A 72089-nucleotide genomic window follows, 5' to 3' on the forward strand; every position below is an offset into this window, starting at 1 on the left:
GGCCATCTTTTCCAGGTCTGCAAGCTCCAGCTGGCCTTGGGGCGATAGTGCTTCCCCTCAAGCTCCTGCTCCATCCCAGCAATTCCACAAGATACAACCAGAACAAAGGGAACAGTCTGACCTTCACACCACCACTGCTCCCCTCTGCAACCAGTCCCAGTGACCATGAGAAAGTGGGCGATGCAGGGCAGGAGCTGCAGCACAGCAGGTCTGAGGTGTTCAGCAGCTAGCTGCACAGCCTCACCTGTGTCTTCACTGAGCATCAAACACCCTTAAGAGCTGAAAGTACTCTGAGCTGTTCACTAATACCTGTGTGTTAGCAGGAAGCAGCTGAGGAATCGCTCCAGAGCCCCCAGAGATAATGAAGAGGGCAGGGAGCAGCAGGCCACAGATCTTCCAATGAAGACTCAGAAAGCAACAGGCTACCTCAATTCACAGGGCCTTCTCGTCATCTCCTGGCATTCCTATTCCTTGCTTATGCCCAACACCACCATCAGCTAACACCCACCAACTCCCTGCACACCTTCAAAAAGGGTGGGAATTGTCAGGGCTTCATCTCCACCTTCTTATTTCAGTGGCCACCAGAGCTTCCATACCTGTGTGTGAAAGGGCAAACAGGACAGTCTGGTTGTCAGGTGACAGATCTGCCCCGCTCAGTCAGACCGATGGCAACGTGCAAGAGGAAGTTTGTTTACATCTGAATGTCTTCGACAAATTACTGCATGCTGTTTGACAGAATTAGTCTGCTGAATAATCAGCTAAATCTCAGTCAGAATAGAACAAAGCAGCTGAAAATAACATTAACAGGCTGATGCAGAAGTGACTTGTTATTTGTCTCGAAAAGACACCATTTGGCTACGTTAGGTTGAGGATTATTTTATTTTCCAGTGGGCCAGAAGTGTCTGAGTTTTTGACACTTCACTAGAGCAATGAGTCCTCATGGCGAGACAGCACCATCCCCATAGCAACCCACACCACAAATACAGAGATCCATAGGGGCTGGAAGCCTGGCTGTAGGACATAGCACCTCAATTCTCAGATCCTTTTCCCATCTTCAGCCAGACTAGCCAAGAGACTGGATCAGTTGTTGGACTTCAAGGGCCTGTCACACTTTCATCCCAGAACAGGATTTCTCTGGGCAGTAGTGCCTTTTACCTGAACATGAGGCAGGGAGTCTCGAGTCTCCAATTCCTCACTATTCACTCTCAGTCACCCTCTGGACACCCCTTCTCCATGCCCTGATGGACTTCCAATTCCTGCCCCACTTCACTGGCAGTTTTCTGACCAACCATCACAAAGTGGTCTGTCTTGTTCCCTAGAAGGGAAAGTGAGGATGAGCAGTGTTGCTGAGGATTACCCCTTCCAACGAATGGCTCAAGTAGCAACAATTTGCCGTTAGAGATACGGGGAAGCTAGCGCTAATTTAGACAGTTTCGGGATAGAAGGTCCCCCCCATGGCACCAACTCCAGCCACTTCAAAAGGGCTTAGTCCTTGACACAAAGTCTGTGCCCCCTCACAGGCTGTTACCCCGGCCACATCAGAGTCCTCCCCCTCACCGCCTGTCAGGACTGCCTGTGGAGATATCCCTTCACAGACTCCAACATCTACAGAGAAAGGCACCAGGAAACTACAGAATCAGGAGGAACAACAAGCTCCAGAGACACAAGAAAACTACAGAATCAACGATGCTGGAAAGTCTCTGGCCAAAGACAATACAGCTATAAACAACCAGGGGCTGCAGTTGTGTGTGTTTTCTTCAGGAAGAAGTGTGGGCAATGTAATTGTAGAGGGATGAGCATGGAGCAAAGAGGAGGTACTGATCCTCCAGCAGAGAAGAAGGTGCAAGGACAGAAGCAAGTCGGGACAGACTGCATGTGTACAAAATGTGGGGTCAGAGAGAGTGACAACAGAAAAACTGAAAACTAGAGAAAACAGTGTGAACAGAGACTGTGGTTTGATAAAAACTGTAGAAAGAGGAGGGTGAGAAAACTTGGAAGAAATAGAAAAGTCTAATTCTAAATGGGGAAAGGAGGAGAGGGAAAAAGGACCTAAATGTTTAAATAAGACTGCTCTGTGCAATGAAAGGAAGGCTCTATGCACAGAATTAGTAAGGAAAATATTTGGAAAAGCAGCCAAACCAAAGCCATTCTCAGAGCGTAACAGCAGCAGCTGCAACACCATCTCATCAACCCAGCAAAAATTAACTCAACAGGTACACAGAATGCCTAATGCAGCATGCAGAAGTCAAGATTAGGTCTGTCAGCTAACTTACCGTCTAGGCAACTCTGTTTCTATATAAACAAATACGAATAATATTTCTAGTTTTTAACTTTAAAAATATCCAATTGTGATGATTTCTTTTGTTCAAAGTATTTAATAAAACAGAATTCTTTAGCACACTCTTAGTAATATCAGCTTTCTTTCTAAAACAGGATGCATACAGTGTAGCAGCCAATGGGCCATTTTGGAAGGGCATGATTTACTGTTACTGGTAGGGAAACAGTTGCACCAAATTCCCAAATGCCAGATAAAATCGGTCGAAAAATATATTCTTCAAAACAATAAGAATTAAAAAAACCCAAGAAAGTTTACATAATTTCTACACTAAGCTACTATTCGTAGCAACCAGCTTCTAGAGGGCCTTGTGCAATTACCAAACTGTAAATACACATCTAGGTAGGAAAAAAAAAACAACTAAAAAACCTCCAGCTATAAGCTTGACTTTCAAAAAGTATCTGCAGAGTCAAAAAGGTCCCTGACCAGCTTGGCAATAAAGGTTTTTTGTACACTGACAGTTCATATAGCTGTAGGAGATTTTGTAAAAGGATGCCAAGCCCAAGGTTAGGTAAGTTTTTGTAAGGCCATTCTAATAGAAATACTATACAGTAACTCATGGCTGAGTCCTTTCAGCAGATACGGATCCAGACTACGTGAATATCTTCATCCCAAAGAGTCCACAACAGCAGCACCGTGGTCTTGTCCCTCCTGATGTCACTCCTTTTCTTACATGCTGGCAGCTTGTTGTGGGGGGACCCCCGGTGTGGGCTGGCGAGGCAAAGTGTACATGGCCCCGAGAAACTGGTCTGCAATGCGACCGGCTTCTCTCAGTCCACTCAGCAGAGCACCATGAACAGTTGCAGGGTAGTTGCGAATTGTATGTTCTCCCGCAAAAAACAGGCGAGGAATAGGCTGAGGGAACAGAGAGCACTGTTAAGGGTGGTTCACGTTCTGTCAGATTCTGCAGCAAACAGATGTTCTAGGAAGAATGTTACAAAGTCCTCTAATCAAACCACAGCCTCCATTAACACCAAGGTGGTGCATACAATTAAAATATTGTGATCTGTCCTAAAAATTATCAAGAAAATCTTTATATACACATTTCATTTGACAGGAGAGTTTCATGTTTGTAATATGAGGAAATATTACACAATAAATGTAAAATATTACAATACTCTGTTCAGACATTACCAAATTGACTTTCTGAATAACAAAAAGCTCTTTTTGCAGTAAACAAATTACACCAAACCTGGGAATGCAGAATTCATGGATGGAAAATGGAATTATTTTACAGGTTTCAATCATTCATCAGAAGATGCAAGTTACCTAAACTTGTGTTTGAACATGTGTACAATTAGAAAAATCATCCTCGTTGGCATTTTTTCTAAAAAGACTCAAGACATCTCTCACCTGAGGAGCACCTGGAATGGCTGGCCCTGGGGTAATCGGCTGAGCCATCAAATCATAGTCATTTCCAGAAGATCCAGCTGCTACATAGGAGTATGAACCCCGGGCCCATGGGTCAGCACGCCAGCGGGACACCACAGTCTCTTTAGGCTGAGACAAGACAGAAGGCTCACTTGTTGACAGAATGCAAGTTCTACAGTTCATGCAAAATGTAAAAGATGCAAATTGCAATAATAAAAGACACAAAGTCTTTGAGATAACGTTGATTCCTTAATTCCTTCCAGTACATTACCAGAGCCCTACTGCACATCACTCCTGCATTGGAACTCAGACTTTGTGGTCACTGTACCTGCACACCATGTACTGTTGCTGTTTCTTCTCTGATTATCAACATAACAACAACACACACTTTGTAATCCTTTCTTTCAGCAACAGCTCACCTGAATATCCCTTCTGATTTGACTATGATGTAGACTTATATAAGGTCTGCAACTCATCTGGGAAAAGGACCACACGAAGGGCACCTGCACAAACGCCTATATATTTTTCCAATCCATCTGGTTTGCCAAGGTAACAGTCATGATGAAAGATATTCCACTGGGAGATGTGACAGTAAGAGCACCACCAGGACTCAAACTACTATCACTCTAAGGGGTAACAGCAGGCAATAGAAAATGGGACATCTTCACAACCTTGCAGACATGGCAGTGAAAAGCAATGGGTGTGAATCTTAAAGTAGCCCCAACTCTGTCCAAATGAGTTCTAACAGGAATCATACCCTGTAAAAATGCAAATATCAAGACAGAAGCCTCATCTCCTCTCCTTGGGCATGAAGATATTTTTATGGAATTGCTTCTAATTGAACAGACCTTCCCACAAAGGAAGAGAAAGAGGCTTTATCCAGCAAGGGCATTATCCAGAAACCAGTCCAGCAGGCACTGTACCCCATCATGGCATGGGAAGTCTCCTGGACCCCAACACCCACAGATCTGAGCTGATGTCTCCAAGGCGGGCTTCAGCTGGGCTATATCTGATGCTTTCTGCTGAGGCAGGAGGACTGGGGCTATGTTCCAAGGTGTAATACACCACTAGGGGCTGGAGATCACATTTCCCTACACAGTCTGATGACTTAACTGAGAAAATTTCTCACCATAATTTTCAACACTTTTTTATCCAAAAAGTAAGAAACTGAGCGATGAGCCAGCCCTCATACATTGACTACTTCTTGAGAAAAAAGTAAACTCACATTTCATCCTGGTGGGATGGAGACCACTGTGATGGCACTCTATGCTTTCACAGCTATGTCTGAGAAAGAAAACTTTGAGGCATTTCATAGACTTCTAAATTGTCTCTAGTAACCACATGAAGCATTGCTGCCTAACAGGGAATAAAGCCCCACCGAAATTTAACTTCACTGAGCCAGTTTGGAAGGTATGGCTAACCTAGACACAACTGTAGAGCTTGATACAAGAGTATGGGTTCCCCAGCACTGAGAGCACACCAGCACAAACTGCAATGTGGTGTCGTGTGCCCACACACCCACGTATGGGCAGGAGTCAACACCTAATTTCACCCTGACAAGGAAATACTGTAATTAGGATTCCCTTTGAACAGGGAGAAGCATGGTTAGAGTACAAAACATGTACTACAATGGAAGTGGTACAAAACTGGAATCCTGCTCTGCAGAGGGCACAACGCTTGCAGGGGTTAGCTGTACAGCAAGGCTGAAAAAGTTTCCATGTGTTGAAGAACAGCAGGAGAAAAAGTGGTTGTATTTATCATCAGGAAGTGAAAAACCAAACTGGAAAGAGCAAATATGACAGTAACAAGAAGCAGCACAGGAACAAGGAGGATGGCTCACAGAAGTGTTACTTTTGTTTAACTTTTCTACTTCCCTGTTCTGGACAGATACAGGAACTGCACTTGCACAGCAAACCCCACTTCATCTATAGCTGTTCACCCAGCACAAGAGATGAGAGTGCAGTTTATCCAGACTGGTAATGGCTGTCCAGAAGACAGCCCCAAGCAAATCTCTTCACTATCAGGTGCTCATAGCACATAAGCAGGTTAACTGTGAATACATTAAAATAGACTCACTCAGAGATCTTGCCTTCACAACTGAGAACTGCTTTCTCCTTTGAAAGACTGACCAGATATATGGTCATATCTGGTGATATTCCATAACAAGGGATTATTAGTTAATGCACTGAAATATTTTAAAAGTTCCAATAAGTTCTCTAAATTTGATGTTTATCTACAGTAGAATCCATACTTCTCAAGATTCTGCAGTTTGCTAGTGTGTGTTTTTTTCACCTCAAAACCCTACTAGAGCATAGCTGCAGTAAAACACTTAGCTCCTGGTTCACTCTAGGCTGATTTCCACACACTACGTGATTTCTACAGCACCTGTAGACAGAAGAGTCTCAAAGCTCCTCTCAGAGAGAGATCTCATTAGGAAGTGAAAAAGTCTTCTCAGAGGTCAGTGAAGGAGCTGTGGATTTATGAGAAAGGCAAGCCTGAGGTTTCCTTCTCTTGCATTCTCCAGTACGAGACGTAAAATCCAACTAATTGAGCATTTCCAAAATCTGACATTTATTCATTAACTAAAAATCCATCCTTGCAGTCAGCGCTGAGGATTTGTTCATCACACAGAAAGCTGTAGGATATTGGGGGTGATAAAGCCATGTTCAGAAAGAGCTTTACAACTATTCTGCAGTAAAGGCAATTAAGTGAACCTGCTCCTCGCATGAAATATCAAACAAATAAACAGTTCAATTTACACCTGGCCAAGTGCTCAGAGAAGACTGGTATATTAAAAGTCACCATGTATTTTTTTTATTACTTTACTACATACACCGACCAGCTCAATACCAGAGCCAATACTGAGAACTGCAGTACGTTCTGAAAAGCAGAGAAGTTACCCCAAGATGCTGCCTGCACTAACCTGGGGCACAGCGCTGCTACCAAATATGCCTTTGAGGATGGCAAGGCACCGTCCAACGATGACATCATCACTGATATTTTCCATGATCCCGGCTGCTTCTCCTGCTACCAAAGCCAACAAAATTGGAGCTGGGAGGGTGGGGAAAGAGAGAAAAAACAACTGAATTACTGAAATCAAACTTTTTAATCAGACAAGTTGGACTTGAATAGGCAGCTAAATCACGAGATTAAAAACTAAACAAACCCAACAGAAGTGGTCCTAAATTTTCCAAGATTTTGTCAAATTACTGAAAGGAAAACCAGTTAATATTGTACTATTTAAAATTATCAGTAGACCTGAGGTATTAAAAATTAAATACACACATCAGGAAGTACAGCATGCAGAAGAGAAAAAAGTTTTCTTTAGCGAAAACATCTCTTGTTTGACGTAGGAGGTTCCACTGAGATCTAATAATCATCTGTACTACATTTAAGGGAACTCCGTACCTTCCAAACAATCTAATTTAGGTATGATTATCATCAGCAGAGCAGTTAAGTTGCCTGTATTTCACTCATATGAAGTATCTAGATTTCTTCATTACCAATGCACGTTCACGCTGAATAATCTCAGTGGAGGAGATGGAAACTATGAACATTAGAACAATACCCAGAGAAGCAGCAATTCTAAGAATTCAAATGGACAAATACTAAATAACTCAGCTGCCCATGTGATGCTGTGGTGAAGTGTTAATGTGATTGTAGGATATACAAACAGACAGATGAGGTCATTTTACCTCTGACCAGCTATAGTAAGACATACATTTTTGGTAGTCAAAAATTCAAGGAAAATCTTAGGTAAGTATTGAAGAACTACCAAAATAACCCAATGGCAAGAAACATGCATTTACAAGAAGTAATTCAGACCCAAGCAGTTACTTAGTAAGAAAATCTGTGTTGATCTTTCTCCTCCTGGAGATATTTATGAACTCTTAAATTTAGCAAAGAAAATACTACAGCTAGAAACAGATGTCAAGCATATTGAAATGGGAAATAAAGCCCTTGTTAAAAATTTGGCTTTAACTTTTGTACAGGTTTCCAAAATGATTACTGAATTCCTTATGTCCTGATATATACGGAGATCTCCTGGTACACTGTGATTCCATCAAGTTACTGCTCTTGAAATAAAACTGGCCAAAGTTCAGCCGCAATATACAGGCTGGGAGACTCAGTAATATATTCCAGTTAAAAACAGAAGTTTAAAATTCTGAAGAAGTTAGACTAGTAAGGCTATTATTACTACAGAGACAATTACACTGTTCAAGATACGATTAAGACACCAACATACATGACCTCTGGAACTAGAAGTAGCTTATTAGAGAAAAAAGATACAGGATTGCTCCTCTAGTTAAACTCCATTTTCTGAAAGATTAGCCTAGTCTTTCAAACAATAAAAGAAAGAACAAAAACCTGGTTTCCTATCATCCATCAGTGCTGGGAAATACTGTCATTTCAGCAGCAAAGTTTTTCCTAATTTGCCATCCTTGACAAATGAGATCAACGAACTTTTCAGCAATTATTCACTATACATATTTTTTTCTTGAATGGAAAAACTGCATATTCAAAATGCAGCTTCCATAAATTTGGTCATGAAAACCTGTATTCAGACAATCCCGAAATATTTTTCTGGTAATCCTGCCTTTCCAAGCAAGAGACCCTGTTTTGTAAGCATTTATCCAGACTTTAAAGTGTTGCTATTGAGTTACCTGAATTAATTCAGTACTGTAACAGTAAGCCAGAAGACTGGAGCAGAACAGTGACTATTTTGCTACACAAATACCAAAGTGCTGCTCAGAAAAGCTTCTTGCATGATGAGCATGTGTCACTGCCCCACAGAAAGTTCTCTCCTTGAGGCAGTGATGTTTATGGAGCCTTAATACCAAACAGCAAGCAGAGAACATGGTTTAGCCCGAGATGAGTGAGTAACCACAAAACTATGACAGAGAAAAGGCCTCATCTTTTTCATCACATGTCTCTAGGAAAAACAAAAGAGCCAGGCAAGAAAACAGAGACTGAAGTGTCATCGGACTTCCTGAAAACCCCAAGTGTTTCTTCCAGGAATTCCTCTGCCCTGTACTGATGGAGTATCTCCATCTTAAAGCGTGTCTACGTGGCTAAAACAATAATCCAACAGCACAGGCCAGCTGCTCTGGGACACACATGGCATTCCAGAGGCTAAGGTTTTCTCAGCCATCATAACCTGAACTAGACTTAAAGCACTGGGGGGATTCCTGTCAGAGCTACAAGCAGTCACCCCACAGCAGTACAAACACATGCTCCCTTTTCATCTGAGTTTCACTTCATTCACCCACTTACCTTTAAACACTTGTCAGAGACCAGCTGGTCTCTGCAGCACAAGACCTTTAAAGAGCTTCCACAGAGGTAATACAGCATGTGCTGTGATACTTCCAGGTTTTTTTGTTTCTGGACTAGTAATTGCTCTTCAATCTGCTCAGTTTAAATAGTGTCTGACCAGAATGCTATGGCTACAGAAACACAGAATATCAGCTTCACAAGTTCAGTCCAGTCTACTTTAATATTTCACAGTGCAATCACATTAACTGCCATCTAACTATCTACAAGACACAATAACCTTTTTTTTATTTCAGCCATCTGACTTGTGCTTTAGCATAGGATTTTACAGCATTTCTATTTTATTTCTACATGCTCTACCTATTTTCATGAGAAAGAAGGTTTTGCATCTAGCAGCAAAACTTTTGTATGTGAGATGGTCTTTACATCTAAATCAAAACCCCAACACTACTTGTTAAGTAACAGCCACTTTAAAGCCACAAAAGCAGATATATGAACAGCCTTGTTATCCAAAGCTCGTTACTTGTATTTGTTTAATAAGACTTGATGGGACATTTTAACAATTAAATACCCTAGGAAGGCACCTTCTTTGCACAGCAATTTTCTCCAGTTAAAACAAAAACCTAGTCGCCCCATGACAGAGTTGAAGAAAACCCACCAGTACTTTAAACAGTCATCTGCAAGAGAAGTAACTCAATGAATAGTGCTCACCATATATACACCTTTGCTTTTAGTATGATAAATGGTAATGAACAAAACCTGTATGTTTACTAAAAATATCTTCTGACAACCTCTTGTGGCAAACACCAGCTGCAGAGAAAACTACTAATGGCAAAGAAAACCCTGTAGAAACAGGCAGAGCAACACCTTTTGCCTACTTAAGCATTTTCTGAAGAGGAGTTCTGAAGTTATCTGTCAGTTCTAAAGTTATCAGTCTACAGTCATAACCACTTTGATGCTCAGAAGAGGAAACAAAGTCATTCATTCAACAAATCAGAGACGCCACATCTTGCCCTTCCTCCAGGGCACACTGCACCTTAACTATCTGGGCAGGCCTGCAGCTCATCAGGCTGGAACAGCACTGCTCAGGAGGGGGATGGAGTATCAAAGTGTCCAGTCTGCTCCGCTGGAACCTGAGTGTTCACTGCTCTGTAAAGGCTGCACTGCACCCCCCTGCTAAATCAAAGCAGGATAACCTGCAACCCAGCCCCATAAGAGAATACACAAGTCAAGAGCACCCCTTACATCTGAAAAAAAATGTAATTTATCTTGGTTAGTTCCTAGATGCTTAAGTTTGAAATCCTGGGCAGCAAAGTCACCTGTACCAGAAAGGATTTATGATCACAGATGAAAGGGGCTCATCAACAGTTATCAAATAATTCCAGATTAAACAGCCCAGCGAAAGAGGTCTGCCTTCAAACTGTCAGTTCAACTTCAGAAGCATTCAGGAAGCTGAGGTTTTCAAAACTATGACTAAATTGGATGCCAGTCCCATTTGCATTATTTCAAAGAGACTTATGAACTAAGAAATGCTTTTAATTCAGAAATGCTGCAGAGATAAAACACCTTTCCTTGGAGAACTCAATACATTACAATAAAGCAGATTAAGACAACACTGCTCTTTTGCAAACAGAATACACATTATTTTCTGTATTTCTGAAATACTATGAACATGTTAGATCAGTTTTTTGGTTTTTGTTTTTTTTTTTTTTTTTTTCTTAATACAGCACAATAAAACCAAAAAGGTTTGTTTTTTCAGAATACCAGTGGCAACTAAAGAGAAGCAACCACAGTAACACTAAATTACAGGACAGCTTCACCACGGTGCAAGACAATAAAGTAGCCTATAAAAGTGCAAGTGTTACAGCAGACTGGCAGCAATGCAATTTAACAGACATAGCCTGGAATTCAGCATTAATAAACCCATACTCATCCATGTTCTGCCCTAATTTACTATAAAACGGTTTGCAAGTCAGTGGTACTCTCTGCTTCCATTTGTCTTCCTACAAATGCTATCTTCTTACCATATCCATCTAACAGTACCTTAACTAACAGCATCTTAAAAAGTGCTCTTTTCTAGATCTGAAACTATACAAGTAAGACACCGGCAAAAGTAGACATGCACCACAGCTACCTTTGTATAGGTTCCAAAACAGGAAAAGTTCTCCTCTGCTTGCAGTTGTGCTACCAACGTGACCAAACAAATTGACACTTGGATCCCAGAAGACACGATCAAAACACAACACAACCTAAACCAAAAAGAATCAAAGATTAGGAACAGTGCACAGAAAAAATAGACAACTACACTCATTAAATGTTTACCACCAGAAAGGAAAATCTGGTGAATACCTACTGCATATACGTAACACAGAAGGGTGTACAGCCATACTGCCTTCCACGGGATAGCATGCTCTCTCAGTCTACAGATTTGCTGGTTAATGAGCTACAGCAGACACATTGTAGTCACACTTACTTCTAAAATTTAACTCATTAAAAATTGTGGTGGAAATAGAGAAGAGGTCCTTACAGTTCTTTTCAGATAATTTTCAGCATGCAAAACAGCAGTGGAAAAAGTTCTTCCTCTCACCCACCATACCTATTCCCTACACATTTCAGGTTCTACCTACTGCAACCCCTGGTCTGCTGCAGGTCCCTCCATGCCCAAGTCACCTTGTTAAGGTTGCCAAATCCCATACGCTGCACTGCAGAAGTTTTCCACTCAGGAAGAGGTGGTACAAACTGCACTGCTGGAGGCTGCTGCTTCAACACTCCCAAGGGAAGAGTACACAGCACAGCATCACATTTGTAAATGAAAGTCTGACTAGTAGAGCGGGTATTTACAGCTATCACTTCACAGCCTAGAAAGGTGAAAGAAAAATCAATCATTTAATAGGCCAGGAGGCAAGAGCATTGGAATAGAAACTCTAAAGAATCTTCCATAAAAACTTACCCACGTTAAAAAACATTTTGTTTATGGAGACGGCTTTACACTAACAATTACTTAACTTGGATGCAAGTGAATGCTACAGGCCACATAGCTCAATTCCAGAAAGTTTAATTTACACAGCATCTGAAAAAGGCCATACTGGGATAAGTTCATTTAGGCCACCAAATTAAATTTAAATATATGCATAACTAAATAGCAAGTAGAGATTGAGCCTCTCATTGAGTTGCTCTCCCAGCTGACAGTTTCTCAAGCCCAACTTTTTGAAGAACAACAGAAAGATACTCCTTCCATGTGAGTCTATATTACATTCATTTATACTTCTAATACTAGATCCTGTAGAAACAAGTCTTCAGCAATGCAAGACCTCTTACTCCAAACACTTCAATCAGTGAAGAAATGGGAAAATGAATGTAAGCTTGTGAATCAGTAAATACAACTAAAAAGGACAGTGTCAAATCAGTCACAGCAATAAGCAAAAACTGTTAAAAGATTAATAAATTTCTAACAGCTTCCTCCGTAACTAATTACAATAAGAAATGTGGCTGTTCATCTAACCCAAAATGTGTAATGGGAGGGTTTTTATGAGATCAATCTTCACATCTGCTTCCAGAAGCACTGAAATCTAATCTCTATGATCATACTCCCTCAGTGTAGTTTTCCAGAGCAGGTGGTTTCATTTACCTGATGCTGTATAGCGAACCTGTCGAACTGCTGTGTTTAATTTAATATCCAACCCTTCTGCCAAGGCTACAGGCACACAGGAATATCCATTCCTCACAGTCAAGTGACTGCCTGTGAATTCAAAGTCATCATCCTAAAATGAAGATGCATAAAAAGCATGAATTATAGTGAAATTACATAATTCAATAGAAAATAAACAGCAACTCTACACAATGGAAATGTTCAAAACCTTTTTTTCAAATAGTGACTCAAATAAATTTGAAATCCTTTCTGTTTATTAGTCAAGTAATAAGTATAGAAACTTTCAGTAGATAGTATCATTAGAGACTGTTTTGTCACTAACAAAAAGCTGTGTGGAATTTCATCAGCAAATAATAATCATGTAAGAGGTCACCATCTTCTAAGAGCAGGTAACACTTAAGTGTTTAGAAACTGTAAGCTTCCACAATAATGAAATAAATATAGCTTCAGTGTTTAGTGTTTTGCTGAATGAATACATTAAATAGCTACCTGGTCCCAGTGCTTCAGTGAAAGTGTCGACAGGGGTGTAGCATTAGCAAACTCTAGGTTTGCAAAATGCCAGTCGAGTATTTGCCTGTCTCTTGATGACAGATAAACATCACTAGAAAAAAACCAAACATAATACAAATGCATTTAGTTTGCCACAGTAGGATGTTGCAAATGCATTTCTCCATAGTGGAGAAATAAAAAAATTTAAAAAAGAACATGAGCAAACTCTGTTCCAAACATTCGATCCTCCTTCATGAAAGCTGAATATCAAAAACCAGCAAATTCACATTGTCAAAGTAGAATTGATGTAAAATATTCTAAGTGAAGCTAGAAACTTCAGAAATAGAAAAAAGTTACATAAATAATGGCTTAAGTAACATGCATAAGATGACAACTAAGAGCCTAGTATAATCACACAGAGCACAAAATAACAAAATTCTGCCAAAATAAGCAGCATTGGTATGCTATCATTATTCATGGGGATTTCAAATCTCAAAGGCTTCCTGAGATCAGGCACTGGTTACAGTAAGGATTTCTACCAAAATGTACCTTAGCTAAGAACCACATTTTGTCCTCTAAAACCTAGGAAGGTAAGTTCTAAAGCTCAGGGAGCTCAAAGTTCATGTTTGTACCTTCCTAATGCCTTGAGTTGCCATAATTAAAAGAAAGCATACCATAGCATTTTCGAAACTCAGTGAAAAGTAGCAGTAAAAAAACCACCCCAAAACACTGCTTCCCTAAGTATTCATTTTTATAGTCTGTATCTTTACCTTGGTGGATTGGCTTCAAGTTCTTGTAATTTCTCTTCCAGTTTGCCTTGTGTCTCTGCCAATTCATCATACTCCTAATAAGATTAAAGCTAACATTAAAATCAGTTTACATGTAAAAGGACTTAAGGGCATTATGCAGCATCAGACTAAACCTAATCTCAAGAGAAATCACTGGAACATTCATGGTTTTAGTGGAATCTAAATCAAGTTCTTCAGTTTTTCAACATTCAATCCAGCATATTTTGCCCTTCTGCAGTTCAAGTATACAGCAGCATATGCCACACTGCAGAAAAGATTAGTATGCTAATATTTCAGGAATTTAATCAGATCTGAAGAACATAAAGGTCCATTACAGTCCTGGTATTTTAAAGGTTCCTATGGTACTGACAGCTTTTTCATACTGCACGAAATGGTATTTCTATTCTTCTTTCTCTTTTAAAAGACTATAGTTAATAGTGAACACAGATTTCCAAAGCAGAAGCACTCATGCAAAAGGCAAAGACATGATCTAATTCAAGCTTCTTTCAGAGGGTTTTGGGAATGTTTTCTCTTATTTTAAAAAACATTAGTAGAATAAGGTATAAAGGCAACAATCATTTTCCTTTAAGGCAGAATAATTTGGAGTGTCCAATAATGGCAACAAGAGCAGAAAGCTGTTCATGGGTGACAAAATAGAAGAGCTACTACTTATGTATTCACAAACACACTGAGCTTCCAAATAAAGGTATGTATCTTCTGTTGAACAAGTAGCTGAAAAATGATCCTTGGCTCTATCTGACCTGGGTTAGCAAAGTGTCTTTTGCTGTCACAGAAAGAACAGTTTTTAAGGTTTCCTTTTTAAGGCATATTTCTACATCAAGATATATACAGAGGGGGGGAACTAACTCAGCTTGTCAAGATAGAACTCTGTAGATTATAATTGGATAAAAAGAAGTCTTTTATTTAGGAAACTGCCTTTTCCATCTTAGAGAAAGAGCATCCCTCTTCAAGTGCAGATTTTATTTCCAGACTATAGTGAGACCTGGCAGTACTAAAGACCAAGTCTCACCTAAAATTTAGCCTTCACACCCATAAACGCCATCTGACATGAGCCAGCACAGACTGCTACTGAGCCTTCAACATGTTAATCCTCTCCATCATGACCCATGAAAGATAGGTATGTAAAGGTGCTCTATGCAGCCCTGTTACCAAATACTACAACCAGAGTGACCATCAATTATGTTCTTGTGAGTGTGTTAAATCAGAGTGAGAGATGTGGAAGCTTTCATATTGCCTAATTTTATTTGGCTGCTGAAGTCCTTAGAAACCACTTAAGTGCTGTATGTATGTCATTCTTTACCTTGCAAAGTGCAGTCAGATCTCTGTGTTTGCTTTTCACAAGGAATTCTGCTGTAATATCCCGAGGTGGCTTCACTTCTGATGCTTCCTTATACTGTTGATGAAGTTCTTTAATCTTCTCTTTTAAATTTACCATCTTTTTCAGGTGGAGTAGGAAAAGGGAAAAAGGAAGGGGGGGGAGAAATATGAGGGAAGGTAGATTTCATGCAAGTTACTGTGTAAAATGGATACTCATCTCAAACTATGCCATTATACCAGAGATTTCCTGGGTTTGGCACATGTTACTTATATGCAATTCTACCTTCAAGAAACCACAATAAATACCACCAACCCCAAAACAACATGGCTTAAACCCAATATGATTGATTTCTCACAAAATATGTTGCAAATAACTTTGAATACCAGAGCTGCGCTTGGACATTTTTAATTTGAGGAACTACCATGGACAAGTAAGGATGTTATCTACCACAACCAAAACCACTGTAAGAAGGCCTAAACTACTGTTTCTACACTACAAATCAGATCTGTGGTAAAGAAAGTAAACATTTTAAAATACCCCCTAAAAAGCCTCAGTCATTATCAACATCCCTAAAGTAAGCTATGACACAACACTGTTTATCATGTCTGTCCTCTCCCTCTTTTCTCAAATTTATGTTTTACAGTCTTCTGCTTAATCGCTTCTGTGTTCCTCCTCAAAAATGGAGACTCCTTTGTCATAATAGTGCTTCTAGACAGGTCTTAAACTAATACATATGTTTAAGAACAGCATTAATGGGCAACTTTCTGATCTTTTTCCATGGAAGTTTTTATACATTTTGCCACTTTGAGGAACACAATGCTATCTTCTTGTTCTAAAAGTCATCATCTGACCTTGTTAAGAAGATCTTTCAATTCCTCCTGTGTTTTCACAATTTTTTTCCAGTGTTCAATCTGCTCATCCTTCACATGCTTCTCCTGCAATCTGGAAAAGGTGAGAACTGAGTCAGCTCAGCTTAAAATCCTTGCATGACTGAGAAAACTCATTATCACAACCTAATTAATGTAATGCAATAAAAGCACATGTCGTGGGATATTTTAGTAAACACTCATATGGCAATTAGAAAATTAATACAAGTTTCTGTAAATAAGGGGTACTTGACTTGCTAAAACACAAGTCTGAAGCTAGCTACTATTATTAAAAGGCATATTACAAATGCCATTAGCTTTCAAGTAGCTTAAGTGGGCTGTATGTACAGCAATTCATACTAAGTCAATTATCCACTATCAGTTACTGTAGCAGTGATTTTCATTAAGCTTTTAAGAAAAGATATTTGCTTCTTTAACCATCTTTGACCTGTTTTGCTTCAGTAAACAAGAAACATATAGACAAATGAGAACTCAACAGAAACCAAACAGCGTATGAAGTGGGTAATGCTTACCCTAGGAGCATCACAATTGTTTCAGATATCTTTTGGAAAATCCTCCACAAAATAGGAAAGTCTACCACGAAGAAGTCACTTACTGTATGACAACCTCCAGAGCCTGACCCAGGGAGACAGGTTTATTATTGAGAACATTAAAATCCAGCTGATGACTGAGATAGGATGTGGCTTCCAGCAGACGATTAAATTCTTGCTCCACCATTTCATCTTTCTCTTTTGGAACCTACAAGCCAAAAAAACAAACTTTCTTCTTAATAACCCCTACATAAATAAAAAGAAAAAATACAGGTCACCAAACTTCAAAGCCTCAGAGACAAGACACTCGAGCAGCATAGAGAAAATTTTAAAAGAAACCATAGCAAAGATCACTTTCTCTACTGCAGTCTAAATTCACAACACCTTATAACAAACTTGGAATGCTACTGTTCTCCAAATCAGAGGAATGAGAAAGGCAGGGTGCAAATAAATTCTTACAGCACTGGTTAAAAAAAAAAAAAAAAGAGGTAAAGAGGTATCACATACCCTAAACTAGAGTGACCAAGAGTAAAACAAAAAAAAGTCACTGAGAACAGCCCTTGTAAAAAGAAATTTAATACCTTTAACTCTCTCAAATGGTCAGACACCAAGGTCTGTACAAAACAGTCACTCTGCCAGGACGTCTGGCCAAAGAGCTACAAGAGCAGCTGGCAAACCACAGCGACAACCAACATCTCTTGCATGAGGAAAGTAAGCCCATTTATGGGCACATGGAGACTTCCTCATTGAAGGTGTGTTCATCAAAGCTCCAGAAGCTTGCCACGGGACAAAAGAGCACTCTGATGGCAGGATGGCTCCATGCAATCACAAGGCTTTAGAAGGCTTGGCATGGCTCAGTGAAGTAAACAGGCAACAGCTGACTGTTTGGAGCAGTCAGCGTGACCACGAACCACGAATCCAGCTTTTCTAAGATGATGGAGGACACTTCCAGAATGGTGATATATGACTGTACTGAAGATAGATACTCATTTAAATAGTGTGTGCTGCTGCGGAAATACCTGTTAGGTGATGACAGCTGCATGGGCTCAGAAGAGCAAGCAACACATGGTATTAACATCTGTTAAACCCAGTCTATGTTAATCAAAGGATAGAGAGAAAATACTGATGAGTATAACAGAAAGATCAGCAGGGGGAAGAGAAAAAAGCATATACTTCAGAAAGAGTGGGAAAGCTCCTGGATGACTGCTAACCAGAACAAAAATAGCTTGAGAGATGCTATTAACAGTGCTAAACCTACCCCTGTAACCTAACCCCAGCTATTATTCACCCCTAACTCAAAGCATACCCTGTGTTGACTAGGAAGTTGTAGTAGTATCTCATTGCTCTAGTTTGGATTCCTCTTCCACTTTACAGCTGGACACTCATTCTTGTGCCAATGGTTATCTTTTATCTCTCTAGATATTTCTTATCTGGCATTTTCCCAGACTGAAACAGTTAATAGTCATACTTCATCTCTGGGTACATATCATAAGCTTAACAAGCCAACTTTTCCAACTGCCTATACCAAGATGCTGATTCTTCATTGTTCTTGCAGTGAAATCTCTTAGAAGCCCATACTGTTCTGGAGGTAGCACCTCCCTGGAGACTTACTGCATCATGAAATGAATTTTCCTATTTCATCTGATCTGGCAGATCTGATGGATCTACCTTTTTGAGAGAATCTGAAGATTGAAGATACTTCCCCCACCTCACGGCTGCCAAAGATTAGCAACTCATCTACTCAGCAATCAGTTCTCCTTTTCTTGTTATTACTGAAATTCTCCTATCACTCAAGGTTATTAGGTGTCAAAAGCGAATAGTCTCATTTTTGACACTACTATTTTTTACACTATATCCACTATTTATTTCTCAAGGTTATGTGCTTTAAAACATAATAAAAGGTTTGAGATACTATCAGATCAAAGGTCGGAATATTATAGGCAACAGCACTAGAGAAGACACAGATTATATGATGACTAGAGCACATATCTAAAGATTATTATTTTTTTAACAATATATGAAGGTATGTCAAGCTTTCTCTACACGTATATCCAGTCTTGTCCAGCCTACAATTTCAAGATGTAGATGCATGCTTACATTTCTGCTCATTCATGTAAAAATTGAAAATCTGTCCCAAAGACCTGTATCACCTTCCCTGATTGATACTGCTCCCCTCCCCTTCAGAATTACATGCTGAAATTTATTCCTCTTTAGTCAGATCTGTACTTAAGATTCTTCCGTGTCACCCTCTACAGTAGCTGCTGCCAGTCACATCTGATAACAATTATATAACCCTGTAGCTATGTAACAATGTAATTTGTACCCATGATAATCAGTAATGTTTGGATTTTACACTAAGTAGAACATGTATTTCACAATTATGAGACTATTTTCCTATGTGTACCAGAGAGGTTCAACAAAGCTACTGAGCACGGCAGAATTATAAGGAAAGCTTCAAATGCTAGTTCCCAAATGCAAACTTTTCTGTCACATTCCAGTGACAACACCCACCACTTAATGCAAAGACTTAATCTTTGTATTCTTGTACCACACCCGAACACTAGGATCTACTTTAACAGCGTGGGTACATACTACTGTGCCCTTTTTTTTTTTTTTTATAATGAAAAAGGAAGAGCTGGAAATGAAAAGGCATGATATAAATTACTTGGTTTCTAGGATACTTCCTTACAGTCAATCCATGGGTAACTGATTCTCTCTCTGAAGACAAGACCCTGGGGACAAACAGGATGCTGCAGCTTCTGGTTTAAGTAAAAACCCCGTCTCCAGAGGGCCAAACTTGGTACACATCCTCATCAGAAGTCTCAGTGGAAAACTGAGGCCTCGCCACTACTAAGCACTGCCTCAAGACTGAGCAGAGGCTCTTCAGAGCCACAGGGCAGACTCCACTGAACAATCAGATTATAAAATCCCTTCTGGATAAACAGGTATGGGATAGCTCTGCTGAAGGTTGAAAAATTAAAATTAGCATGCCAGTTCCAAAGAACTGACAGTAATCACTCTTATCATTTAACTTCCAACTTCCAAGTTTCAGCTTGAGCATCTATTATTACACCACAAGTCATCTGTGATGAATGAATGAGCATTGCCCAAGCATGCAGATACGGCATTAGGAAAACCATGAGACAGCCAGAGTTGAAACTGAGATGCTGGACGTAATAGGTCAAGAAGGACTCTACATGCACAGCAGTAGCAAAAAAGGAGGGATAATGCAGACCTGCTGCTGAACCTCATGGTAATGGATATGGAAAAGGCTAAAGCACTAAATTCCCCTTTGCCTCAGACTTTATGGGTCAGGTCTGCTCTCAGGCCTCAGCAATCTCTTCTCCTCTCAGTGTAATCTTAACAAGTTGGAGGACCTGGGAAACTACAGGCCAGTCAGTCTCGCCTCTGTGCCCAGCAACCTCATGGAGCAGATCCTCCTGGAAACTGTGCTGGGACACACGGAAAATAAGGAGGTGATTGGTGACAGCCAGCATGGCTTCACTAAGGGCAAATCGTGCCTGATGAATTTGGTGGCCTTCTATGATGGGGTTACAGTTTTGGGGGACAAGGGAAGAGCAACAGTGTCATCTACCTGGACTTGTGCAAAGCATCTGACATCCTTGTCTCTAAACTGGGGAGATGGGGATTTGAGGGATGGACCACTGGGTGGACGAGGAATGGGCTGGATGGTCTCACTCGAAGAGCTGTGGTCAACAGCTCCATGACCAAGTGGAGAGCAGTGATGAGTGGTGCCATCAGGGGTTGGTGTTGGCACCGGCGCTGTTTAACATCTTTGTTGCTGACATGGACAGTGGGATCGAGGCACCCTCAGCAAGTTCCCCAACGACACTGAGCTGTGTGGTGCAGTCACAGGCTGGAGGGAAGGGACGGGCCATCCAGAGGGACCTGGGCAGGCTGGAGAGGTGGGACTGTGCAAACCTCCTGCAGTTCAGCAAGGCCAAGGGCACATGGGTTGGGGCAATCCCCAGCACAAATCCAGGCTGGGCAAGAGGTGGCTGGAGAGCAGCCCTGAGGAGAAGGACTTGGGGGTGTTGGTGGATGGAAAACTGACTGTGAGCCAGCAACGTGCACTCACAGCCCAGAAAGCCACCCGTGTGCTGGGCTGCACCCAGAGCAGTGTGGGCAGCAGGGCAAGGGGGGGGATTCTCCCCCTCTGCTCTGCTCTGGTGAGATTCACCCTGCACTGCTGGGTCCAGCTCTGGGGGCACCAACAGCAGAAGGACACAGACCTGCTCAAGCAGGTCCAGAGGAGGCCACGAAGATGCTGGGGGGGCTGGAGCACCCCCTGTGAGGACAGGCTGGGGGAGTTGGGGGGTTCAGCTGGAGAAGAGAAGGCTCCGGGGAGACCTTAGAGACCCAAGACTTAAAAGGGGCTACAGGAAAGGCAGAGAGGGACTCTTGATCAGGAGTGTAGGGACAGGATGAGGAGTAATGGTTTTAAACTGACAGAGGGGAGATTTAGATGAGATGAGAGGAAGAAATTCTTCCCTGTGAGGGGGGGTGAGGCCCTGACACAGGCTGCCCAGAGAAGTTGTGCTGCCACCTCCCTGGAAGGGTTCAAGGCCAGGTTGGACAGGGCTCTGGGCCTATGGCAGGGGGCTGGAATTAGATGATCTTTAACAGTCCTTTGAACCCAAATTATTCTATTCCATGATTCTATGAATGGGCTGAAAAAAAACCTCATGAAATTCAAAGGCAAAGCCTTGAAACTGGCTGAGTACTGACTGTTGGGTACTAGCTCTGAAGAAAAGGATGTGAGGATCGTGGTGGACAAACTGAAGATGGCATTAGAAAATGCACACTTCCCAGCACCATGAAGACAGCATGAAGAAAGGGAAGAGAAATGACATTCTGATATTCATCACATTTCCTACCTTTTTACGGCTGACATTCAGTGCCTCATTCACAAGCTTAGACAGATGTACAGGCAGTAGAACTTCCCAAAGACTATTCAGAACTTATAAATCAGTAAATTTTTTGGAGGAAACCAACTCACCATAAATAATCTGAAACTTGCAATCATCAAGAGCCCATGCTATTTCAGAGAACTTAATTCCATCTTCACTTGTTCAGAGAGAAGTCTTTCTTAATTAGGTAATACCATGACAAAGACTATAATAATAACCACACTGTAGAGAAATGGTAACTGGAGGTATAAAACTGCTCAGTCTTGGGTCATCATACAGTTGTAAGCAGCAAGAGAGATTTATGCCTTCAGTGCAGAGCTTAACGATGAGGATGTACACTCAGTGTATACCTCTTATGTACTTTGCTCTTCAGTAAGATGCAGATAGTGTAGAAAATGGCATAAACAGATCAGCAGGAACAGCTAACCTTTGAAAAGATACTTGTGTAGATGTGGAAAGCTGTCAAGACAGTATCCAAGGTAGGAAGGGCATCCAATTATTACTTGTCCCTAGACTTCTAGATGTATTCCCTGCTTTAGATATCTGAATTATCTGATGTATAATGTTTTCCAAGGAGATTTTTTACACTTCCTCAGATGGTTGAGGAATTAGCTAATTTAAAAGCTACAACTTGCCTCCTGTCAAGCACCAAGTTTACCAAAATGCCAGAGGGAGAGGTGGAACATGAGTGCTCTTTTATCTGAGACAAGAAAGGCTGTGCTCTTGGCATTACTGGTGAACACAGCTTGAGGTTTTGAGGAGTGGGCCAATGGATGGACTTGGGCTCAGCGATAAGCTGAAAGAAAAAGGTAAAGGGACACTATCAAGTTAGTAGACTTCCTATTAGCAGGGTGAGAAAAATTTTTGCTCACAGAAGGTACTTAGAAGTTACTTGCCCAATACTCATTAGTAACCCAATGTGAATGCACCTTTGGAAGAAGGATATCCTGTAGAAAGTTATTTCAGCTTAAACTAAACTTGTTTTTCACTGTTTATGAAGCAGTGTCTTGACAGGGTCCTTTCAACAACTGCAGCAGAAAGAAATACAACCTAGCCTGACAGCTATTTCAGGATAAGCTCTACACAGCCGGGTGAAAATCAAAGTACTGAGATGTGAAAACATCATAGAAATTGATAAGCAGCATTTAGTTTTTCACAGTGCTAATAACCAAAGGAAAAAGTGTGGCAACATTAAAAAAGGATTAATAAAATAACTGCCTTAGTGTAAGCAGCATCATGGAGTATATTAAGGTAAAACAAGAGCAAGTCAAAATGAGTGGTAGATGTCAAAACACACAGCTTTCCAGGTACAACCACACCACATCTGAGCAAGCTAATTCAGATTTTCTTTTTAGTGCTTCCATTTTCATTTACTTACTCTTTATGATATCAGGTAACAACCTCTAACTATTTAGATGATCATGAGCTACAGGCAATACAGAGATATGATCACAGAAACCGAGTGCCACATAATCAAGACTATATTGGCATTTATGGTATCTGGGTGATAGAAGATTAAAATACTGGTCATCATTACTCACACACAATTTCTCTTCTTAATTATCGGTCATGGTTAAAATGGCTTCAAATTAGATAGTTTAGTTAAATGTTCCAGAAGCTATACATGACAGTCATGCTAGGAAACAAGCAGCACACAGGTACCATCTTATTTAGTTATTTTTAAACCAAGGAAGAGCACTCTGATTCATTACGTAGTCACCAATACAACACTGAACATAAGAAGTAATAAAGCTTGGTCTGGAAAATATATCCAGCTATACTTATCAAGCTTTGTTTGCAGCTTGTCAGGTAAGCTGACAAATTTTGTGACGTGCCTTTTTAAAATATGACAAGTGTTACAAACTTCCTGCCATTACAGTAATAAATGTACACATCTAAACAGCACCAATTTCTTCCTGCAGCAACCACCTTTGAAGACAAGGAGGTGATGTTACCTGTCCCATCAGGTTAACCAAAGGATCACCAAAAGCCTTGTCTGTTCTCAGGGATTCCTCCCTACCCCAGTGCTTGGCAGCCACACTGCCAGTTTCCATCCTGACAGGGTCTCATAGGATAAACAGCATTTGAATGCAGTATGGGAAATACTACAAGGTAATCAGGAGGAATATTCCTTTTCAAACCAACACTCCACTCCCACTGGCTTCTCCTGTAAGTGCTTATCTGATGGACAAGAGAAATTCCTAGACCCCAGGAGCTGCACACATCTGAGAGGCTTAGCTGGATAGAAGCAAACCAGTTGCGGCATGCCGTGACAGAAAGGAAAGCTGCCTGGCCAAGCACCAGGTACCACAGTGCTTACAGAGACAATGAAAGCATGGTCTAGAGCTCAAAGCAGCTGAACCGTGTGTCTCACTGGGTGGTGTGAACAGAGGCAGTCTCTTCCAATTGCACAGGGAGACATGGGCCCCACTTCGAGATAGTGAAACATTGCTTGGACAGATGCTGAAAGCAGCTGGGAGAGGGGGAACACAGCAGTACAGGTGCAAGCATGTTACATGCAGGACTGGCTTCACAACACGAGAGCAGACTGACTGCTAGAACTGCCTACAATGCTTTGGCAGCTTTCCCTAAGTTTATTAGAACACCCTATTTGCTCATGTGCAGTAAGAAAAGCTGCAGGTGCCAGGTTGCAACAGGTTTGTGTCAGGGACCACTTCTGCAGTCCTCTAGCAAGAAGCCCAGTATCCTCATCTGTCTTCTTTCAGAAGTTAAGTTTAGTACTATGTTTTAAGATTCAGGAGGTAAAAACACTTCCAGTCAATACATGTGTGTTATTCAGCACTAAACTAGGATCTATCACTTCTACCTCTAACAGCACTCCTCGACACTACAGTGGAAAGAAATAAAGCTAATTAAAGTTTGCAAATCTCAGCTCTAGTGTATTACTGCTAAATCACTGCATGCATTCAACCAGCTGGCATTGGTTAATCAATTCTTTAAAAAGCAACAGGTAGGAAGAACAGCCAGAATGAGCTAATTTCAGGGAAAAGGAGTGGCAGCAACAACAAAAGCTAGAGTACCAGCACAGCAGACAATTGCTTCAAAGAGGAATGAGACAGACAACTATCTAAGGAAAAACAGAAATGGTTTTGGGAAGAACAAACAGGAACTTGGTTTCCACAAAACCTCTGAAATTCCAAGTTAAATTAACGTGGAAACAACATGCTTTAAAAGAATAAATGTAGATATGCTACAATATTACTACACTGCCTAGAAACAGACACACACTTAATTTCTCCCTCTCCCTCAAGCGATCTCCTGCTAGACCAACAGCCTGGTAACAAAACCATTTGAGATACTATTTTTTTAAAAGGTTCAGGAAAACAGTATCAGACTTACAGCTTGTCCATTTGCTTCATAAAGTGGGCATTTTTGTTTGATCTTAGCCAATTCCATATTCACTTGTTTGCTGACGACAGCCATGGGATTTCCTCCTGGAAAACATTTTGTATAGTTAGCAGAGTACTCCTGCAAATTTGTCTGCATTTAAATGAAAACTCCACAGCTGAAGCTATTTCAGAGACTAAAAACACCAACTCCAGTGCAAAATGCATACCAGAGAAGTAGTATAACAGTGCCAAAGGTGTTACCGCAATTCTTGCAACAAGGTGATAAAAAAAGCCTGCCACCAACACTTAAAGGACAGTATGTAACTAGAACTGATTATAAAAGCAGAGTCCTAGGGCAGCATCAACCTCGGTATGATTAAGAGTTTATAGCTATAAACACATCTTCAGAAAGTTTTTGAGCAGAGTATTTGAAAAGTCAAGGAAAGCTCCTACATCTGCACAGTAACTTCAGGAGCTTTTGAGAATGTGGCAACATGGAGATGGAACCCAAAGAATTCAGTCCCTAAAGACTTAGTGGAACTCCAAGTGACACTAGTGAATACAATCCCTGAAGGTGAATCACGTACACCAACTGTACCTGGAAGATGTGTAACTAAACACACTAGAAAACAATCTAAGAGATTCCACATAAAAACACAAGAAAAGCAGAGAGCATCAACTTTAAGCATCCAGAATCACTAAACATCAAAGCCTCTCTGGAAGTACAGCAGAGGAAAGGAAATGGAGGGGCAGAAATGGGAAATGGCAGAGAGGAGAGGCAACAAAGGCTTCCTCCACAAGATTAACTTTGGGAAAAGTTTTTCACATTTAGCTTCCCAATGTTCTCTGATTCTGCAATCCAATCAAACCCAGAGCCTTGGCTCAAAATAGAGGGGGAAGTTTAGCCACCCTAATACCTTCTTGTCTTTAGAGAGGTGACTGAACAAGCAGAACAGAGTTCTGAAGTAGGTCTAAGTAAGTTCATGTTTCAAATTCAACAGCCTACTAAAGACTCAGTTCTTCCGTCGTTCACTACCAAAACTAGAAAAGATCCCATAACTTCAGTCTGTCACTGCCCCGAACCACAAGCTCAACTCCTTCAGTAGTTTTCCCTCCTCACATCTCTTCCAGATTCAGAAATATGAAGGATGCTGTTCAAACCATCTTCTTCACTACAAGAATCTTTCTTTCTCCATAGCATATACTGTCTCATTGAAGGCAAAGGGTAGATTCTTTTGGAAAGGAAACACCCATGATGAATTAAATATAAAAATATTAAGAGTCTTTCACTAGGTAACCTTAAATCTGTTTTACCAGGACTGCAACTTCAGTACATACACCTTCTGAATGCAATTTAATAAAAGACTAGCCATAAGACAGACACTAAGTTTTGGCAGTCCACAAAACTCAGGTTTTATAATAATCACTTCACTGCATTACTGAAGGTTATTCCACACTGGACACCTGTCTATCATCTTAGCAGAGTAACCAGTATCAATAACTGATGCCATCCCATAAGCCAGCATTAAATAGGAAGAAACAGGGCTTGTTTGCCATTATTTTTACAACTATTTTTGAAATCACTTAAGGGTTTAAATCCTGACTTTAAGAGGACTTTTTACTTTAGAATGGCTCTGCTTTTCATGCTCTCTCCTCCCTTCTTTTCCCCATCTAAACGAAAAAACACATTCCATCTCTTTGGGGTTCTCACTCACCTTATAACTTTGCTATTTGTTTGCTCTTACTTACTTTGCTCTTAGCTACTCAACTAATCCCCTCACTAGATTCCTACTTCTCCATGTTCAATTTCAGCTTATACTTTGGAAGATCCAAGTGAACAACTAAGACAGTTACTAAGAAATTCAGTCTGCAGACCTGTGCTCAGAGGCCACTGGCAGTTGGGTAAAGCAGCTTTACAAATACTTGCTCATCAAGTGCAGTGAACCCAGTGCAGAGACAACCTTAAAGGAACTGGGCTAATGAAGAGACACACAAAAAGACACCATGCTAGGGGAAGAGCAAAGAATTCCACTAAGCACAAGCAAATTGTAAAAAAATGGATCTACAACAGTTTGATGACATGACAAACGCCTGTATGACTTCAGTGACCAATAAGAGGCAGGCACCAAGAAAAATCCTAGCTTTTAGTGTGGGCTGCCATCTGTTCTGAAGAGTCACTGATGAAAAATGCTAACTGTCAAAGAAGCTGAACTAGAACATCTGCTTTTTAATAGTCAAAAATACCCAATTATTTTGGTCATGAAAGGGAAATAAGGTTTCAGATTTGTAACATCTTGTCCCACAATTTTCTTCCTCACTCCTTTTTATTTTGAAAAACTCACCAAGTCCTGTTACCACCATTGCTCCTAGATCAGCAACATAGTTCCCTTTGCGAAAGGTAGCAACTCTTCCTCCTACTCGGTCCTTTTAAAAGCACAATATATGTATTTTTAAATAAATAGCCTCTTGCCAGATCCACGAACAGGTTATAACAAAGATTTATAAAACAAAACCCAGGATATAGCACAGTTCTCTTTCTTCCAGCTTAAAAAAACTCCCCCAAAACCCAAACCGACCAAACAAGAAAAACCAACAATACATTCAGGTGAGCGAGAGATCCTAAAGAAGTAGACTGTTGTTCACTCCTTTGCACTAGTGGTATGGAACCTGCAAAGCACAGAGCCAGCAGCTCTTGCTCCTCAGCAACAAAAGCAGTAGTTAGCAAAATCAACAGCTTGATACATTAATAAAAAATTTAAGATGATTATTTTAATCTGTGCTAGAAAAGTGTCAGAAGTAAATATACAAAGAAATTCAGAAAGTAAAACATAAGATAAATTCCAACTTAATTGGCCAGTGGATTTATTTATTTTCAATGAGTATCAAGCTGTTCTCAATTGACTCAGCTGTATGAAAAAACTCCAACTTTAAAAAAAAGATTCTACTTAGGGCTGGATATGAGAGAATACCTTATTAAGGTATTCTCTCATATGGAAGAACTATCAGCTAGTTCACGCAGCACAAAACGTAGCTCTCTAAGCTTAAAGCCTCTGTTAAACACACAGTACTAAACAAGGAAAGAATTAATGTAGACTTAAAAGGTCCAAGAAAAATATCCTGCCTGATGTTGTATGGCGGTTTCAAACAATGATTCTATTTAATAGGCAAGTTCTTGAAATACAGACTTGCATTCTGTTTTCCAGTGAAAAATCATCTCCTAATCATGAAAGGAAGAAGATTCCAGCCTGCTGTTACTGGTGTAAGTGTATGACACTGGCACCTGACTGTACAGGCCAACCCTGAGAAAGCACTGGCCAACTCCCATGAGAACAGATATGTGTTTCCTAATGAGACAGGTTTAGGACTCAGTAATAGATCCCAGCTGACTGTTACCTACTCAGAAGCTTGGCCATGCTGCTGGGATACTTCACCTTACGCTAGTACTGAATGTGGTTACTGGTTAAGTTTCTGTATAGAAGTAAAACAGAATGGAAATTTATACCCTGGCTTCCAGAACTGTGACATCCATTCCAAAACTCTGCAACTGGCGAGCTGCTGCCAACCCAGAGACTCCAGAACCAATAATGATCACCTTTCCTGTCTTCTTGGCTAAAGAAAGGGAAAAATAAGCTACAGTCTCTGTATGCACATTACTACATTGTAAACAGTCATGTTAAAGTTGCATTTAAGACATACCAAGAACTAAAACCAGCTCCCTTCTCATGGGTAGTTCTGACACAACAAACTCTTTAACAAAACAAATAGCTATGTAAAGAAAACTGCCATAATTATGTACATAATATGGTAACAGTAAAACACTTTATGATTTTCCTTAATGAGATAGGTACAAGAAAATTACACCAGTAGTGTATCTGGGACAAGGAAGAAAACAGGAAGAAAAACACTTCTGAAGGACAAGTGTTTGAAGAAGAAACTGATTCTTATTAAGTACTGTGGGATAAAGTATTGTAGCTTTATTTCTTTCTGCCCCAGAAGAATAAAACCTAGAAAGGACAGACCAGTTCACTTGTAAATTTAAGCATCATATAAACATGTAACAGACATAAGTACAGTATCATGTTTCTGTCTTCTATTATTCAAATAAAGAACAAAGATAACTCATTGAACAGTGACAGCCACCAAATTATCTACAGATTTGCAAACATTTTCCTTAAAGTGATTTTCTTAAAAACATGGCTTCTCTTTGCCAAACCCCCCCCCCCCCCCCGAACATCTATAGCCAGATGGTTCTACAGCCTTTTTTTTATTTTTCAACACTGCAATCCTAAAAAAGCACTCAAAAATTTATCCTAAAAAAAAAAAAAAAAAAATCACAGAAAAGTAAAACAAAACTCCAACAATTCTTAAGTTTCTTACTTGGAAGGGGCTTCACTCTTTTGTAGATCCCAAAGTTGATGAGACCATGCCGCTCCAGATAGCTGTGCACTCTGTGAACAAGCACCGTATCACCTACAAATTGTAACGTTTTAAAATTATTCTGTATGTTCGTAGCACCTATGTACTAAAAACATTTCACAAGCAAACCTATTACAGCAGCAGCTGAGCAAAGTCACACTGAACACGTGCCCTTCCGCACCCTCAGCTGCCCTACTGAAGAATCCATCTTCTTGAAGACTGAGGTTAAAGTTTTCTGGAAACTGCAAGTTGTCTTCCATGCTATACTGCAGTTTTGAATACTCCCTGAAACGCTGACCAGGACATCAAATGCTTCTATTTATCTAGTGTGAAAGAACACCTCTGCTGAAACTGACTGCAGAAATACAGAGATCTTTACACAGAACTGCAATGAGGTTTGCCAGTATTAAGCCAACCCATTACTGAAGCACTGAATTATCACTTTAATTTTTATAAACGCAGTAATTCACTATTTTGCAATACTTGACAGTATATCTGTGTTCATTTCACCATTATTTGCCTCTTTAATTACTTTTTCTTTACGTCTCCCCTCCACCCTTTTCCAGTTTACTAGGACCTTTTCTGAGAAAGGTGGAATGGCCTACATCTGCAAGCAGTAACTCCTCGCTCTTTTACTGCCTTCTTTCATCAAGGCAAACCTATTCAATCTTACACAACTTTTTAATGTCTCCCAAAAATCTTATGATTAAGAAAATCTCACAGCTGCAAACCACCATTAAGTTGTAGGAAACCTTAAAAGCTGCATGTGAATTCACCTGCAGGAAACTTCTGTAACAATCCATCTTTTTACCAGCTTTTTTGAATTCTGCTAGGGATATATTTCTTTACTAGACAAATGAACCCTAACAAACCTGAAATATGAGCATACTGCGATATCTCATTCTGTGCACGAACACTCATGGAGCTCCACTAACAAAAGGACCCATAAAAAGCCCTCTCTTGATCTGAGCAGCTTTTCCCCAACCAAAACTGAAAAAGAACAGCAATGACACCTACAGTAAAAGATTTGATTTACTATTATAAGATGCTTTTAATAGCAATGACACCTACAGTAAAAGACTTGACTTACTATTATAAGGTGCTTCTAACTGTTGGATAGTTGCCTCAAACGTCAACTGAATCTTTGGGTTATCCAACCAGAGCTGCAGCTGTATTTAAAGAAATAATAAGACACATTACATTAAGTGATACAAAAGAGGTGTTTTCCATGTGTGCATTTGTTACCAAATACTGTTAGAAGATGAAACTCTCTAATGAGTTAAACTTTGGCAGTGCTACCCAAGCAGCACTGAACTTTGCCTTCCAGTGTTCTTGGAAAGTGCAATAGAATCAAATTTAACATCCAACACCATTTCAAGTTAACTAGAAAAGCATCAAGTTAGTGATCTGCTAATCACACACAGAAGAAAATATACACTGAAAGAACAAAAGCTACAAAATAGAAGTGCCAGAATGCTTATATGTGCAGCCTTCCTCCCACCTGCATGGCAAGTGTGATGTGTGTGACGTTTTAACTGGGCATGCAACATCAGCCAGCACCTGACTTTTCAGCATTACTTGTCATGTTATTTTTGTAAAAGCTACAGAAGTACTTATCACCTTGTGGAGTTTGTCTCAGACCTTTAATCATCTAATCAGTCTTCCCTGATACAAGACACTCCCACGGACTACACTGGCCACACGTACACAAAAAAGAACATTTAGAGGGCAGTCACAGTTCAAAAACCAAGCAAGAAGAGCTGCCTGTGAAGTAATAATTATGTCACTTCATGTTAGAAGAAAAAGCACAGAATAATAGAATCACAACTGTTTTCCCAACAGAACTCCTGCTCCATGGCATGGGTGGCAATAGTTAATAAATAACATTTTACTGTTCAATGCCCAGATCTAGGTCATACATATCATCTCCACACCATTTTATATTTCAGAATTAGTAATTTATTTGGGTATTTCTGTACAATTGAACTACTGACCTTCACAGATCCTCACAGACACCAAATTAAAGTGGAAATCATACAAGTATAATGAGTAGGAAAGATTAAGGATTTCCATATAATTTGGGAGGCCATTTGAGGCAAATTTCATCTTCAGCATAGTACTTTCTTCCACTTGTTTTCCAAGTAATTTTTAACAATGTTCTTTCTGATCATTTCTGAGTGTGGAACTAACCATTTTGTAGTACTACGTACTGTAATGCTAAGATTCTGTTCTCAGTTGGAAGAGTACAAAGCCCATAATCTGTATTTCTATATATATATATATCTATCACAGAATCCCAGGTTGGAGGGGACCTCAAGGGCCATCTGGTCCAACCTTTGTTGGCAAAAGCACGGTCTAGACAAGATGGCCCAGCACCTGTCCAGCTGAATCTTAGAAATGTCCAAGGTTGGGGAATCCACCACTGCCCTGGGGAGATTATTCCAGTGGCTGATTGGTCTCATTGAGAAACACTTTCCTCTTGTATCCAGTCACAATGTGCCCAGGGGTAACTTGTGCCCATGACCCCTCACCTTTTCCATGTGACTCCTTGTAAAAGGGGAGTCTCCATTCTCTTCATAGCCACCCTTCAAATACTGGAACACGGTGATAACGTCTTCCCTAAGCCTCCTCTTCTCAAGGCTCCACTAACCCAACTCTCTGAGCCTTTCCTCACACACCAGGCTTCCCAGTCCCTTGGTCATCTTTGTGACCCTTTTCTGGGCCCTCTCCAGCCTGTCCACATCTTTTTTGTGTGGCGGGGACCAAAACTGAACACGTATTCCAGGTGTGGCCTGACAAGCGCTGAGTAGAGTGGATGATGACTTCTTTATCTCTGCTGGTGATGCCCTTGTTGACGTAACCCAGCACCCCCTTGGCTTTCTTTGCTGCTGCAGCTCACTGTTCACTCACACGGAGCTGCTTGTCCACCAGGACCCCCAGGTCCCTTTCACAGAGCTGCTCCCCAGCCGGGCAGATCCCAGCCTGTGCTGCACTCCTGGATTATGTTTTCCCAGGTGCAAGACCTTACACTTGTCCTTGTTGAACTTCTTAAGGTTCATCTCTATGTATGTATATAAACCTCCATACGTACATACATATATACATGATATTACTTCCATTATTCACATTATTTTATTTTTATTTACAATTAAGTTAACCTGCGATGTTAACACCCAGTTACTCAGAAAGGTCTTCATCTTTTGCAGTGTTTCTAGTCCTCATTTTACTACCTAAAATAACCTTGTATTGCAGAAATGACCATTTCGTTACAAATCCTGATTTGCAGACACTCTATGAATATACAGAACAGTCCAGGCCTTAACATTTTACAGGTTTCAAATCACACCTGCCCAGCACTACCACAACAGATCACTTATCCTACATTCTGCTTTGTAAATTTTCATGATCTGCTTTAACCAACAGTAATTTAACGAGAGCTTTTACTGTTCTGGGTTTTTTCTTTTCATTGGTTGGTGGGTTTGGGGTGTGTGTGGGTGTTTTGGGGTAGAGGGGATTCATGTAGAGGACCACAAGAAGTGGATCTCCTTTGTTCACTTTCTCAGTTCTTTGAATAATTCACATGGACTGTAAATTATGATTTCCCCTTATAAAAGCTACTGTGAGCCTTCCAAAACACATTTTTACTTAGCAGGTCATTCATTCAATTCTTCATTTCATTTGTTACCAGGCAAATTGGAAATACCTGACTTACTAGTCTGATTCTTCTAACCTCCAGGAACTCTGGGTGTTCATTCCCTCTTCAGTACTTTCAAATCCCTTGGTACTGTCCCAGCTATGAGTAAGAGGATGCATGCTGCTGCTCACAGCTCTTCCCCACCTCTGCTGAGCACTGGGTTTGTATTACTATTTGCTTCACTTGCTGTTCTAGAACCGCTGCTACCCTGACTGGAGGAGATCCTCTCACAAGCCTTCCTCAGAAAGTGATTCCTGCTTAGGAACTGCTCTGAGTTCCTCCATAGCTAATAAGGACCAAACACCAGCAAAGCAGATTTTCTAGTGCAATCCTGCAAAAACACCTTCCAAACATTCCTTTAAATCCCAGTCATTCCTTCATTTCAGTGGAAGGTTTTTTTTGCTTCCAATGTGTTTGTAAAAGGATTACTCACTATACATTTTGAGCAAACTGTGTTTCAAACTTTTTGACTTGCCTCAGTCTGGTTCTATACATCTCACGACTTCCCAAAAGTTACAACTTAGGTTAATTAGAGGGAGATTTCACAGGAATAGCAAAAGTCACACTCTTAGCATGAAGATATATAACATGTATAGATTTCAAATAACTTTTTTTAAAATTTATTAAGCATTGGATGCTACCATGGTTAAAATACAGTGTGATGCCACTTGATCATCTTCAGTCTGTGAAAAAAACCTGAATGGTGCATAAGGTGTTTTCTCTCTTAACTATGGTAACAAAGCAATTTTCAAAATATATCTTGCTTTTCTACTGCTAATTTTTCTAACGTGACTTAAGTTTTCTAAAACACTCTTTTGTAAGTACAGGATAAAGCCCTGAGCCCTGTTTGTGTGCTGAGGAACCTAAAAGCATTGTCACAGTTTAAAAGCATGACCTGCAAAACACAATACTACTGCTTAAGTAGTAGGTTTAAACTTCATGCATGTTAAGGTTTAAACTTCATGCATGTTAAGGTTTAAACTTCATGCATGTTAAGGTTTAAACTTCATGCATGTTAAGGTTTAAACTTCATGCATGTTAAGGTTTAAACTTCATGCATGTTAAGGTTTAAACTTCATGCATGTTTGCCTGAAGTCAAGTGAATGATCTCCCAGTGAATTATTTGAATATTGCCCCTTCTTTCTAGATTTTAAGTTGCATGGAACTTTTGAACTGGGCAGAAGTGCTATAAACATTCAGAAGCAGTTTCATTTCTTCGGTGTTACAATTTTTTTTATGAAATCAAGGCTGGCAAAGTATTCTGTTCTGAGAATAAGCCACATGGCCAGTTTGATGTCTCAGTATTACAACTGAATGATATGCAAAGTAAAAAAACAAAAGCTGAGAGGTCTGCCTTTTTTTAAGCAACAACATATTTGATTATTATTTTTAAGTATTCTACAGACACTTCTTTAAACTGAGATCAAGTAATTGAACATTTGCACCAGCTTTCAGTTTACTTTTAAAAGCTGTATTAGCTGAATCATGTAGTTTTCAATGTTGCTATGACTACATTTCAGATATTGTAAATATACTACAGATTCTTTATGCTGCTTCAAAGCATTGCCTCAATCAAGAGCTGGATAACACCTTCCTTAGCAACTTAGAGCATAATAGGATGCCAGAAATGAACCCCCACCATCTCAAAAACAACAACAAAAAAACCTACCAGCTGTTAGACATGGTAACTGCCAAAAGTCTTTGCAAGGTATACAAACGTCCTACCCTTTTTTCATCAATACTTTTACAATAAACTTACGGTGCGGTTCCTGATGTACAGAAACACCTTCTGAGTCTGCTGTGGCCCACTGATTATATCAGGAAAGCAGGCAGCTTCTTGAGATGTCATACGGTCATGTGGAAGTCTACTCTGGAAAGCTGCACCCTCCACACCTACAATAAAAAGACAAGTTGTCTACAGGCACTGCAAAAGGAACTGTTAAGTAAGTATTTTAACACTACCCTTCTCCTAGCCAGTCCATCTAGCCATAAGGTGATACAGTGGCCAATTCCATGTCATGCTTTCATTCAGTCCTTTATTTACTTCTTCAAGACATGCAGGTTCCCAAATCAACAATTCTTAGAAGTACAGGTATCATCTAGGGTTAGTGAAAAAGCTATACTACAGGACAGGGGGGAACTGACAAATAAGGAGGGCAGAGGCACCTATCAATCTAATATATAATATTGTATATAGTATAGATAATATATATATATATATATCATAATATGAATAAAACATAACTGCTTTAGATGCTGTCCTTCATTTGTGTGGTTTCCAGTTTCTACCAGAATATGAAAAACATTTTGGAACCCCAAAGCCAAAAGATCTACAAGATACAAGCACAATGCCTACAGTCCCCTCTCATCTGTTTTTTAAGGTTTCATTTGTACTGAACTCCTCAAGACACAGGAACCCATCTTGACCTCTCTTTCTGCATGTTTTATATATTCACAACAGGCAGTGCAAAGAAATACAATCCTACTTACATTTTTCCTGCGTCCCCTCCCCAAGTGCTGCCTACAATCAATACCTACAGATTTCTGACTTTTCCTTTTAAATGCTCCACATGTAAAAGACTGATGTTGAACATATACAGGAGACATTTTCTCTATGGAGATACTTCATTCATAAAGGCACCTGTACTTCTATCAATGCAAACACTGGCAATAATACAGTTACGTACCCTACAATCCTCAATCTTGAATGTCACACTATATATAAAGTAACAAACCAAGACACAGCTGCCTAGTGTTATAGCACAAGTAGAATGCAGAAAGCAAATCTTGCAGGCACAGTGAACAAAATGAAATACTGAGATGTGAAATACAGCAAGAACAATATAAATCTTGTTTGTCCTAGGAAGTGACTCAAGATCAGGACAGACAGAGGAGAGGACATTCATCTGAAAAGATATAAGCCAATATATCCCAAGGGGAAAAAAACGCACAAGTAATGCAGCAAGATTAAGATCATTTGCTGAAACTGGAATTGTTCAAAAGATTATAATAAATATCAAAGAAAATATAAGCTTGCAGTGTGTTACACTTAACCAAGACAACTGTTTGAAAGTTTGAAGTTGTGCAGAGGTACACTTGTCACTGTATTGCAGAGAATTCTCTTCTTTCAGCTCTGGTGCAACCACACACACCTTTAACTTCCAAGCATTTTTACATCCCAAAGGTGAAGAAAAAAATTTGAGCAGGGAAATAGTTGTGAAGCCAAAAAAATTCATTCACAAGCAAAGATTAGAAGATCTAACTGTGTGATGACTCAAGGTAAAGAAAACTGTCTATAACCATTTACAGAAATTTTACAAGAGGAAATTAGTAACAGAGGCTAGAGAGCACTGCAGGAAAGTACAATTAAATTAACAATATCGAAAGGTGACACACCCACAATACTTCTTGACAGTAATATTTAGCTATGGACTAGAACCCCATAGCTCTGCCAGAACCTCAACTTCTCCAGTAATAAACATCCCCCAGACTTTTTGTTGTCCTTTAGTCTAACACTGGACCAACTGTGCAAACACCTACATATGAATGCAAATACTGAACTATGAACTCTCTAAAACTGTGCATGTAAATCAAACCAAAGTTACCAATTATCTGATACTTTATTAATGTTAACAAATCTTAAATAAGGTTCTAGATCATCAAGTGTTAGCAAAAAGCTCTGCAGTACTATTCTCAGAGAATGGCCAGTTAAGATACAAAATGTTGAACCTGACTCCCTCTTACAAGCTTACGCTAAAACGAGTGTGCCTTCACCAGATATTTGCTAAAAAGTGTTGATGTCATGCAGCAGTCAACTACCAAGAAACTCTCAGACATGTGGATTTAAGGCAACTCACCACTTTCTTGAAAAGCTTTGCAATTTATTTCTTCAAAGTGAGAAGCCAGAGAAAATGGCACTCCTAACAGTCTTTGAAAGAACTCCCAAGGTTGTTTTTTCTGTGGCTGTTTAAGGCCCCATGTCTTTTATGGCAATATCCAAACTTTAAAATGTTAGAATAGCTCCAAGAGCACTGGTATTTAGAAAAAAAAAAAACAAGCAACAGAAGCACAACAGGGTTTGACACCAGAATTTAGAAGCAGCCTAGCTGTGATTAGTGAATATATAGTTTTATTTGGCCCAACCACTGGAAGATCTTGTAAGAACTAAATGTCCTTGAATTTACTTCTGCAATGACACAGCTCAGAGTCAGATCAACTTCAGGCTGATTGAATCCCCCCCATCCCACACCCATACTGCTTGTGTTTCATGAAAGCAACACATTAAAGGGAGAAGCAGTTTAGAACTACACACCCTTTCCTTGGGGCAGGCAACTCTTTAATGACTGTAGGAATGGGTCTGCCTAGACCGGATCCTCATCTCCTCTTCACACACATTCACACACACACACTTGCCCCTTCCTGACATTCAGCATCAGCAACCAATGTGCTGAAGTTCTGATTATCTTCTTCCCCACAAAAGAAATCTTGAGGGATGTTGCTCATTTAAAGACCTACTGAAACATCTGCCTATGAAAAACACTCTGAAGGAGTGCTTGGCTGCTGAATTGGACAACTGCTAAGACATACCCTCAGCATATATATAAAATGCAAAATATGCAGAATTTCCAAACAGCCAATGCCTGCCTAAAAATGAAATAGGCAATGCATTCTTAAGCCCACAATCTATAATAGTCAGAGATTCTGTGCAAGTGGTAGGATCCAAAACACAACAAGGCTCCTTTACTTCGAACAGCAAGGATACACTCTCAGATCATATCCTGAAGTTATACTGGCTTCAAAAAGAGCAACTTGAAGGTACAGAATAGGTTCTGGAGCCTTCTACCCCTTTGCTTAAAACCCTAATTCTCAATCCTTAAGTGAGAGTGAAAGTGGCAGAGTTAGAGGAAGATTTCCAGTAGCACTCTAAGTACTTAAGAGCAAAGACACCAATTCTGTGAATTAAGCAGTAAGTGCATACTGCTAGCATCAGTACTTAGGTCAAATGGTGAATGCAATTCACAGTCCAATCCGCTGAGAAGCAGACTATGAATCTCCCCAACAGATAAACCTCCTGGGATAACCACTGGCACACAGCTCAAACACAAACGCTTTCAGAAGAAAAAACAAAAACAAAGGAGCAAAAAGGTACTCCAGGCTGTTTCTTCAGCAAATTTGAAAAGAAGGTCTACTGTGCTGAAGTCCAGGGCTTTCTGCATCATTCTAGGTGGTAGAAACTGGCTAGGTAAGAAATATCTTTTTGCACATTTGGACTCCTCTGAACATGGAGAGGAGTGGAGGGATGAGAGATCGGCCTGAGGCATTTCAACACAGGTTAGCGTCCTTTTCTGCAGCTGGTACAGACCTCAACTGAAAATTGAAAATACCCCTCACTTTTTCAACAGGTGGGTAAACCACTCCTGTATCTCTTGCTAAATTCTGGACAACCACACCCATGCGCACGTGCAAGCATCAATCCCTAACTTGGCGGCTCTTGCTACTAAGTGGCAAGCATCAAACGCCACCCTCACCTGATGCTTGGCCGTCTCCATACCCTCCAGAATTGTCGTCTTGAAGTCCTCCTGCTTGCCCTGTGGAAGGAAAGAGGAGAACTCAGGGACCTTACTCCATACGTTAAACCATACTGGACATAAAGGCCCGGCAGTTGGCGTTTTATGTATTAAATTTCACCAACTAACTAAACCCATTTTCTGAGAAACCCGTCTTCTGGAACCTAGGTTCAGGGCACCAAACTCTGTGGTCTTCTAAAGTGTTATCCATGTTACTGGAACGCTTTACATCAGACTTTATGGGAAATAAAGTAGTACACAATACGTAGCATTCCTGGTGGCTAAATACTTATGATCAACTTCATTAATGGCTAGGATTTGAATAAGATTACATTTCTTACTGCTGAGATCCGGTAGATGGATACCATCAGAATCTATGGATCTCAAACGGTAAGAATTTGGTAACCTTGCCCTTGGTAGTCCCAAGTCTCCCCATATGCAAGGGGACAGCTTGAACCATTCTGAAAAGCATCTTACTTTCAAGAGAGACTATTCCTTGGGGTTTTTGCCATAAACCCTTCCTTGAAGCTTGACAAAAAAATTGTTTTTGAAAGGCTCGGACAACTTACAGCACCCTTGATACACCAACAATTTTCTAACACACTAAGACTACCTCTGAAGCCGATTACATGTCAATACCATTGATCAGTAACATGATCAATACCCAGCACTGAAAGACGTTGGTCTTTCAACATATGCAGGGCTGGAAACATAAGGAAAGGCAAAGCACTCATCTCAAAGATCTCAAAAAGTCTCAAAATTACCTTAGCCTTCGTGTTAAGTCCTAAATAGCAGCCTTGAGAGGACTACAACACACCCAGGAACAGAATGCTTCTAGAACAGAGATGAGTACAGCTGCGATGGCTGCAGGAACCAAGCTAACACGGGTCACCTCACACACTGCTAATCTTCACAGGAGACACTAGCTCCGAGTTTAGCTCATAAGCAATATTCTTCCACAGCCAGATTGTTGCCTGAAGTCGTCACCTCCAGAGAGCAGGAAGCACTGTTCAGCTAGCTGCTCCTGTACCAAAGCTCCTTCCAACCAAGTGCTTCAATAGTCAGCAAATTGCTGCCTTTCTAAAGTTCAAACAACCCCCCCACTGAAACAAACTGCTCAGGTTAAGGTAGCAAATGACACAGTCACTTCCTAGAGCACAACCGCTCAAGGTGTCATCTCCAAACAGGTAGGAGTAAGGTCTAACCTGAAGCTGAACGCACAATTGTTAAGATTACTCTTTAGAGTTTGGGATTGGGTGGACAATTTTGCCAGAATGTGATTTGAGGCTCTTGGGGGATACACTAATTTAAAAAAGAATTTCATCTTAACTACAAATGTAACCCCTAAAGCAAGACACAGAAGGTGAACCAATGTTTTCATACTTCAATAACCTGGATAACATCTGGAATGTTGTAACATTACATATCTACAGATAAAATAAAAGAGGAACTGAAACAAGACATACATTTTCACTCAGCTAGAGTAGAGGAGCAATAGCTAGTACTTTAATATACAGTCTACCAGCAGGGAAGTTCAGAAACTCACAAGAGACACTGTGACAAAACTGCATTTTGACAGGCCTCAGAAGTCCCAAAGTCAGGATAGTATGAACATACGTGTCTACAATAGCAAAAGAAAATTCCTTGTTTCACCTACACTGTAAATACATTATTTTGCTGGGAACATTACAAGACCTGCTTCCACTCTGGAAGTGACTAACATAACTCAAACATGAATATTTACACTCCAGCACAGGTCATTAATTTGCAGGAAAAGTTACACTTGTGCCTTCTATAAGTTAAGAAATTGAAAAGATGCTCATATCAGGCTGTGGCATTATTATCCCTGAATTAGCACTAACAGTGAGTAGAGGGGACAAAATTGCTTTCAGTTTACTTACAAAAAGAAATCAGTATTTCCCTCTCCTAATAATAACAGCTCAACCATTTTCAATGTTAGGTCAAAAAAAGCATCACTATTACTGTGTGTTTGGACACAATTCTAAATGATACCCAGTCTTTGTGCAGAAATGTAGAAACAAGGCTCGCTAGTGCAGATTGCCTCTCCTTCCCCGTGAGAAAGCTGTGTTCCAGCTGCAAAGGAACAAAGCAGCAATCCAACTGCTGATCCATGTTAACATCAAATTATTGCAGCCGAACACAACATGTGCAGGAGCAGACTGTGCTGAAAGTCTCAAGACAACAGAATAACGGACCACAAGCTGAACTGCAATCAGGAAGAAGGTCTACAAAGGAGTCCTCTCCATACAATCATCCAGTGTCTTCAAGTAAAGAATAGCAGCACACAATTACCACTAAGTACTGAAGTTAATTAGGAAAACAGACAAGTTAGATGAAAGACAGAGACAGAGCTCCACTAAGTTTGACCTGATCTTAATCTGGATCATATTCAGTCTCACATCTCGTTGGAAAACAGCAGCTAGAAACATAAGATTGCCAGAAAGTAAGAACATTGACAAAACTAAAAAGACAGGAGCTGGTAAAGAAAATCTTCAGGAAGCTATAAAAGTGAAAATCCAATTTGGTGAGGGCAAACAAAAAAGATCCTTAGAGGAGAAAAGCAGAAGCAGCAATTCCTTAATTTCAAAAGGGATATTGGCAAACAAGAACACAAATGTCATTCAACACTGAAAGTGAGTTTTGCTATCAAACAGTATTTTTCAAGTGAAAAGAGGAGAGATACTTTAAGGAATTTATCTTAATTATTAAATACTGTTATGCCTTTAAAATTGCTCTGCAATAACATGCAGTAATTCATGCAAATCCAGACTATATCAATCTGCATAGCCAAAACATTTGGAATTCCCCACAGCTGAACAGAGAGACCAAACCCACCTCAAATAAGACCAGCATTTCGCTGTCACCTAAACTGCAATACTTAATAGCCTCCTTCTACTGTAAACTGTGTCAGGACAGACTAGGGAAATACCAGCTACTATCACTATTACATTTTTAGGTTTGCACAATCAGAATTTCCTAACGCAAAAGGTCGTAACATGACAGCTTTACACCTCTACTGCATTACCTAGGTTTTTGCAGGCTTAAACTTACAAAGGAAATTATTAAGGTCTGCAATGAGAATAAATGAACAGTAATACACAAGCTAATGCTGTGTGTTTTGGTAAATTTCCAATATGCAATCCTGCTCTAGTATTACTGACCTATTTAATATTCATTAAACACATATTTCTGCTTCAAAGTGACAGAGAGAGAAAACCTCAGTTATAGACATTGCTTCTACATATAGCAGACTCCATGACTCTTCTTCCTAACAGCTGTTTGAATTAGAAGTTTCAATGCATTTTAACAGCCAGCATAAGATGACCTGACGCTCTTGATGCCTGCATTAGTAAAGACAAAGACAGAGAGATCCACCAATGTATATGGTTTCAGTAGCCTTTAAAAATACAGCAAGACTAGCTATGGAATGACAACTGAAAATGTGTCATCTTCCTACATCACTGCTTCATGCATATCCCAGGATTTCTAAGAATGGGGAAAGGATATGATGACCTGAAATCTACTTATCGAGATAAGTAGACAGCTAGAGACAGGCAGCTAGATATAGCCTGTTTTAAAATTGCTTCTAATTAGATGACTTAATATACTGCTTGCAGAATTAACTGCTTAAAAGACTGTTGTGTGTACAGGATAGCACGAGCCTATCACTGCCTACCTTCCACGTTTCCTCCTTCATGGGATAAAACACTACTTCACTGATTATGCCTCAAACTGATTTCAATAATCATTCTTAGAGGCACAAAATGGGAAATACCAAAAGTGTATTAATATTAGGTCTCAAGGATTAAATCCAAAGTCTAAGCTAAATTAAATAGTAAAGACACTTGCTTTATTACAACTACTAAAATTCCGTTTTTGATAGATCAGCTACAATTAGGGGCGGGGAAGATTTTTACCACTGCCCGTGTTTCAGACAAGTGTATGAGCTATAGTGTTCCTGTATCAAGCCAGAAGCCAACATCCACAACTGCAGAGAGATTACAGGGGCAAATTTAAGTGATAAAAGGTAAGTATCCCCAAACTGACATCAGTCCTGTTGTCTACATTCTCAAACCTGTCCACCACAAAGAAGCCAATTAAGAGCAGTAGAACTGACTACTAACAGTTATTCACACCAGTGATGAACCAGCAAGAGTTCAACTACTAGATTTCAGATATTCTCTAAAACCAACTAGCACACACATCATATTGTAAAACAGCTAAACTTTGTAAAAGCACGATTTTGTAGCTAGTAGAGTGATACCAACACCAGACCTAACTAATGGTGGTAGCTGTAACTACAGCAGACAAAGAATGAACAGGGTACCGCTAATGCCATAAATTTCAAAAGCTGCTTCCTGAACAAGACTGACTAAAACATTTCCCAATGTAAAGTGAAGTTTTACAACTCTGTCAAATGTAATGAGGAAAGCACTGAAGTTTAAGCACATGGTATCCAACAGAATTTAAGATCAGAGTCATAGTTTAAAGTGAAAGGAATGATGGTTGATTAAATCTGTTCTCCTGCACATCAACTACCCCAGTATACCTAACCTCTTTTCTCTCTGAGGAATAAGTGAATGTTGGTACACAAGCAGGTGTGGCAGCTAAGAGCCAAAGAGGCTGTTCTGGTCAATAAGCTTCCAAAGACAAGTCAGTAGAGTCATGAGAATCTAGTACGAGAGGTTTGGCATATTCCCATTGTTATTAGGCTGCTCTTCTGTGTTTTTCCCCTCCTTCCACATATGGGGCCAGCAAAGAAAACACTGTAGAACAATCATTCAAAACCAGACACAGGATTCATGATGCTGCACCTGACCGAGCTTAATTTCTGGCAGTAAAACAGGTAAGTAGCGTCAGAGAAGATCTCTCTTTACTCACCAGATGGCTCCTCCGGCTCGCTTTCATTCTCTTCTTCTGCAGGAGCTGGTGGAGGTGGTGGTGGTAGTTTTTTCTCCTTCTCAGCTTTAGCATTTCTCTCTTCTTCAGAGTAATACTCATCTTCTGACAGGTTTGCAAGACTCTCATCCATCTCTCTATACTCCACCTGTAAAAAACACAACATCTGTAAGTATCACTATTAAAATCAACATTGCAAGCAATAAAATTGGTTACAGCTCAAAGACCTGAATTACCTTGCCCACAGTCTTATTACAGTTACCATAAAGTCTTCAACAGCCTAACAAGTTCCATGTGTTTTACCTCCACTAAAAAAAAATGTCTTCAGCACCCAACCACCCAATAACAGGATCCTTCTACTCATATCGAGCCAAGTTCATGTGTATTTGTTATATCACCATTTAACCTCTCTAGTTTTCTTCCCTTCCTTCCCCTCCCTGTCAAACCCAGGGATAACAAATTGCCTCTGTGTCCAATCCATACGTTCCAACTTGAATTCATCTGTCAAACATGGGTGACCAGAACTGTACACAAGAATTCCTGAGGAAATCCCACCCGTGTCCTGTACAGAGATGTATATTGCAAAGACAGTACCCCATTTACTGGAAATCCTGCCCTGGTACAGAGGATCACATTTACCTCCTCTCCAGGATGGTCACACTAGTGGCTTAACGTAAGACAAAAAACCCCAGTAAATCTTTATTGCCGTATGTGTTTTGTTCTGTTCTCCAATAAAAATAAATAATATGATCAGCTAAAAAGACTCATTTCAACTTAAAAGGAACACAGAAATCCCAAGAACTAAACTAGAAGGGATGCACCTCATACTGTTTAATAAACCAAGTGTTTTTCCAAAGTAAGAAAGTTTTGTATATTGCTAATAAACTTCCCTACCTATTGAAAAGGCAAAAAGCACTTCTCAATACGCAGCCATAGGAAAAATAAAAAGAAAGCAGCTACTGATTGTCCAACATCCCACCTCATGGCAGAAGGTCAGCTTCTACCATGAAGTGACAAAAGCAACTCTGCATTTCTCATCAACAGAATGACAAATCCTCCACAGTCAGAGTTCAGTCATTAAGAAAGGGCAATAATGGGCAGGATTCAAAGTAGCATTGGGAAGCCTGTGCATAGGAAAGCCTAAAATTCAGTACAACACTAACACGCTCCACCATCTTTCAAAAATTCACATTTCACCCTGTCCAGCACATTCAGTTTTTCACACTTCTGAGCAAATATGGCACCACCAGGATCTTCTGTGAACTTCCACTCTGAATCAAGTTACAGTGATCCCACAGCATCATAAGTACAGTATTACAGGTATTTGAAACCAACACAGACTAGTTCTGCGCTAAGGCCTTCCGAAGTTTCCCACCCTCTTTGAGCTTGCACAACTTCCAGAGAACAATCAAGTCCAATGAAAAATGAAAAAACTTCTTCCCAAATTTATTTTTAACCTGGATACCCTCCCCAACTGAGTTCAAACCACGAATATTTTGCAGTAAGGTGACCTTGTGCTAGCCTGAATTGATCACGGCAATATACTGTGTTAAAAGTGATTAATGCCCAGGGCAAATGGGTATTGTCAATGCAGAGAAACATCACTGAAAAACAACCCACAGGTAGCGTGCTAATTCCCACTTGTTAACAGACCACTATAAAGCAGGTAAACCCCAGGTATACTGCCTCTGAAGATCACAGAAGCACAGAACGGTTTGGGTTGGAAGGGGCTGTTAAAGACCATCTGGTTCAACCCCCAGCCCCGGGCAGGGACACCTTCCACTAGCCCAGGTTGCCCAAAGCCCCGTCCAACCTGGCCTTGAATCCTCCCAGAGAGGGGGCAGCCACAGCTGCTCTGGGCAGCCTGTGCCAGGGCCTCCCCATCCTCATGGTAAAAAATTTGTTCCTTATCTAATCCACCCTCTTTCAGTTTAAAAGATGCACCAGACTGACCTACCCAACAGGAACTATACGCAAAGTCCAGCTATAACGTCAAACAAGAACTCTGAAGAGCAAGACATTCCATGCCACAGCTAGACTGCAACAGAGGTCCTAACGGCCATTTCAGCTTCCGTGTCAAACAGAACCACCTCTGGGCACAGCCAAGATCTGCAACAAGGTTTCCAAGAAAGTTTCACCAAAAAAGTGGCAACGTTCTCAGATGTTCAGAATAACATATAAGTATTACAAACCACAGTCCCGAGTTACTGGAAGCCGTTTAAGGCCTTTAGATTTCATTCCTAAACCTCATCCTTAACACAGCATTGGCTCAACCCTCCAACGAGGAGCTGAAGAACAGCGCACCGAGTGCCGCCAGCAGTTTTATAGCCTTTCATGTACAGCAGCATTCCATGCGCGCAAGCCTCAAGAGAAGCTGCACCCACATGTCCCTAATAACAATATGAATGTGCGCATGAAAATACAAGATTATAAGAACTTAGATGCAACGTTAAGCTGTTTCTGGTGGTTTTTTACTGCTCGGTATCTGAGCAGAAAGCCCTGAAGGGTTCCAAGGACTCTTGCAGACTACTCTCCTTTGTGAAAGCGCATGAGTGCTGCCCTGCCCTTACAGAAGTGAGCTGTGACAATACGATACCTTAATCCGCATTAGCTTCCAGTACATCTGCATGTTCGGCCTGGAGGAGGACTCGCCTCCCCAGGGCAGCACCCGCACCCCACACGCCAATGCCGCCCAGTAAAGCCCGATCGGGCCGGAGGCTGGTCAGCTCAGCGTCCCCCAGGCACGGAGCGGCCCCGCAGGCCCCCAGACCACCGCCCGCCCCACCGGCCCCTGTCCAGGGAAGAGTTCCCGGGCGACGCGGGCTGCCCCGAGCAGGGCCGCGGCCCGGCAGTTCCAAGGCCTGAGCACGTCCCGCCCGCGGCCGCGGCGCCCGCCAGACCCGCACTCCGGCCGCGCCTCCAGCACCTACTTTGGCCCGCTTGCGGCGGCTGGTCCTGCGACCCTCGGGGGTCTCGGCGATGCCCGTGGTTTCGGCGCCGGGTGCAGGGGCGGCCCCAGCAGCCGGCGGCTCGGACAGACCGCCCGGGGGCGAGGCCCGCGGCGGCTCCTTCTTGCGGGGAGTGCGCTCCGCAGCCCCGCCGCTCTCCCCAGAGGAGCCCAGGGCCCCCGCGGCGGCGGGCGGAGGCACTGGCGCCTCAGGCCCGCCCTCGCCGCCCGCCGCCGCCTCCGCGGCCTTCTTCCCCCCCGCCAGCATCACCCCGGCCGCGCCGCGCCGCGCCGCCCGCACAAAGGAGAGCGCCGGGCCCCGCCGCACCGCCTCCTGACGTCACCTCCGGGGTGCGCGTGCGCAGCCGGGGCGGGGCCTCCCCCGCCGGGGGCGGTCCAGGGGCGGGGCCTGCAGGCGGGAACCGCCCCGCCGCGGGATGGGGACGGGGACGGGGAGGGGGAGGAGCAGCAGCAGTCCCCGCCGCGGGAGGAGGGAGGGCGCCCGCCGAAGAGCAGCTCAGCCGCCGAAGCGGCACACCGGCTGTGAGATTGTTACCGATTGTCAGTGATTTGTTATTGATTTGATTTGGGAGTTTATGATAAAAATTATCATAACTAACCAAATTTTATAAGAATATTAATTTTATAAAACGTAGAGAATAATTGTATATCGTTTTAAGTAACCATGGAAATATTGTGTACCCATGTAATCAGTTCTGCTGCTATGAGTTCCTTTGTAAAGCCCCAGACCAAGGCCAGTTATAACCATTAGTTAGATAATTGTGTTGTCAAAGTACTATTGTTAGACTGCTTGGTAAAAGTGATTCATTGTCTTATAGACAATAGGGGCTATATTGTACAAGAGTCTCGAAGCATGTTAAAGCTGCAATGTGAGCCAAAGTCCTTGAGTCAGGGACACTGAGGGGTCTTTTCTGAGGAGTCACAGTCTCTGGTGGTCACAAAAGCAGCCCCAGACTCATTTCAGGACTCCAGCATGCATGACCAGACAGAGGCGTGGGTATGAAAACGAGTTATGGGAATTAACATGGTTATGTATGAGCACTTGATTACATAGGATACAATAATACATATTAATCAGCATGTTATACTAATTAGGTGTGAGTTGTTGGTAAGACGACTCCCCTACACACCCAGCACTGCTAATAAAGGAGTGTCTGCTCATCTACATCACACTGGTGTCGATAAATTCTTTGTACCGTTTTTGGTAATAGGATCACCTCCAACCTGCCTCTCCTGGGATGGTGCCAGGGCTCCCAAAGATGGAGGCCACAAGAGCCATGTCTCAGGCTCCCTGGAGGTGGTGCCTGCCTGCCCCAGCCCGCACTGTTCCTACACGTAATGGTTGCCTTGAGTTCACAAATTCTCCTCAGGCGTGTTCCAGGGGAGCCACTGGCAGAGCTCATCACTGTATGCAGGCATCCCCGGGTCCCCATTTAGATGACTTTAGGAAGCTAAAACAAGGCCCATCAGCTCACTTCCGTGCCATCAGACAAACAGACCTATGCCCGAATCTCTTCCACAGTCTCCCTGCCTACACACTTAATCCGAAGTGGCAGGACCTGTTGGTGACCAAGTGAGTTCTGTGGCCAGAGCAGTCTCGAGTGCATGCCCGACTCACAGAGTGCCCTGAAATGTGCCAAGACTGCTGAATTTCCATAAATCATTCCCATTTTACTACTACTGCTGTCTCCTTCCAAGGTCCAGGGCTTTTTCTCGCCCGTCCTCTCTCAAGCTTCTACTTACAGCACCAAAAAAAGCCGGTGAGGCAGGGAGCGGGAAGCTGGAGCTCTCAGCTGTTGGGCAGGACACTGCTGATAGGTGCCCACCAGCCCCATGGATGCCTGTGTGGACTGTACAGCCACAGATGTTTTGCTCTGGGTTCCCGTGCCTTGAATATTTGAACATCATTAGCTAAAGGTAACAAAACAAAAGCCCACTCTTGCTAACTTTCTTGCCTCTCACCTCAAAACTGGTCATTAATCAGAAGGGATGTATGGCTGATCCTACTAGATGTACCTTGTCATCAAGCTGGTTTGTATTTGTAGACACTGTAGGAGGATTCAGATACCTGGGAAGGCAGCAGCTGCACAGTGATTTTGACCATTCTCAGAAACAGAGGAAGCAACCAGAGGCTGTAAAGGTCTGCAAAATGTAGCCGGTGCATTCCAGAGGTCTGCACAGCACACACTGACAATACCAGTGATGAGAAGTGACTGGAGCTGACTGGAACCTACTCTGGACTCTTGTTCAGAGGAGTTAGATGATGAAATCCATCTGGGAGAACTGCAGAGATCAGCTCCAAACAGTGACAGGGAAGAAAAGGAAGCAACAGTCAATTGCCATAACAACACTATCTTCACCTGTAAGCCAAAGTATTTCATGGTTCCGTAGGAACTGGCATATACTTCATTATCTCACTTTATTCTCCTTTTGTTCGTGTTTAGCTAAATTTCTGAAATAGCCACAAAATTAATTTTTGAGTTTTACCTAATGGGTGAGACAAATGTTTTTCTCAGAGCACGTTTAACATGTTTTCCATAGTTTTACACCAACCAACATCTCAGACTCAAAACTTGATGTATTTATTTACTCCACTGAATTGACAGATTCAAGTTAATCCTTTTAAGGGCCATTTATTAAATGCAGTTACCATGACAAATATAGGCTCCCCATTTTGTAAAACTGTCTCCTAAGTCCATATCTACAGTATAGCTTCATATTCACTAGAGTATAAACACAATTAGAATAAGGCATACAAAGGGCTTCCAGCAACGTATCTTGTTGCACCTGAGACATCATCTCATAAGGCATTGTTCCCCATAATCAGAAAAGAAAATGTAAGCTAACATTAAAGTCTCTGAGAATGCTCTGACATTTGAAACAATGAGAATTTACTTTGATTGTTTTCTTTTTGTACAGAGCTTTTTAATTTATTGCAGATATAAAATCTGTTTTTTAAATTAAGTACTCAATGAAGTATGTGCATTCAGTCTGGTCCAGAATGTTTGTAGGGCACATACAAACTTATATTTAAATTTTACCTTTATTTCAACAAAAGTAAATTTAATTCTACCTTTAATCAGAAGCATCTGAGATAATCAGTGCAGAAGCCATTTCTGCCATTATTCACTTTGTCCTTCACTAACCTATATGAACAAACTGTGTCTTGGGCTATTTATATCAGAACAACGAGGAATATTCTCTAAGTATTCCAGCACTGCTATTTCAGCTGGATTCATATTAATGGAAAACTCTCCATGGAGTGGAGGACAAACCCCCTCAGAATGAAAGTTTGGCTCTGAAACACTGTCTGAGCAACTGGACACTTCCATACACACAAAAAATTTAGCCAAAGTACAACAGAAATGGAGGAACTGAGGTGTGGAAAAGCTGTTAACCATTCTGCTCACAGGCAAAAGGGAGAAGAACAGATACGTAGCAACTTGTTAATATGTGAGTCCTGTCCTGATTCTCCATAACATCCTTCCACATGCCCAGCAGCACAGTGGAAGAGGCGCCCAATCTCATTACAATGCTACTACTGTCAAATGCTCATTTTCAAGGAAGACGTAGTACATTTCCTCAGTTGTAATTCATCCTTCTTCCCACACTTCAGAGAGAGGAGGTTTTATTAAGTAACATTTTCAATTACGACAGACATGACTCCAGGAGAAAGGCCTGTACTTGCATTCAGCTTTTTAAAATACAAAACAGTGACTGGTGAGTACAAGTATTAATATACAGGAAATCAAGTTGCTCAAACCCTCTTCATTGTGAAGAGGGTTGAGACTGGGAAGGTTCACAGAATGCTGAGAATGGGAAAAGGATCAAAAGCAATGTTCAAGGCATACACAAACTGAAGAAATAGGTGCTTTGAAGTCTGTAATTTTGTCTTCCTCCCTTTACAAGTCTATACTATGATATGGAGATAAAAGCCAGTGGCGGGGGAAGGTCTTCACCCGGTACTTTTTCTGAATTAAGTTCCACAGTTTTATTTCTGTTTAAAAAAGTAATTTATAATTTAATACCTGTTTCAGGATTCTCAGATCTGTGGTGCTGTTAACATTTCACTTAATTGGCATTCTCGATTTTTAAAAAGAAATTAAAAAGCAGCTCTGAACCTTGCTTCTGAGATGGAAGCACTGTCTCTGAACCAGCAATGATTCCTGTCACTCTTGCTTTGCATCTTTCAAGGCCTGAAGTCTTTCTAAAAGGGGTGGATGGGAGTAATGCCACATTGAAAATATCCAGTCAGAAACAGGGAATCCTAAATTATCTTTGTTTAGCTTGATCAAAGCAGAATATAGGTCTTTAGCCTTCCCAAGTTCCTTGGCAAATGCATCTGCTTGAAACTCAAATCGTCGGCTTAATACTGTCAAACAAAATGAGAGAACCTGTGGAGAGAAATGTATTAAAAATTATTTTAAAATTCAGCTCTTTGCAAGTTCCTTACAGCATCAGTAAATACTATTGTATCTACCTTCCCACATCCACGCACCACTGTGGCTGTAGAATGATCTCACTAAGGTTTATCCAGGCCACACCTGAAACTGGGAGTCTTGCCCAACATGGAGCACTAATTCTATTTATTGAGATAGCAAGTAGAGCCCCTAGAAACTTTCCCCCCAGTCAAGATAAAATCATCATTTAAATAGGGTGATACTTCAGCATCTATGTCTTGAAAAAAATTTACCTCATTGTAAGGTGAAAAAATGAACTGGAAAATAATCATCAAGCCTATCAGGGTAGGCTGGGTGTCATAGAAACCAAATGCAGCAAAGAGTTCTTTTCGACCAATTAACACAGCAAACAAGAAGAAGCAGAGGAAGGAATTCATCTAGAGAAAGGAAACAACATTTGTGATTGAGTTTTTTTGTCTAGGTCTAAAACATGGCGTATTCACATTACAGATTTGCATAGAAATGCCACAAAAAACCCCAAATACATTAGTTTAGAACTAATATACAAAAAGGAACAAACAGCTGGCCTTTATCCACTCTCTGTAAATGCAACCAGTAAAGAAACACTATTTTCTGTCAGTGAGCTAAAAAAAAGGTCTAAGTAGTGAAGGAAGATGAAACAGCAAAAAGACAAGTGAAAAGGGAGTACAGGGTAGAATTCACCTCCTTAGAATTAAGTATAGGTTCAAAAAAGTTTAAAACCAACCAAAATGTGTTGTGCTGTGTCATACTTCCATTTCTGTAAACAATCTATGTTTCCATCTAAGCCATGCATGGCTGGGTACAAGCGCTGTGCTTGCCTGGCTTTTCAGAGGCAAGAGGCAGGACCGTGCCTTACTAAGTTTTCTACAGAAGGCGATTAGTAACTTTTCAACCCATTCAAGTGGCGGTTTGGTCTTTTTAGAGTAATGTGGAAGGTGCCTGATTATTGTTTGTTATTGAAACACACAAGACAAAAAAGATGGATGGCTGTGACAGCAAACAAACAAGAGAAAATGTAGAAGGCATTGCAGAAAATTTGTGAAAATTTCTGGAAGTGAAGATAAAAACCTACCTATTGCAGCAAAATAACAGTACCTAGAAAGTGGACCCAAAGACAAAAGTTACTTGAGTTAGCAGAGTGGCAAAAGCATCAAGATACTTGCTAGTTAGTAGGGATCAACACTGATGTCAGAAGTTGGAAAGCAACTGCCTTAAAGCAGAAAGTGAGAAGGAGCAACCTGAAGTGTTCAGTTGCATAGGTAAGAAAAAGCCAATGTGGAAATGGGAAGAGAGATTTTCTTAAAGAGGAGCTTGACAGTGATGTTTACAGCCTGAAAAGCTTGTGAATAGCCTTAAAAAAAAGAACAGAACAGCATTCCTGGAATGGTGCACACATCTCAAGAAAGACGTGATAGAGTTACAGATGGTGCATAGGAGGGTAGCTAAGAGAAACAAACAAAGAAACAAAAAAAGGGCTGGGAACTTTGAGAAGAGAAACATGAGCAATACCCAGGGAACAAGACAGACCTACACCAAAGCATATAGTAGACTGCTGACAGTAATTAAACAGAAGGCACATAGTTGTGCCTTGCAAATAAAAGAATTTGAAGTGGGAGGTTGGGGGGGGGGAGAATTCCCTTGTACTGTGCAATACCCAGAGGCACATGCACGAGTAAACACAACACCAGATCCTTTTCTTCAAAGGTGAGGTTGGGCAATCTTTAGGGATTGCTTCAATGTTCACCCCTGTTTGGGCATGTACCAAGAATGGCACATTTACCAGTGCACAAGGGAAGAGAATACAATCTAAATAAGTAAGAATGCCCTCCTGTGTCAGATTTCATAATGCTTAGTCACACTCCTCCTCAGCTTTCCAAGGAACAAGACTGATGGAAAAGCTCAGACACAGCTTTCTTGGAGACAAACACCTAAACCAGTGCAGGCCAGGACACAGGATACATCCAGTCCTATCCCTAACACAGGCAGGGACCTTCGGAGAAGGCCCTGAGACTCAGACAAGGAAGAAGTGTTATAGAGCAAGAAAAATATGTCCCAACTTCACAAGGCTGCCGAGATGAATTAAAATAGCACCACACATACTCTCTACCAAAAAGAGAGCAAGGAGGGGACAGAATGCACTAGGGTGTGTTCACTGTAGATACACCAAAGAAAAAAATCAAACCAACTTTCTGTCACAGAGCATATTGTGAGAATTTACACTTAAAAGTCTGGAAGCAGGCATTTAGAAACAGCAGTAATTACAGAATGGTCAAGGAAAACACCAGTTTCTCATAACTTACCTGGCTGATGATGATATTTTTGACAGTGTGTCCTAGTTTCCAGTGACCCAATTCATGACCAAGTACAGCCAGAACTTCTTCATTTTTACATCCTTGTTTCTTATTCTGAGGGAATAACAAAGCAGAAGTAGTATCAGGTATGACTGACCACAACACAACATTTCTTACTTAGTTTGTTTTTCCTTAGGGTACTTAACTGTCCCTAGATCAGGCCGTTCCCTTCTACCAGCAGCTACACACATATAATTTCTTATTAAGCCTTTTTCAAAAAGATACTAACAAAATAACCCACAAACTTTTAAGTTCAACAAGCTTTCTGTCATGAGATGGTGTTCTCTTATTTCTATGTATGCAGACATGCCCATGCAAACCTGGAAGAACACTGGAAGATTTGCCTTCCAAACTCTCCTACCATCCCTGGATCTCATCCTGTTTCTTTATTCAAGAAAAGGCACTACAATGAAGCAGACATTCAGAGCCACAGGCTTTCAGTGGAGAATTGAGAGCAAAGTCCTCTCCCTACTTCTTTCAACACTCAGCACGTAGCCTTCCTCTGAAAGCACTACTGCTCCTTTAAAAACTAACGACAACATCCCTGTCCTCCGCAACAAAAGCTATGACAGCCTTAAAGCTATTTTTAGGAAGGATGACCAGCTGTACATTCAAAGGTACATTAGCAAGTCAGAAGCAAGCATGTGGGCTTGTGTACTGAGAACATAGCTGATGAACCTCTTGAAATGGACTAAATGATTCTCACTATGACTAGAGCAGGTGAGCCCAAAATCCCCTCATCACCCACCCACCAGCCATGGATGAAAAGAATTCCACCACCAACATGGTTAGAAGAAACAGAAAGTGGACTGAACAACAATCTATACATTGGCCTAACCCTAGGCTGCAGGAGGCAAGTCTTTTTGTCTCAGAATTACTCCTTCAGGCGCTTCAGAAAGTATTCCATCAGTTTTAACCAAACTTACACTCTCCTGAAGCCAAGAGCAGAAAGCCATTGGCAGACTCCCCATATCAATGAAAAGAACAATGAAAGACCATCATCCTGTTCTTGACCAGGGTGGAGGAGGATGCACATGTGGAATCTGTACGTGTGTGTGCACCTGCATGCCTCTTGCACCAAAATTCTTGCATGTACTAAAAGGCAGACAAATGACACACTGATAGTCAAAACATTTATTTCAAAGGGAAGCTTCAGTGTGGCAATCCCAAGAGAAGGAACAAGCTAAAACCCTGAACAGATCCCTTATTCAAACAATTACAAGGAAGGCTTATGTTTTACATGCAGGGAACCAATGTTTTCCTAAAGCCCCTGTGGATTCCTACAGTCTCTTTGGTGCTATCTGCACCACTCGCACAGCACCAGAAATTCCAGTTAGCAGCTCAGGGATACTTCTGTGCTGAAATCATTAAGTTTGGGGTTTTAGCATCTCCGTCAGGACCTTTAAACAACTTTCAGAAAACACAAGGGAATATCTCACCAAGAAGTTAATGTAAGTAACATGATGAAAAACAAAGATGAACTCACTTTGGGTTTAGATTTTGTCTCTTCATTCTCACCATCTTCTTCTGCTGGCTCTTTGTTCAATGCAGAATAATCTTCCAGGAGGGTGTCGAAGAGTACTATACGCTTATTCTTGAAGAATCCATAGAAATAAGCATTGCTATGAGAAGAACGCTTAGAACCTGATGGGGAACATTTACATTAGAAGACCATGATTTGAATAATCCCATGCACTGAAGACTATCCAATTACACAGAGCAGATTCTGCCAAAGGAATTCTCAAAGTCCCCAAATGAATGGTAGACAAACTCAAGCAAAAGAGTTTGCAGACTGAAGCATATTTTAAAATGGTCTAAGTAATGATGATCTCATTTACTGACTCCAGTACAAAATTTTTTCAATCTGTAACATGTAATCACTAAAAACGTAAGAGCAGTTATCTGAACATTTAATATACAGAAGAAAAGCAATTTCTACTGCAAATTCAGGTTCAGAGTGGAAAGAGCATTCTGCATAGAACATGTGCTGCCCTCCTGGCAAAGGACCTGTCATGAATGGGGTTAGAATTCTTTTAATGTCCCAGCAAAGATGATGTGAAACAGATAAGGATCAATGTTAGAAACAGGTAAGAAGATGATGAAGAGATGAACTACTGATACCAGGCAGTCCCTCAAAATTATTCTTGTTTGAAATAGGCAATTTTTTACAGCTCCTTTTATCTCAATCAATTGAACCATGGACTGTTTCCACTATCAATATACTTGGGGCCAAGAAACTCATCTCCTTCCATGGAACATGGACTGTTTCAGTTGATTAAAAATATGTCTAGATCAAAGCAGCTGTTAAAACTTTGCCTATTTTTGCCAGTGGACAGAAGCTGTTGCAACATCAGGACTGGAAGAGGTCTCTATGAGAGCAGAGGTGGATTTCTCTAGTTTTTGTAACAAAAGAAAGATATTTCAAGTTGAAGGCGTTTGCCTTCAACTCTCACTATAAATGTATGAGCTGCATGAACTCCTTAGGGCACAAAATATCCACTGTTCCATTGGAAGCCAACCCACGGTATGCTCACAGCAACCTTCAGCACCAAACCAAGACAGACCAGCAGAGGGAGAGGCTGGTCAGAGTATGAAGCCTCAGTATTCCAGTCCCCTCTCAGTGAAGAAATCTGAACAGCCACAGAGTTGCAGTGTTCCCTTTCATCTGCGTATCAAAAAACTTCATCTTTCAATAAGTGTTGGTAGAGGAGGAATCTTTGTAATCTGCCTGTTACAGGATGAACCCTGAAATTAAAGGATTTGGTTGCACAAGTTACTAACAAATCAGTTCTGGAGTGGGAAGAGCCAAGACAGAGTGCAGAAAAACACTGGCAAAAAGATGTTCACACATCCAGTCCTCCACGTCAGAAGGGAATGGTGATGGCTCAACACTCTTAAGGATGCCAGGAAAGAAAATGGGGGTTTGGCAGCCTCCCTCCACTGCAGATCACGGCCACTAAATGCAGAAGTGCTGAAGAAGCAAGTGCAGTAGCACACTACACAGGTGCCAGTGAACCAACAACTGGCTCATAGAACTTTCACCAAGGTTAATAGCAAGGATACAGCCAGCAATGCATGTGGGAAAAAACTATTTGGCAAGCCTCTGTACTGACTCTCAAGCTTGAAAAGCTTCAACTTCGCTAGGAAAGAGAGGAGTTTCTTGGGCCCCAAGTATATCGATAGTAGTAGTTCCTGGCTGCACTGAGGCAGAGCACTGGCTGGATCTGGCCAGCCCTAAGTTTTGAAAGCCACTGCTTCCAGCTAGATAAAGCCTTCCTCACCCTCTCTTACAGCTATATTCTACCATTTCAATTCTTTATGCCATCTCATACTGCTTTCTTTCACCAAGGCAAATAAAAACACCTTGGATCCTCACAGGTGGGGCATGAAACCAAAAGAAAATGTGGGAAGGTCCCTGAAATGAAGTTCAAAAAGGGAGCAAAATGAGTAACAGTGAAAATGACAAACAATACGGTGCTCTGTGAACAGAGAAGTGGAGAGGAAGTGACATGGCAGCTGGCATGCTCCATGTTATACTCCATCACCTAAGAAAAGAGAACGAGGAGTTTGAGACAATTAGTGCTAAACTGAGACTAGAACAGATTAAAAAAAAGAGAAACCTTTTCCCTCTGGTTTAAAGTTCTAAAATTGGGATCTTGATTGGTGCTTCCATTTCCGACTGTGCTATGTATTTGTATCCCACAGAGCCAAGACAACGTTTCCAACAAGATGCTGAGTTAAGGCTGCACATTCAGCTTCACTTTTCTGACCTCAAGGCAAAAGAAACAAAGTGGTACAGGCATTGACAAGTATTACACTAGCTGAGGAATATAAGCAACTCCCCTATTACAGCACCCACAGTTGAAGCTAAAAATCCACAAATTCAGTTACAAAGTCTTTTTATTAAAAAAAAAAAATCTCACCTTCAACAACATACACCTTAGTCAATGGGAAGTCAATGCTCTTTGCCATTGTTTCAATTTGTTGCTTGAGCTCTCCCTCAGGAAGTGGAATGAATTTATCAAACAAAGGTGCAATATAGTCTGCATAGATTGTAACAAGCACCTGCAAACACATTCAGATATTAAAAACAAGGCATACAAATGTGTTTAGTACTAAAGGTGGAGCATGAGTACAAAAAGAGAGCACGATTTCAGAAAAAACACTTGATAAAGCAGAACCCTGTATGAAGTGTGATCTGTACCAGGGCTCTCTATGGGTCATCCCATCTATGAAGACAACTACTGACTCCGTTGACAGTCAGCAATCAATAGCAAGCTGGGGGTGTAGGCAGATTAATCTACCATCTACAGTCCTTAGCAGAACTAGTGTAAACTGTGCTTTTGCTCTGACAGTTCACCAAACCACAGCAGCAGGGGTCTTATCCGTGACAGGCTGTCACTTTCACCCGCTTCACCAGTTCTGGAAAGCTCTGAGGTGTTTCATAATGAGCAGAAGACTGACTGAGCCAGGAGATAAGTCCCACTTCTTCAAAATTCTGCAAACATGCATAGCCACAGCCTAAAACAGACAAGAAATGTCACGTCCCCCATTTTCTTCCCCTTCACACAGTTGTATGCAGGGCTAAGGGACTGCCCGATGCTGCTGGTCCACAACGATTAAAAGCCATGTCCCAAAAATCACTACAATGCATCTGCATCTCTTCAAACTGGCAGCAGATGCAACCCAGATAAGAAAGCCAGAACTGGAATAACACTGTGATGAGAAGGAAAGCTGAAGGAAAGCTTCCTGTATACTCTGAACCTTCACAAAGTGATTACTTTAAAGAAAAGGACTGACAAAAAGTTTAAATTCTGGTTAGTGTAAAAGAACCAGAACATAAGAGGCAAAAGGACATCAACATTAACTTCAAAGTTAACTTGACAGGGTTTTTTCCACTGAAAACAGGTACCTTGACTTTTGAAAGTATCTGTTCTGTTGAAACAGTCTGATAAAATCTGAAACTAGGGAAACTGACTTCTCCAAAGTCATAGCAAGTGAGGGCATCAATATGAAACACCACTAGAAAATAGAAGTTATTTTCATTACTGTAACTGTTAAGACAAGGGTTTAAACCTCTCAAATATTTTGCAGCAAGTGTAAGAGGGTATTTTACAGAGCAGAAATCAGCTGTCTGTTTCAGTCCAGACACGTCTCAGACCATGCAGTACGCGGGGAGTAATTTTAAGTTTTTAAATCTTTGATAAACCCTTGATATTAGTAGGCATAACAGACTGGTAGAAGGATGCAACTATAGCTACAGAGTTATGGAATGTGATTACAACTGGAATTTTTCCTAAACTGAACTCTAAATGGTAAATCTAACACCTCTTAAGGTTTATTTTGCATGTCAAAGACTGTTCAAACCCACACATAAGGCCTCAAACCATGATCAACACCCTGTAAAAGCTGCAGTGACATCATGAGGTTGCAAGACACCTGAAAGTGCCAATTGTCTGAAAAGCACCAACTGTCTGGGCACGAACTTAATCCTCAGGAAAAATAAAAAAAAAAAAAAAAAAAAAAAAAAAAAGGAGGGAAGGAAAAAAAACCCCACAAAACAAGAAGAGCCATTTGGTCTTGCTACATGATCTTTCAGTACAGAAATCTGTAGCTCTGACGCCATGTAAAGGACAGGCCAACCCTTTTTATATTAGTTTCTAAAGTATCTGTAGGATCTCAGGAAGAAAAATCTACATGGACAGCTCAGTTGGAGGGGGAGACAAAGCAAAACTGAACTACTAGTTCATGATAGGAAAGTGACAGAGAAAGGAACGCAGTATAACATCATCTGAGTATGTTCTGGTTCTCACCTTGAAGTTTAGTGCCAGGTACTACTCACCTACATCTCTTCTTCCTACTGAATTTGCTTGATAAAGACTATAAAATGGATGTTCAAAGTTTCTCATATGAGATTGTATTATACAACTTTTTTTACAATATATATTTCAAAGAAAAGATGGCAAGAATAAAAGCAGTCAATGACTGGTATAAAGGAAGCTAAGGAAAAAAATTTCCACTATCAGTGTACAAATGAGGGCAGGCCATTTCAGAAAATCCTGTATCTTCTTTCAATCCTGAAACTACCGGGGTTTTTTTAAATTTCAGCTTAAACCTTCTATGAAAAGCAAGTCTTTAAAGCCTTTCAGACTAAAGACTTAAAATATGAACTGGATATCACATATCTCCCCAATTTTGCAAATAATAAGGCTACAGGAGAATAATTTTAAGTATAGACTGTTTCACTCAGGTTGACAGAGCAGTAGCTCAAATGCTGAATTATGATTTAAGAGTATACTCCTGATCAAAGCTTGAAAGAAAAAGAACAATTCTTTAAGAAGTATTGATCAGTCTGCACAAATCTTTCTGTAACAGTCATTTCAATACACATGAACTGATACTTTTGAGACCTAACACTTGATTTTCCAGAATACAGAGACAAAAACAGGGAAGATGTCAGAGCATAAGGATGCCTCGACTACAGAAAGCAGGAGCCAGCACAACAAAACAACAGGAGACACTGTATAATTAAGCCAACAAACAAAAAAAGCTTGAAAAAAACCTAAGTAGCAACTGTAAGCTAGACTTACCACCTAAGTGAAGTACTTTTGCTACCCTACTATTGTAACTGAGTTCTTCAGAAACACATCACTGGTAACTATATGCCAGAATTAGTGGCCATATAGAAATCCATTAACCCATACAGGTTTTACTTCAGTTACATGTAAGGCATCAATGAAGCAAAAATACAAGTAAGCAAAAAATACAATTCAGATAATGAGATCTGTATCCCATAAAAACAGGATCATGGAAAGACTCTGTAGTCATGATTTAAACTGAGCCACAATTCCTTCTACATTGCCATGTCTGAGAAAGTCAGTGCAGCTACTGGGAAATAAGAGGGAAATAAGACCTTCCTGTGTTAACTGCAATGGCCTCCCATGTAGCATTACAATCACATTTTTGTACAGATGTGGCCAGCCACTGCCTGTGCTTTAGCAAGGAAGCTGACAAATTGAAAGTCCAGTATGAGAAGTGGTCTGAATCTAAGAGCAGTGGGGAGAAGGAAAGGAAAAGAGAAAAATAAAAAGCAATTCTTACTTAAGTCATGAAAGAAAACAATCATGATTTCATACCCAGGTATTCCTAAAAATTTTCTTGATGATGCACTTCAGTTCTACCAGAAAGTCTGAACTTGACACGAGAATTAAAAATTGATTGGCCCAAATTTATTGTTAAGCTAATGTGGCAGGCTTTATCACATTACTGTAATGTAACAATTCTTTTACTTGTTAAGGTGCTCTTTTAATCTAAAAATGAATTAATATATACACAGTACTTTTACAATTGCTTCCTTGGGGGAACAACAATTAGCATACTGAGCACAAAGACAGCAGAGCACTATGTTGAAATAGAAAAAAACCACAGACTTTGGATCTTATCATAACAATAGAAAACATCAAATCCTTGTGATGCATACAAAAAGATCCTTTTAACATAAGCCCCAAAAATGTGAGTTCAGTGTATAAAAGTGTCAGTTTGGTGTATAAAAGCAGCTGTATAAGCAGAACCAGAAATGGAAAACTGCTGCTCGTCTCAGTACACAGCAACACAACGGAGGATTGACGTTTGATAACCTTTAAGAAAAGCCCAATGGAAACATTACTGACCAAAGCACATTCTGTCTTGTCTTGCCAAACTGCAGGCAATTGTCCTTGTGCCCTTTCTAGATTTAAGAAAAAGGAAAACCTACCACCACTGCTCTATTTCTAGTATTTATTCTAAAGCTTTCTGAATTCTTATTTTTCAAGTGATGAAGATACTCCAGTATTAGATAAAATATAAGGTATCACATTAACGTGGACAATTAATATGAACAATATAGACAATTCCTGAGCAAGTACACTGAGAGCAAGACACACTCTTAACGTTTGTAGACACTAAAATTCCCAGATTTAGGTTTTTCTCCATTTCCTTTCAGTTATGTTTTTAAACCTCAGCACACTCAGCCGTGTAAGCAAGCCAGCATTTGGAAGAAACCCAAGCATATTGTCATACTCACCAAGGAAACAACTAATGTGAAGAGCCAGGCATAGATGAAGAAGTAGTCTCCTCCTATTTTAATAATGTAAAGCAGAAGGGATGTCACTGGCAACAGAATACACTGAGTCACGATAAACTTCTTGATAGCATCCTTAAAAAAAAATCCCAGTGTCTGTAAAGAAAGGATATCAGTGATATTTTCAATATAAATATAATGTGCCACAATGGTTAATGAACTGATCCCTTTAGTGGATGCGCAGAAACAAAGCAAGACAAATTGCAAAACAGCAAGACCGATATGATCAGGATATCAAGAGTCAGTTAAGAAAAGGCAGAACCGCCCTTTCACCTGCTCTCCTGGTAGCTGTGGCTCTTTACATCCACACGGATCCATGCCCATGCAGACGCACTCTTCCTTAGTAAGATCTGACCCAAACCCTTGCTTTGTGTTATACACATGTACTTCATTAAAGGAGGAAAAAAAATTTAAGATTATCTGTCCCTTAATTCCTTTGCCAATCTATATTCTAGACATGATGGGATTTTTAGAGAATAGGAAACTCTTAAAGAAACATGGTTACTGTAGAATATTTTGTCTTTGAACAGTTGCCTCCACTCATCTTCACCTTCAGTAACCACTAAGCTGATTGTCTTCACTGGAAATATACAGAAGCCCTATTAAATATTTTTAGATGTAAGAAAGACATTTTACTACAAGCTTTCACTGACATGCACTGATGCAGCTGTCTCAGGGTTTAAAATTAGCATAACTTTAATAGAAGCAACAGAAATTTCAAAGATCTCTACCTCAATGAATCTGATCTAGGGACTCTGCAACATGATTAGACCCCCAACCAGCTCTTTCTGGGATTGTCACTTCAGTAGTTAGAGCTATCTGCAAGGCACAGAAGTACGGGGGTTATTACGTAAAGATCCTTCCCAACAAGGTTGTATCAAAAAGCCCATACTACGTTAAAGATACGGAACTCATCTGGAAAGAAAAAAAAACCAACCTGGTGAAACAGATTTAAATAAAAAATAAGGATCTGGGGCAAGAATTTGGATAGACACCTCAGACTTCTATGGCTATTGGAGACACAAATCAGACATAAACTCACAAATTTAGGCTATTCTGTATGTAGCCATATTTACTGTGATCACACAGTGAGTGCTCTGGTGATACGTTCCTGCTAAGCGACCATTAGTATCAGCAGTAACACAACTGTATAAACACATGCCCACACAAACAGAGCACTCCAGAAGATACTGTTCCTTGCCTGCCTTTAATACTCCCAACAGTTCTGTAACTAGAACAGCAAGATTGGTGGCTCTCATTCACACTAAGCAGGGCTCCTTTCCTGAAAACGGTGCAGAGAAGCATGAAAGAGACTCTGTGGGTCATCCTGGACAAAGGAAAAAACACTTCCATTTGATCAAGACTTTTAAACTGGTACAATAAAGAGAGAGAAAACAAAATACAAACAGTATGTTCTTCCTTTATTACTTTCATAGCTCAGCCAGCAAAAGGCCCATTACATAGCTTTTTCATTTTTGAGCTTAGTAAACAGCTAGAGCAACAGTCACTTAATATAACCTACAAGAACAGAAGCTGCTGACAGGGCTGTTTCCACTAGACTTCCTGAAACACATCAGCTACAAGCCATTTAGTTCAAGTTCTCATTTTAACTCTTTCTTTACTTCCAGCTCCACACTCTAGGAGGAGTAGAGCCTTCATCTTTGCCCCACCTCTTTCCCGCTTTCTAAGGCAGATGTGACTTCAAGAGAAATCCTCATTTTCAGCAAGTCACTCCCATGGAAGAATAGAGTACCTGAAGATCATTTGAGAATCACTACTGGGAATTCCAAAGTCTGGGCTGGCACCAGGTGTGAATTTGGCTCATTCACTGAAAGGACCTAGCTCATCAGTCTGAAATGAAAGATGGAGATTGGACTGCATTTGTAAAATACTTGGTACCTCAAATTGGATGGGATCTGGACTCAGCCTTCAGTTCTTGGCATGAGGACCACTGCAGTGAAAAAAATCTTGTTAGAGACATCATGCAGGTGGCTTAGTCAAGCACTTAACACCCCTGACAGGTGTCGGTGCCAGGCCTTCCTTTCCTCATTTGATTAGGCACAATGCTTACACTGACAACAGTGAAGCGCCCAGAGAGCACAGCTCCAAGGAGAAAATGTTCAGAGGATATACCCAGGATCCTCCTCACCCTCCCTAAAGCACACAAAGAAACCGCATGGATTCTGCAAGCTCTCAAGACAGTTGTAAAGAAGCTTGAGCTGTTCAGTGTTTGACCCTCTGTTGCTTCTGCAGAGGTAGGGCCTGATCAAGTCAAGCTCTCCATCCATCAGCTACTCTGCTAGTTTGCCCTAATTCTAGTGCTTTACAAGTCTCAATACTGACAGTCTTTGGAGTTGTGTGTCCTGGACATAAAGGGCTTGCAGATCTGGCACCAAGATGGAACTTATTCCTCACTAAGGTAGAAGGGACAATCAAGGTGCAGGCCTGATGCAACTACTCAGGATTGACATGAGAGAAGACACTGAAAGTTGGCTTTTGATGCATATTTAAGGATTCTGAATGTCAAAAGGATGGATAGGCCGGGCTAGGGTATAAGCACATTGCAAGAATTAAGACTTTGCCAGCCCTAATTTTGAGGGCTGCAGAACAGAAGTGACAGTCAGAGAAGAAACAAAATACAACAGATATTTCCCCAAAGAAAAGATTGCTTGACTCATGCTCTGGAAACATGGGATGATTCCTTCCTCCCCTGATAGGGAATTTGCCAGTATGATGACTGTAAAGTCAGCAGAAGAGAGGGGATCTCCAGGACAAAGGATATGAATGGCCATGTGTGCCATCATTCCAATAAATATTTACTTGCTGGTGAGAGAAAAAAGTGATTGTTAGGAGTTAAACATAAGTTTTTAGAAGCACAAGGGTTTTCTGTAAGACTAGAGAGCTAGATGAAGTATAAAAAGAGTTCTGAGCTGGCCACAAGCTCAAGGCTTATGACTAACTAGAACAATCTTCAGATCTGCTTCCCAAAGACTGGAGCTGGAGCCGCCACTGGTACAGTATCAAAACATCAGGGTGGGGAGAGGGAAGAGAACCAAACAAGCTTTGCAGTTTCCAGGAATACGCACAGATGTCAAAGCAAAACTGTGTAGTGAGAATTTTCATAGCTGGGCTTCCCTGGAAAGAAAACAGTATGCCACTAAATAATTGACATGAACCAAAACAATACAGGATGTGTCAGGATCTACACACTTCTGTTTGAAAGATGACTGACAGAGGCTGTACGCTGGATCACTGCATTCAGAGCTTTTTCTCTCACTTATTTTCTTACTTGTTTTATAAAAAGGAGTAAGAAATATCAATTTATCAATTTGCCAGGAATATACTGAGTTTAGAAACAAACTGATTCCACTTCTTTAGGTCCTGCCTCCATAGAAACAGGAAGATGAACCTGGCAAATACCACAGGATTGCTACTGTTATTAAAATGAGCCGAACAGCTTTATCTGACAACTGCCACCCACCTAAATTTCATTCTACTGTAAAAAAAACACTTCCTAGTAGACTTGGAACCAAAAGTACCGTAGACAACACAAGCTAAGTACAAAAGCAGAAAACAAGTCTTATGCCCTGGAATGAAATAGCTAATGATGTGTCCCAGATTGAGGTTCCTCTCAGAACAAAAACCTGATCTCCTGAGAAACTGATACTGAAACAGGTTAAACTAAGTTGGTGGAGAAATTAAGAAAGCCAGGGCTGGTGTTGAGTACCTAACAGAAGTACAAATGAAAGAGCTGAATTCTCCAACTTAGTAAGAGAAATCAATAAGCAAAGAAAAATGAGGAGGAAAGTAATTTCTCAGGTTTGTTTCATTTGTTCAGTGTCCATGAATCAGAACTGCCCCTGCCAAGGCAGTGATCCAGACTTCCCATGAAGGGCACATGAAGGGCAAAGAACAGTCCATCCGAAAATGAACAGCTGACGCATGAAGTGCTCTTTGTTCCATGGCTAGAATACATACTTCTCTTTGCTCAGAGCTTGGAGCAGCACAGGTATTTCTGCAACAGTCACAAACTATCACTGCTCTTATTTTTATGCAGTGAGAGTAGAAATGTTCCCAAAACCAAAAATATTTGGCACAGATATGGACATACCCATCCATCTAAGCAACCAAACCTACTGACGATGCAAGGTGAGTACAAGTGCTATCTACAATACCTGTTGATTGAAGCCATGTTTCTCTTCTATGACAAATGTGTTATATAAACTCCATGGGAGACCAGTCACTGCACTGAAGAGCGTTGCGAGCAGCAGAAACACCAATGACTGAACAATCTAAAAAAAAAAACCACCAACAAACTGATATTTACTGACCTGTACTAACATTAATATTCCGGGCGTTTTAAATAGATTTTATGCCAGTGGTTTAACTGAAACTGGTTAGAAGATGAAGATAGATAAATTGTCAGAAATAACATGCTTGTGATGATTAGATCACTGATCACTGGAACAGCTTACTATGTTAAAGAAAAAAATACACTGATGAAACAGATTTAAATAAAAACTAAGGATTTGGGACAAGAATTTGGATAGATGCCTCATCCACTGCACAAAGACAACATAAACAGTAGCCTCAAAGTTTTTGCTCTTCTACTGTGCAGAAAGATCACATCTAGGATAAGTAAAAACACAACCAAACAAAAAGCCCCCCAAAATCCAACCCACATCCTCATTTGACTCAAGCAACTTTGAGATTTGTATGTTTTTAACATGAAAATCCGTATGTTTTAACATTAGTAAGCTAATTTAAAAGTCACATACTGTTATCAGCTCTCAAACTCTCCCAATCATCGTGTTCACCAGAAAATATCTGTTATTTTTACTAATTTTATTCTAGCTAAATCCCACTTTAAGTAAATGCAAGCTTAAAAATACAAATTATTCTATTGGTACAGTTAGTGGACCAACTGTTTTTACTAAAATTTCAAGACTGCTTACCTCATATTCTGGTCCAAACCCAGCACGACCAGAGATCCGACCAGACAGATTCCAGAGAAAAGGAATTCCTCCAGAGAGAAGAATCATCTTGAAAACAAAAACACGTACCACAGAGGCAACATGAAACAGACTGTTATCTTATTCTACTAAAATTTGAGCATGGTAAGGACTTTTCAAGGATGAATGAGGAAAGTTTTATGATTAGGAATTTTGTCCCACTTCAATCAGTACAAAAAGAAAGCCTGGAATATTTGGCAGTGGTTCATTTTTACTTTACAGAAGTAGAGATCAAGTCAAGGTTGTTTGTTGTTTTGTTTTTATTTTCTGGGAAATACTAGAATGTTTCCAAGCCTGTTTACTGTAGACTTTGCTCCTATACTGACTCAGACATAAGGTGTATTTTCAGAAGACCTTAAAACTCACTTGCCCTACAGTTGTATAATATATCATCTCTAGGAGGCGTATGCATGATGCAGCAACTCAACTGCACTGGGGCAGTCTTGCCTGCATTCCCTGCTGAAGAAAGGCATTCAGAACAAGGCTGTAATTTCACTTTCAGTATTAGTGCTGCTTCAGCCATTTTAAGAAAGCTTCACACTTTCCTCCTTGTGTCTGCTGCTCAGTGCCTCCTGCCACAGAGGCTGCCAAGGAACCTGCGGACTGGGCGGGACACCCCATCATCAAAGAAACAAATGCTTGAGGCAGAGCTACTGAAGCAAGTGCTAACTGCAGTTCAAGGAAGGGGCTGGTAGTGTTTGTTAAACAGCTTGACTTCCAAATGCTTCACATTTACTTTTTTAGCAAGTGATACATCACTATATATATAAAAATCATTTTCAAGTAGGCAGCCTTCCAGTACGGACAGTACCAGGTTTTTATTTACTTATTTTTAAAAGCCTTACTGTTATAACTGTTAGGGTGCATTTTGAGAGCCAGCAGGAGATGGAAGGGACCAAAGCAAATCTGCTTCTCCTTTGCGGGCTGTAACCTGTAAATTTCAGAGCTGGAACTCCCAGAAGTACCAATCCCTGAACCAAGACAGCTATTAGCATGATGTTGATACAATTTACTAGTTAAAAAGAAACCCACATAATTAATGGCTAAAATAGAGCATACTAGTAATTCTAATAGAGCATCTCCCCTTCAATTAACTTGCTAGGTTAATGAATCATACTTCTACCTACTAAAAGCAAAATGTGGGAAAACTGTCATCCAGTTTCATCAGCGTTGGCCACAACAGCCTCTTTCAAGTTCAGGCAGTTCTCAAAGCCAATAAAGGATGCAGTTTATGTTCTACACAAGTGACAAACCCAGAGAGCAAAGGCCACCTCACTTTACCTCTGCTGTAATCTGATAATCCCAGGACAGATTCTGGGAAACAGAAAGACACAGCTCAACATCATGGAAAGGAGAAATAACTCATCATCACATACATGCAGAGAAGCAGCTGCAAGTACCCTACACATCAGGGCGAGTATCAGCTTGATTGTACAATAGAATTGTAAAATTGTTTAGGTTGGAAGAGACCCTTAAAATCATCAAGTCCAACCGTTAACCCAATACTGCCAAGTCCATCACTAAACCGTGTCCCCAAGTGCCACATCTACACATCTTTCAAATACCCCCAGGGGTGGTGACTCAACTACCTCCCTGAGCAGCCTGTTCCAGTGATGAAATCTTTCCTAATATCCAACCTAAACCTCCCCTGGTGCAACTTGAGGCCATTTCCTCTTGTTCTATCACTTGTTACTTGGTTTAAGAGGCTCATCCCCACTCTCTGCACCCTCCTTTCAGGGAGTTGCAGAGAGCAGTAAGGTCTCCCCTCAGCCTCCTCTTCTCCAGACTAAAGCCCCCAGTTCCCTCAGCCGCTCCCCAGCAGACCTGTTCTCCAGACCCTGCCCCAGCTTCACCAGTTGCTCTTCTCTGGACAGGCTCCAGCACCTCAATGTCTGCCTTGTAGTGAGGGGCCCAAAACTGAGCAGAGAATTAGAGGTGCGGCCCCACCAGTGCCGAGCACAGGGGACGATCCCTGCCCTAGTCCTGCTGGCCACACTATTCCTGACACAAGCCAGGGTGCTGTTGGCCGCCTTGGCCACCTGGGCTCACTGCTGGCTCATATTCAGCCGGCTGCCGACCAACGCCCCCAGGTCCTTTTCCTCTGGCAGTTTTCCAGCCACTCTGCCCCAAGCCCGTAGCGTTGTGTGGGGTTGTTGTGACCCAAGAGCAGGACCCGGCCCTGAGCCTTGTTGAGCCTCATACAATTGGCCTCAGGAATGAGGAAGATATGAAGAAGCTGTCTGAAATCTAATGAGCAATAATGGCCTTAGTTACAATCCCACTGCTGCAGCCTTCAGACTGGAGGTATTTTCCCTATTATGAAATGTGCTGCAGCCATGACAGCATAAGGGGATGCAGGAAAAGGTTTGTATATTTATGACATTTTCTTTCTTAGGTTGATCACGGTAAGTGGAAGAAGCAGGCAGGGTTTTTTGGAAACACAAGCTCTCCTTCAAGTCTGAAGTGAAGCCAGCAGAAATTCAGTACAACTGAGAGTAAGTTCTCAAAAGCCAAGAAGATGCGTATCAAGTCTAGAGGTGTCAGCAGCAGACAGAAGGTTAGAGTGAGCTGGATATTCAGTGTCTCTGTTAAATCCCCTGTACACAGCTGGAAGTTCTCAATGTTTCACAAGCTATTATCTCAAAAAGCAATCACACTAGTTCTCTGTCCCTACCATTTGGACTACCCCAAAGGTAATGGCTACTTTATCACTCCAAGTGCTCTAGCTGCTAATTCAGCTCTCAACTTTGTTCCAAGCTTTTCAGTGTGTACTTGACATTACTGACCAGAAGCAGCTTTATATGCCTCCAAGATTGCCTAATTTTTTAGACCAATTAGTGCAGTTTGGAAAAGTGCTATTACCTAGATTTTTCTTCTGATCTTTAAAACACACCAAAGTAAGGTACCATAAGGATGTTTTCCAACTCTCAGTTTTCCAAGAAAACCTCTTGTCCTGGAATGATAATGGATGGGTGTGGGGGGTTGGAATTTCCATTCAAGTGTAATTTTCCCTTTGCAGGAACAAAATAATCAGAGAAACCTGAGGGTGTGCTTTCCTAGGGAGAAGGGAAGATAAGAAGTGTGTTAACAAGGAACACAGTTTTAAATGACAGGAGTTCTGAACTCCTGGGCAGCAGAGGACTAGCTGGAGATCTTTTCCAAAGCTCACAGCTGGCTATGATACTTCTCTTACATCTTCCAAATGGGACCTGAGTGTTCAAACACAAATTTTGCGACTTTAACATAAAATTTGTTAAGAAAACTATACAAGTGACAGCCTTTCAAAGTCCACGGCAATGCTGCAAAGAAGGAAGTGCCCAGCGAATGCCCAGCATCAAGAGAAGTCATGTAAAATGATCTACAGAACTTGATGAAGAAACCCTTCTGCAGTGGTGTCTGGGTATCAGGGAAACTATATGGTTGTAGATTATTTAGCCCTAGCTCAGCAAAACTTATATTAATGGAGCCATAATGAAGAAATGAGCTGTAGTAGCCACTACACCTGCAAGCGTTACCTTGCTTCCACGAAGCTCTGCAACCTCTGTAGCAAATCTGCGAATGCAGGCAAAGCTGGGACATCCAATAGCTTGCAGCCCCATCAGCAACCCTCCTGGGACAGCCCACTCCCAATCCCAAATTCCAGAAGTTCTGGGATACAGAATCCCAAAACCAGAACCCATCAAGCCAAAGTAGGGACACTAACTTCTCCTTCAGAAGATGAAAATGACTGGTGATACCTGTAGAATAGGGACATATAATATCTCAGCTGACTCATGCTCAATTAACTATCTAGCTGGGAGCTTTAACTCACATATTCTATGTTTTTTCACTTGGCTTTTGTTCATCAGTGTCACTGCACACAAAAAGCAGAGCACCACAATCAATTTGATAACAGCAGCAGCAGCTAGAGACATAACTGTTTCCCTGATGTTTATCACCATCAGAAACAGTGGAACAACACATAACCTAAGATGACTTAGCTACTGGTTTTGACTGGTGTTTAGGAAGCACCAGGGTTTTGTGGCTCAGTTGTGGAAGACAGCTGGATGCACTAACTCCTTTAACAGATCCATCAGCTGCCAAAATCATTGTGGACCTGTTATTACAGTAACAGGGACAGAACAGAAAGAAAAGGTCACAAGATAAAGTAAAGGCAGTGCTTTTCCTACACTGGCACAGAAGCACCGAAAAGTCTGATGGGAAGGGACTTTCAAAGATCATCTGGTCCAACCCCCTTCCCATAAGCAGGGTCACCTTCCACTAGCCCAGGTTGCCCAAAGCCCCGTCCAACCCGGCCTTGAACCCTTCCAGGGAGGGGGCAGCCACAGCTGCTCTGGGCAGCCTGTGCCAGGGCCTCCCCACCCTCATGGTATAAAATTTCTTCCTCATGTCCAATCTAAACCTACCCTCTTTTGGTTTGAGACCATTGCACCTTGTCCTGTTGCTACAGGCCTTGGCAAACAGTCTCTCTCCATCTTTTTTATAAGACTCCTTTAAGTATTGAAAGGCCACAAGAAGGTCTCCCCTTCTGAACCACCCCAACTCTCTCAGTTTTTCTTCACAGGACAGGTGCCTCCACCATGCTGACCATTTCTGTGGCCTCCTCTGGACCTGCTCTGACAGGCCCGTGTCTTTCTTGTACTGGAGACACCAAAGCTAGACACAGTACTCCAGGTGGGCTCTCATGAGAGCAGAGGGGGAGAATCCCCTCCCTCGACCTGCTGGCCATGCTTCTCTTGATGCAGCCCAGAATATGGTTGGCTTTCTGGGCTGCGAGTGCACGTTGCCAACTCATACCCAATTTTTTTGCCCACCAGTACCCCTGAGTCCTCCTCTGCAGAGCTGCTCTCAATCCATTCCTCCTCCAGCCTGTACTGATACTGGGGATTGCCCTGATGCGGGTGCAGGATCTTGCACTTGGCCTTGATGAATTTCAAGAGGTTTGTAGCCTCTCAAGATCACCCTGAACAGCATCCCTTCCCTCCTGCATATCAACTGCACCACTGAGCTTGGTGTCACCTGCAAACTTGCCAAGGGTGGACTTAGTCCCACTGTCTCTGTTGTTGAAGAAGATATTAAATAATATTAATCCAACCATTGACCCCTGAGGGACACCACTGGTCTCCACTTGGACATTGAGCCATTGGCTGTAACTCCCTGGACGCAGCCATCCAGCCAGTTCGTTATCCATCTAACAGTCTATCTGTCATACCCATATCTTTCCAATTTAGCCCCTAGAATGTTGTGGGGGATCATAACAATAGTGGGTGAAGATAAGCACAGACTCTGATACGGCTCTTTGTTTAGCAGGGCACTAAATTCAGTGGCAAAAGAGGCTCATTCCAATGGTGTCTATTTCCCTTAAAACAACAAGGGAAGCTATTTTGGATAGCACTCTTGAAATCAAGATAAAGCCTCAGAACCTTTTGACTTGCTGCACTTCCTAGGTGGCACCATCTCACTCTGTCCACTAATCCACCATTGGAGGACAGCTTCACTTTTCAAATTAAATGAAACTTCTCAAATTCACATAAAAATTGTCTTGAGTTCTACTCAGCATACCAAAAAGCCCAACAAGAAGAATGCAACAGCTGTACTGACAACATTTTTGTAAGTTCATACATAATGAAACAATGTACAGGTTAGGCTGCACAAGGGAT

At 41.1% G+C, this 72089-nt stretch overlaps 2 protein-coding genes across 5 annotated transcripts in view; both read right to left on the reverse strand.

The window, feature by feature from the left end:
• Positions 1-2096: 2096 nt before the first annotated feature.
• Positions 2097-46794, reverse strand: KDM1A (lysine demethylase 1A). 4 transcript variants are annotated; one of them, XM_074926154.1, is made up of 20 exons: positions 46468-46794; positions 43520-43685; positions 38579-38638; positions 34810-34943; positions 30447-30525; positions 29318-29410; positions 28443-28549; positions 27283-27364; positions 24951-25045; positions 16725-16867; positions 16094-16184; positions 15225-15359; positions 13886-13959; positions 13116-13245; positions 12606-12738; positions 11648-11835; positions 11112-11226; positions 6630-6757; positions 3689-3835; positions 2097-3190 (listed from the first exon to the last, which is right to left on the reverse strand). In XM_074926154.1, exons 1-20 carry the CDS (start codon positions 46750-46752, stop codon positions 3005-3007), a joined length of 2571 nt encoding a protein of 856 aa, XP_074782255.1. In that variant the 5' UTR covers positions 46753-46794; the 3' UTR covers positions 2097-3004. The 4 variants fall into 4 exon arrangements, with proteins under 4 accessions (XP_074782255.1, XP_074782254.1, XP_074782257.1 ...); XM_074926153.1 differs by having other exon boundaries at positions 13116-13227; positions 46468-46793; XM_074926156.1 differs by lacking the exon at positions 38579-38638.
• A 2271-nt stretch (positions 46795-49065) lies between these two features.
• ZMPSTE24 (zinc metallopeptidase STE24) overlaps positions 49066-72089 on the reverse strand; it is a 25756-nt gene continuing 2732 nt past the window's right edge. The window contains exons 3-10 of the mRNA XM_074926320.1: positions 66373-66459; positions 65593-65709; positions 61361-61513; positions 57222-57363; positions 54785-54942; positions 53248-53352; positions 51199-51342; positions 49066-50899 (exon numbers count right to left, since the gene is read on the reverse strand). Of these exons, the coding sequence (XP_074782421.1) occupies positions 50675-50899; positions 51199-51342; positions 53248-53352; positions 54785-54942; positions 57222-57363; positions 61361-61513; positions 65593-65709; positions 66373-66459 (1131 nt within the window). The 3' untranslated portion in view covers positions 49066-50674. The remainder of the gene's footprint in view (positions 50900-51198; positions 51343-53247; positions 53353-54784; positions 54943-57221; positions 57364-61360; positions 61514-65592; positions 65710-66372; positions 66460-72089) is intronic.

This window comes from Athene noctua, chromosome 24 (genome assembly GCF_965140245.1).
Source record: "Athene noctua chromosome 24, bAthNoc1.hap1.1, whole genome shotgun sequence".
Lineage (NCBI taxonomy): Eukaryota > Metazoa > Chordata > Aves > Strigiformes > Strigidae > Athene > Athene noctua.

Excerpts from the sequence above, each read along its gene's own strand:
- KDM1A (XM_074926154.1), bottom strand. The coding sequence starts at position 46,752 with ATGCTGGCGGGGGGGAAGAAGGCCGCGGAGGCGGCGGCGGGCGGCGAG. Across the intron at positions 16,868-24,950 it reads ATGAAGCAAATGGACAAGCT|GTTCCAAAAGAGAAAGATGA; the intron begins GTAAGTCTGATA and ends TTTGGCTTGTAG. Across the intron at positions 13,246-13,885 it reads CTTGAAGCCAATCCACCAAG|TGTTTGGTTTTTTTCTAGTG; the intron begins GTAAAGATACAG and ends GCATTTGTATTA.